General features: G+C 46.9%; 3 protein-coding genes across 3 annotated transcripts; 2 read left to right on the forward strand and 1 right to left on the reverse strand.

Annotated features, from left to right (window-relative positions):
* The first annotated feature begins 8,360 nt into the window (after nucleotides 1-8,360).
* LOC125552276 lies at nucleotides 8,361-10,537 on the forward strand. The gene has a single exon (XM_048715775.1). The coding sequence runs from the start codon at nucleotides 8,408-8,410 to the stop codon at nucleotides 10,367-10,369; it is 1,962 nt and encodes a 653-aa protein (XP_048571732.1). The 5' UTR covers nucleotides 8,361-8,407; the 3' UTR covers nucleotides 10,370-10,537.
* A 26,383-nt stretch (nucleotides 10,538-36,920) lies between these two features.
* On the forward strand, nucleotides 36,921-39,737 carry LOC125552277 (ACT domain-containing protein ACR8-like). The gene is made up of 4 exons (XM_048715776.1): nucleotides 36,921-37,428; nucleotides 37,522-38,347; nucleotides 38,824-38,928; nucleotides 39,105-39,737. The coding sequence occupies exons 1-4, from the start codon at nucleotides 37,367-37,369 to the stop codon at nucleotides 39,459-39,461; spliced, it is 1,350 nt and encodes a 449-aa protein (XP_048571733.1). The 5' UTR covers nucleotides 36,921-37,366; the 3' UTR covers nucleotides 39,462-39,737.
* Nucleotides 39,738-42,169: 2,432 nt separating this feature from the next.
* LOC125552278 (autophagy-related protein 9) lies at nucleotides 42,170-48,369 on the reverse strand. Its single transcript, XM_048715777.1, has 10 exons — nucleotides 48,155-48,369; nucleotides 46,882-47,512; nucleotides 46,375-46,695; nucleotides 45,341-45,563; nucleotides 44,948-45,127; nucleotides 44,657-44,863; nucleotides 44,175-44,252; nucleotides 44,021-44,091; nucleotides 43,804-43,914; nucleotides 42,170-43,278 (listed from the first exon to the last, which is right to left on the reverse strand). Exons 2-10 carry the CDS (start codon nucleotides 47,454-47,456, stop codon nucleotides 42,387-42,389), a joined length of 2,658 nt encoding a protein of 885 aa, XP_048571734.1. The 5' UTR covers nucleotides 47,457-47,512; nucleotides 48,155-48,369; the 3' UTR covers nucleotides 42,170-42,386.
* Between the last annotated feature and the right edge of the window lie 23,720 nt (nucleotides 48,370-72,089).

Consider the following 72,089-nt stretch of genomic DNA (forward strand, 5'->3'; position numbering starts at 1 on the left):
GGCGGGAAATGGCCCCTTTAGTACCGGTTCGTGCCACGAACCGGTACTAAAGACCCCCCCCCCCTTTAGTACCGGTTGGAGCCACCAACCGGTACTAAAGGTTGTGCGCTGCCACCGGCGGTGCACAATGTTTAGTCCCACCTCGCCGAGCGAAGGGCAGCCGCACTGGTTTATAAACCCAGCCGCGGCTGCTCCTTCGAGCTCAGGCTTCTGGGCCTAATTAACTAGGGCGCGCTGCCCTGTGAGTCTGCTGGCCCTTCTGGGTCTGCATTTGCACACCCTAGGTCTGGCAGGCCCACTGGGCAGCGCGCCAACAATTTTTTTTATATTTTTTTTCTTTTTTGCATTATTTATTTTCTTTTATTTATTTTTGAGTAGTTTTTTATATAGTTTTTTATTTTCTGCATTATTTATTTTCTTCTATTTATTTTTGAGTAATTTTTTTGTATAGTTTTTTTCTTTTCTGCATTATTTCTTTTCTTCTATTTATTTTCTTCTATTTCCAGTTTGTACACGAAGTGCGTCCAGTTTTTGCCGTGACCCTCTCTACTATTTCGCACATGCTATGCGGGTGAAATGATGATACCATGCCAAGTTTCAACATTTTCAGGATTCATTTTGTAGTGATTTTCAATTTCACGGTCATTTAGCTCTCTAAACAATTAGGTAAATGACCGAAAAACAACAAATGATGTCAGAACATGTTAGAAATTGATGACGTCGCTTTGAATGCTGCATACTGAACACAAAAGGAGTCCGGATAAGTTTAAAAAACATTGAAGTGGCCGTGTAACAGATGAGTTCTCGTTTGAAACCCTGATACTCCGAAAGAGTTTGTCCAGTTTGTACACGAAGTGTGTCCAGTTTTTGCCGTAACCCTCTCTACTCTTTCGCACATGCTATGCAGGTGAAATGATGATACCATGCCAAGTTTCAACATTTTCAGGATTCATTTTGTAGTGATTTTCAATTTCACGGTCATTTAGCTCTCTAAACAATTAGGTAAATGACCGAAAAACAACAAATGATGTCAGAACATGTTAGAAATTGATGACGTCGCTTTGAATGCTGCATACTGAACACAAAAGAAGTCCGGATAAGTTTAAAAAACATTGAAGTGGCCGTGTAACAGATGAGTTCTCGTCCGAAACCCTGATACTCCGAAAGAGTTTGTCCAGTTTGTACACAAAGTGTGTCCAGTTTTTGTCATGACCCTCTCTACTCTTTCGCACATGCTATGCGGGTGAAATGATGATACCATGCCAAGTTTCAACATTTTCAGGATTCATTTTGTAGTGATTTTCAATTTCACGGTCATTTAGCTCTCTAAACAATTAGGTAAATGACCGAAAAACAACAAATGATGTCAGAACATGTTGGAAATTGATGACGTCGCTTTGAATGCTGCATACTGAAAACAAAAGAAGTCCGGAGTTCAAATAAGTTATTAAAAATAAAAAAGAGGTGCAATGCTGGTTAATTTGCTTCAAGCCTTTCGGAATAGTGTAGACTGCACTGCACATAGCTCAGTGCAATCTATGCTATTCCGAAAGGCTTGAAGCTAATTAACATGCAGGTGAGCATTGCGCCTCTTCGTCATTGTCTGTGCACTCACGGCTTATAAACCGCTCATAGTGCCTCTCTCTTGGCGAGGTGGGACTAAAAATCAGCTTACTAAGAAACTCTAGTACCGGTTCATGGCATGAACCGGTACTAAAGGTCTTCGTGGGGGCCCCAGCCTGACCATAGCCTGACACAGCCTCATTAGTACCGGTTCGTGGGCATGTTGCCCACGAACCGGTACTAATGATGCCCGCCTGCCTAGCCGTTGGAACCGGCACTAATGGTCACATTAGTGCCAGCTCAAATTCAAACCGGCACTAATGTGCTTCACATTTGACCCTTTTTCTACTAGTGGGTCTCTCCCACCCCCTCCAAGGTCACCTCCGAGTCCTCCCCCCTCCTCCCCAGAGTGCTCGCCGGAGGACACCAGCACCGGGGAGCTAGGGGGTTGGCGAAGTTTTGGCGGCACGAGCCCTTGCTCGTTGAAGACGGGCATGTCGACGGCCACCTTCGCCCCATCGTCGCAGCGGTACAACAAAAGATAGGCCTCTGGGAGGCCATCTGGGTCCTTCTCGATCAAGGTGCGCACGACCTTGTAGAGCTCCTCGTCGGACAAGTCATCCGGGCGCAGACGAAGGTCGTCTTCCATGCCCTTAAGGCTCCACAGAGGGCGCGAGTGCGCCTGGAGCGGAGCCAGGCGCTGCGTCAGGAACTCCCTGACGAGCATGGCCTCTGTCAGCTTCTCCGCCTTCAGGTCAGCCGTCATCTTCTCCAGCAGTAGCTCCGCCCGTGGGTCGGTGAGCTTCTCGTGAGCCCACCGGTCCAGCTTCGCCGGCAACGCGATCGGCAGCTCTAGCCGAGCGTGAGAGCGCTTGGCGTCCATGAAGATCCACTTGTGCCGGAAGTCCTCCACCTTCTTCCCATGCCTCAAGATTGCGTTGATCCCGTGAGACACGACGAAGCAGACACACCCAGAGCACTGGGTGCTGCCCGTCCGGAGGTAGAAAAAGTGGCGGAGCAGCGCAACAGAGGGCGCCACCCCCACAAACTCCTCGCAGTAGAAGGCAAAGATTGACATCAGGAGGATGGAGTTGGGATGAAGATGAAGGGCGTGGATCTGGTAATGGTCGAGGACGGTGAAGAAGAAATTGGAGAAGGGGGGACGTTCCCAGCAAAGACGTTGTGTAGAAAGAAGGGGTAGAAGGTTTCCCCCAAGGTTTTTGGATTGGCGGAGCCAACCCGGAGCGCCGTCTCCCGCCCCTCATTGGTGTTGCTCGTCGTCAGCGAGAGCACGGCGGCAAGATGCTTCTCCTCAATGATGGTGGATGCATTGAGGGCCGGCTCAAGCGAGGAGGCCTATCGGTGTCAAAACCGGCGGATCTCGGGTATGGGGTCCCGAACTGTGCGTCTAAGGTCGATGGTAATAGGAGACGGTGGCACAATGTTTACCCAGGTTCGGGCCCTCTCTATGGAGGTAATACCCTACTTCCTGCTTGATTGATCTTGATGAATATGAGTATTACAAGAGTTGATCTACCACGAGATCGTAATGGCTAAACCCTAAAAGTCTAGCCTGACTATGATTATGAGGATGTCTCTCTACGGGCCTAGCCCTCCAGTTTATATAGACACCGGAGGGATCTAGGGTTACATAAGGTCGATTACAAAGAAAGGAATCTTCATATTTGGTCGTCAAGCTTGCCTTCCACGCCAAAGAGAGTCCCATCTGGACACGGGTAGAGTCTTCGGCTTTTGTATCTTCACAGCCCATTAGTCTGGCCCATGTCCAATAGGTCAGACACCCGAGGACCCCTTAGTACAGGACTCCCTCAAGGCCGAGCGCGGGGCAGGAGTTGCGAACTTCGCTTTCTCGGTCGCCATCGGTGGCAAGTTCGGGAGAGGTTGGCAGATCTGGAGGCGCTCTGAGCAAGGAGAGAAGGGGATCTGGAGCAAGATGGAGGGAAGGCAATGAAGGCTCAGTGGTAGGCGCCAGCCTTTTTGTCAGCCTAGGACGGTTGCTGAGGCAACATGGGGAAGCGGAGACACCCACGTCCCATCAAGCGTCATGCGTCGACCGAGGCTACAGGCGGTTGGGGCCCGCGGTGCTCCGCCCTTGCCCCTTTGGCTTCACCTTGAAGCCAAGTCTGAGTGCGCTTGGGCCCGGGGGCTACTGTCGGCGTTCTAGGAACCAGGGTACCCAGACTTGTCTGCCTGCGGCCCACGACGTGGCTCCATCAACAGCCTGGTACGGCCCATCTTCAGCACCAACTACACAATACCCTCGCGAGGGGCCAAGCCTCGCGAGGCAGACGACACCAAGACCCCCAGAAGGAGTGGCCTCCTTAGGCTGGCTCCTGAGGGGCGGAGGTTTCTATGCAAGCCGTCACCTCGTGAGGTTCGGATGACGCAAGCCATGACGACCAAGGCCAGGCGGGCGCCAGCGGGCGCAGAACAACGGTTTTCCTCTTTGGTGATAAAGAGGCAAGCGCAGGCGTGGAGTCCCGAGGAATCAATCAAAGGTTTCCACTTCCATGCTACAAGACCAAGACCGCCAGGACGGCAGGACGGAGGTCATCGCCGAGCCCACCATGGCGTCATGACCAGAAACTTTGCAGGCGCAGACCACCTTTCGTCAGGATAAGATGTACTAGTTGTCTCCCTTCGAATTTGGCCGTTGTGGGATCCCTTCTCGCCTTCATTTTGGGGGAAGAGGACCGAGGCCACTATAAGTATAGACTAGCCACCACCCTAGGGAGGGGGCAGATCATTCAGACCACCCTCACCAGCTCACACAAACACAAGAACACTCCTCCTGAGGTTGTTCTTCCACTGTACTAGTTCATCCTCAGCCCACCTTGAGGCTAATCCACCACAAAGCAGGAGTAGGGTTTTACACCGCAAGGTGGCCCGAACTTGGGTAAACTGCCTTGTCCCGCTCCTTTTCAGTTCATCGAGTTAGGGCGTGGGATCAACAGATAGGCAGTCCGGGGAGGTTGAGTTCTTCACACGCACCCCAGAGTTTGAATCTATCTTGGGTCTGCGGAGCCCCGAACCCGACACCAACGAATCCACGGATCCAATGCCTACGAGCTTTCCACATATTGTTCTTACTAAGTTACTATTGCTATTGCCATTGTTACAACTGCTACAAAACTGTTACTGTTGCTACCGTTACTATTGCTATTATCACCATTGCCATCAAAACTATCATATTACCATGCTATTAATCACTTTGCTGCAGATATTTAATCTCTAGGTGTGGTTGAATTGACAACTCAACTACTAATACTTACAAATATTATTTGGCTCCCCTTGTGTAGAATTTATAAATTTGGGTTGAATACTCTACCCTCAAAAACTGTTGCGATCCCCTATACTTGTGGGTTATCAATACATGTTAGCGATCCTCGAGATCAGAGATGAGAATATTTGTTGAACCAGTTTTGAAGACCAACGACCAAAGACAAAGAACAGTTCGGAAGAATCGAGGAGCGTCCCCAACTTGAAGACCGATTCATGGGGTTACTGACGATGTCCTGGACTAGGGCGTACTCACCACATCGTCTCCCGACCAGGTGGGTTGAGCTGAGGACTCACATGGCGGTACAATTGAGGGAGTCCTGGACTAAGGGGTCCTCGGGCGTCCGGCCTGTTATCCGTGGGCCGGACTAACGGGCTGTGAAGACATGAAGGCTCAAGACTGTACCTGTGTCCGGATTGGACTCTCCTTGGCATGGAAGGCAAGCTTGGTGACCGACTATGAAGATTCCTTCTTATGTAACCGACTCTATGTAAACCCTAGATCCCCCCGGTGTCTATATAAACCGGAGGGGTTAGTCCGGAAAGGATATATTCATTACCATAGTCATACATGCTAGGCTTCTAGGGTTTATCCATTACGATCTCGCGGTAGGTCAACTCTTGTAACACTCATATTCATCAAGATCAATCAAGCAGGACGTAGGGTATTACCTCCATAGAGAGGGCCCTAACCTAGATAAACATCGTGTCCCCTGTCTCCTGTTACCATCGATCCTAGACGCACAGTTCGGGACCCCCTACCCGAGATTCACCGGTTTTGACACCGACAACACTCATGGGCCACTTCGGGCAGCCCATGACGCATATAAGGAAAACTCTGGAAGACTTGGTGCACAAGACGAGGACTCGTCTAAACCCTAGGCCTCCGGTGTGTTATATAAGTCGAGGCCAGTCTAGTCAATAGACGATCTGATATTCATTAGAACAATCTCGTAGTAGATACATGTACTATGTACTACACCCCCATACGAATACAATGAAAAGCATGACGTAGGGTATTATCTCTTCGAGAGAGCCCGAAACTGGGTAAAATCTTGTGTTCATGTTACCGTTGCTCCAAGACGTCTAGCTTAGGACCCTTACTACGAGATATACCGGGTTTAGAACCGACACCCGGTGCCTATATAAGCCAAGGGGTTTAGTCCGTAGAGGCAAGGTTTTTAGAGGTTAGAGCTCACACATACGATCTCGAGGTAGATCATCATGTACTATGTACCCCATCCGTAATTAATATATCAAGAGCCAGGCATATGGTTTTACCTCTTCGAGAGGGCCTAAACCTAGGTAAAGATCGTGTCTCCTTACTTCATGTTATCATCGTGCCAAGATCACCAGCTCGGGACCCCCAACCCGAGATCCGTCAGTTTTAGCACCGACACATGGAGCTCGTCGAGAGATGCCTTCTTTTTTCCTATTTTCAGAGAGAGAGAGAGAGAGAGAGAGAGAGAGAGAGAGAGAGGAGTGTGGGGAGAGAGAGAGGGGGGAGTGTGGGGGCTATGGTTAGAGTACCAAGCAAAATATGGGTCCCTCATATTAGGAAGGTTCCGAAAAAGGAGTTTGTGGGGTGGAAGAATCTGGGACTATGGTTGGACTTGCTTTAAGAGTCTAGGATTTTGTGGGAAGGAAAAGGGCATGTGGAGGAGATGGTTGATAATAGTGAGAGGGACAACGATAGTGCATGTGGTAGATATGTAGGCGATCGCCACTGGACTATTCTTGTTGTAATTTGTCGAAACTAACACTATAGTGATTAAGGAACAAATTAAAACACATTTCATGTTTCTTGGCATCATATAGTAAATTAATAAATATAGGCGAACGAAAATTTAGGAAACAAGTTTTGCCAAGTGGTTAATGGAATCTTTTGACAAGACACTCCATATGGAGATATGGGTAAAATTCACAAGTGCCATGGGGTTGCTAAGGCATTTTTGACAATTAAATTGTATTGTCGCATCTTTATACAATCTCGCATTATGAAAGTAACTTTTTTTAACAATTCAAGTGTCCAATCTAAAGAAATAGTTTTGAAAGTCTGGATTTTCCAATGTTGAGAAAATTCCAATTTTACATAGCCGCGAGAGCGTATAATAGTAAAAAAAATGCAAATATGTGATTAAACTACTCATGTGAAGGTGACGGGTAAATTATTTTTTAATGTTTTGTTCTTTTGGCCGTTAAAGATGATAATTTCTAGTTCTTGATTTCTTTTAAGGGAGCCTTATTTTTGGAATCGAAAGTTAAATTCTTAAGGGTATTGGACAAATTTATTTTTTAGCACAAGGATTATAAATTCTCAAATAGGACTCTACGTGTAACACTCATTTCTACACTTAGGCTGTTCACTATGTATTCGGTGTCATATTACTGAAAAGTATGCCACCTACGCGTCGATGCCAGACGAAAAACTTTGGGCATCGCTATGCACACAGGCCCACGTGCATAAACAAACCAATCATCCCAACTACCAGAGTCTTCCTCTCCCTCATTAAAAAGGCCCTACCAGCGTCTCCATCTCCTTCCTCGCATCCTCTTCCTGATTCAACATCCGCCCATCAAATCCATGTCAGATGGAGGTTCTGGGGCGGAGGAATCAGGCGGGCCATCACCGGGCGGAGGGTGAGCGGGTCGACCTCGCAATGGAGGTTGCCGGTGTCGGGCTGCAGACGTGGGCATAGGCGGGTCTAGCTCACCTCTGAGGACAGAGGTCGCGGGCCGATCTCACGACCGAAGGCAGGGCCAAGCGAAGCGGAAGGCTGTAGAGCATAGGAGACCGGCGGGCCACACACCGGTGTCGTGCAAAGTCCAGCGGCAACGACAGGCGGCAAAGAGCTCACCAGAGACGATGGACTGAAGCGGAGGTACAATTCATGGCTATTGCTTCGCGTGACAACTAAGAGAGATGGGTCGTGAAATGGATTTCTTGTTTATTGCTTATTATATTATAGGTGAATTTGGCATCGGAGCAAGTAGGTGTTTTGATGCACTGAAATTTTGTTGTGGCACCGCCTCGGCAACGGGGCATCTATGCCAAAAGTGGATTCGTCACCGGTTTTGGGCTAGGGCCTTAGAGACTGGCACATGGGTTATGAGATGGGACCCAGCGACCAGAGACCGTACAAAATCCAAAATCCAGCGAACTACCGGCCCCATCAGGTAGGCTTCCATACCGGTAGACCACTAGCGAGAGTAGAGAGACGCAGAGGTATGGCCCGCCTGCAGTGTTCCCATGGTATCGTTAGACGAGTCGTCCCTCTCCGAACAGCCGAGCAGAGGCAGTGCCAAGAAAAAGTAACTCAAACAAACCCACCAGAGCCACTGACAAAGAGGCTCAGTTCACGCGTCCCACGACTGGGCCCAGCTGCGGTGGCACAAGCTCGAACAGCCCCGAGCGACGCGCAGCCGATACATCATAACAACCGGAGACTAGAGGCAGATATATATATAACGAACAGCAGGCGCAGTGAAACCGGAAGGAAGAGGAAAGCGAATTCCCCCAGAAAATAAAAAAAAATCCGCGGATATGCCGAAGACCTCCTCGTCGCCTTCCCCCACCGTCGCCCCAATGAATCCCCTCCTCCCCTCCTCCTCCTCCTCCTCCTCCTACCTCAAATCCCACCACCCGCCGGACCCGGACCCCGGCTCCCCGAGCCCCAGCCCCTGCAGCTACCTCCTCCACGTCGACGCCGACGACGAGGCGCTGATCCAAATCCCCGGCGGCCCGAACCCTAGCCCGGGGGGCCCCGCCGCCGCCTCGCCCGCGCTGCCGCCCGTCGACCCGACGCCGCACATCTCCTCGCAGTTCTACACCTTCACCGCCGCCTCGCACGCGCTCATGCTGCGCTGCATCCTCGCCGGCCGCCCCGCCGTCGCCGAGGAGGTCCGCGCCGCCACCTCCCCCTCCGTGCTCGCCTCCTGGCGGGCGGTCTGGAAGGACCGCAACGAGGACACCGCCTACCTCACCGCGTGGAAGCGCATCCAGGACAAGCTCGCCGCCTCGGCCGACGGCCGCCACCTCCACTTCAAGTCCAACCCCGCGCAGCGCGTCTCCCATGTCGGCCAGTGGCTGGACATAGTCTCGGAGGCGCACGCGGACCCGGACCTGCTCCGCCACCTCGGCCTCAAGGACACCGTCGAGCGTATCCGGCAGGCCTGGACTGTGGGAGCCAAATTCTATGGTATTCCCGAATCATTTGTCAGGGTATGTGTTGCTGCGTGCCCTGTTTGTAAGGCTGCACCTGCTGGACAGCCTGATTCTGCCATCTCATCGCCAGGACGTGGTAAGCGGCGCCGCAGGTTTGAATATACGGAGACGCTGGATGTGCCGGCACGAGACGTGCCACGCCGGCTACAGCAGCTGGCTGCCAAGCACAAGGTGGTCCTCTGTATTAGGCAGAAGTATATAAGGTATAAGCCATTCATGGCCGAGGTGAAGGATTATGCATGCCATCGTGCTGGAGTGCCAACTTCAAGTAGTGGGAATACTGTGTCCTCTTCAGCCAGCGCCTCTGAGGCGAAGAAGCCACGGGGGCTGAAGCGGGAGCCATACCAATCCAAGAGGTGTGGCTGTGGGTTCCGTATCAGGGCTATTGTGCCCATAGCCAATTATAATGAGAAAGACAAGAGTTTTGTATATCAAGAAGAGGGCACTGCAGTGTTCAAGCTTTACGCCGTGCACTCAGGGCATGAGCCCGGGCCACTTGATGGCAGTGCTCGGATTGTTCACAGGTTAGTTGGGCATCAGGGGACATTTGAGTTTGATCCAGACATATATGATGTCAATGAGGAAGGTGAGCCTAGCTTTTCGATTAAGGGGGATGTAGATGTTGACATTGATGACTCGCATCAGGCAGTCTTGCAGCAAGTCCGGGAGCTCAGAGCAGAGGTGGTCTCCCTAGAAGGGAAGGTGGCTAAGATGCACCCAGAGCTATTGGGTTCTCTTTCCAATGAGCTATCTGAGGTGTTGCACAGGATTAGGAAGTTTAATTTGGATGGCAACACTTACCAGCCAGAGGAGACATTGATGATGGGCAATGAGGTCGGGGGATGGGCGACTGGTGATGTGTCGCACCACTTAGATCATCACGATGGTGCATTCTGCAAGGAGGATGACATGCTTGATGACGATGATACTGATTTTGGTTCGAGCCTTGGGCCCATCGTCTCATGGGATAGAATGGCAGCAGAGTGCGAGGACAGGAAGATGCTAATGGGTGATAGCCCAAAGTGTGATAAGTGGATGCTGAAGGAGAATGTTGGTGACTTTGATGAAAAGAGTATACTTAACTGTGGGGATGAAGATGGTGGCGAGGATTCCAAGATTATTAAGCCATTGATGCATGATGACACCATGGTAACTGACTCAAGTTTGTTAGGCATACAAATAGACGGATTCTACTCTGGGCCCAAGTGGTATGATTCACCTGTAGGTTTAGATTCCAGTGGCGATGCAGGAGATGTCAGTTTTAGACATGGACTTGTGTGAGATTTGTGATTCACCCCTGATTCCAGGAAGGTCTTGTAAATTCTGTATGCTAGAATGTCATAAGCTTGCACCAATTTAATGTAGTGTTTGTAGGTGGAGCTTCAAAGTAACCTATCTTCCCTGATATATACAGGCTGATTAATCAATTCAACCTTCTTAACTTGTCTATAGTGCCGCTGTTGATTACTGTCTTCTTCCAAGACAGTTGAACATTGTTTCTGTTCAAAGTTTTTAATCATAGTATTTTACTATCTTATTATTGTACTTTCGAGCATTAACTTAATCTATGTTTTTTGTGCATGCGCATGTGTGGAATTTGGCGCACTACATCAGTAGCACGACAATCTGTGTTATTACTATGCAAGTTGCATCATTCTCATTGTTGCTTCTTAGTTGCATCCAGTGTATTAATATTTAATTGATAACTTCAACTACAGTGATCCTACTATACTTAGTCGTTCATTTTTGCCTTGCTTGCAATATTGCCTATCGTTAATGCAATAGCTAAAGAAACTGAACCTGATATGATATGATATGCTGTTGCTTATGCATTATGTAAGATACGTATACTGAAAATTCCAGAGTTCCTCTTGTGTGGTTTAATTTATCGTAACCTCAGCTTTTATGTGTGAGATGGATGTTGCTTCCTTGTGCGTTGATCTATGGTTGACTGGTTGGTATTTACTGTGATAAGGGATATTCCTCAGCTTATGGTTACATAAGCATCATTGCTTGCAGAAACAAAATCGGTATCTTATTCAAACATTGTAAAGACAGGAAGGGTTTTAATGCCTGTCTGGCTACCAGTATATTACTACAGTATTCACAAAATTCTTGGAACATTATGGGCATCTAAAATCTTCGATCATGCTCAGGAAAATGATTATTAGTGCTAGATGTCATAATTCTGGGCAGCTAAAATCGTTGTTCATGCTCAGAAAAATGATTAACAGTGCTAGAAATTGTAGGGAAACTTTTGATTTACATTCAATATATTGCTTTACAATAAAATGATTCAGGGGAGATTCTCTGCATACATTTACTCTTTTGAATGTGAAACCATAGTACATATGCAAATGGTGTACCCGAGTATAACTACTGCATATCATCCCAATCCTCTCCAATGAACTAGTTTTCTGTTTCTCAAATGGCTGAAGCAGTGAAGCATATAAATGTAGGGATCAACAAATTATGAAGAGAATGTTGTTACTTTGCTGGATTGTGATTTTGGGATCAGTTGAACACCATCATTTTCTTGGCTACACATGTGTGTTTTTGGCTTTTTGCTGGTGATTTACCAGTAGCATTTTTCAACTGACCATTTATTCGTGACATAAGCATACATATAGGTCTGTTATCAAATTTTTAGATGCGCCTATCTCTTTTCTGCTTATTTAAGCTTATTGGCATCAGATGACACACCGTCAGCTTGAGGTTAGAAGAACTCATATTATTTTGTGTCCTCCATTTTGTGGCACTCTATATATAGGAAAAAGTGTGCAGGTTGGATGAAATGAATGTCAGAAACAGGTCACATTTGAAGTTACCTTAGACTCTTAGTACAAGCGACGTAGCCATATCCAATGGGATAACGGGAATTACTCTGACATAGAATAGAAAGAACATTGACCTGGAATTACTCTCTTTTGTAGAATTGGAAGGCATTTTGTTCCCAGGTAACTGATGCTGAACGAACATCTGAAGATTGTTTCAAAGTGATATGTTCCATGCTAGAAATTGAGCAACCTTCCTACATCTCGGATTCATGCATTGCTGAAATTTATTCCAGGTAATAAGTAGTGGCAATATCTGAAACATGGCTTCTAGAGATATTATTTCTGTAGTAATGTGAAGTCATCCTACCTGAAATTTGGCAATTTTCATTTACTGGTTACCACTTAAGGAATCACTGTTTACAACCTGGCCAAAAAAATTAAGTGGAGTTAATATTTTGCATACTTATTTAACTAAATAGGTTATCCTTTTGTTTTTCTCTGTTATCGATAATATTCAAGTTTGTTGTGGACCTATCAAAGTTATGTTTTTTGAAAACTCATGTTGTGTTTGCTGTAGGGAGGTTAGTTTATGCCATTTTGTGTTTGTTCAATGAGACTGCTGACATGCATTGTTAGCCTGATTTGATCCATTTGGTCGCGTTGTGGAATGGGCTGCTTATAGGATCAACTAGTTCCTCATTTTTTTGTTAAGCTTGAGGGATGAAACGTCTAGTCTGTTATTATGATACTGATTAGGGTAAACAGTACTCGTTAGGTTATTATGCTACTGATTGAGATATGCCTTATCTGTACATGGGATCTGGAACATCTAGGCCTCCTTTGGTTTAGGCCCTGTTCTGAGTGGAGGGATAGAAAATATAGGAAAATAAACCTGTGAAGGAATTGGGTTGAAGGGAGCTTGGAAACCTTTGTGATCTTGATGAAATGGAGGATCAGCTAAAACTGAGGTGTTCGCGGGTCATGTGATAAAATCCAAAGGAAAAGCTAATTTTGGGACCCCACCAAGTTGTAGCCAAACACCAGCAGCAGGGCACAACTGGTACCTATCTCTCTCACATACGATTGAAAATTTTATTTGGGGCACCTCTGTTTTGCCTCGGGCATCCGCCAACAAATGACCTTGGAGTAGATTTTTCTTTTCCTCCGGAATGGGCACAGGAAGCCAGCATTTCCTTTGGAATACTGTACTGCCATCCTACAATCCGAACACTTCAAAGGAGAAGTATCCGGTAGGAATTCTTGGCAGTGAAAATCCTGTAAAATTCATGTGAAACGAACGGAGCCTTAGAGGAATCTTGTAGGAATTTCATAGGATAAAAATTCTATAGGAAAAATTCCTTTAGAGCGCTTTGGTTTGTAGGAATGGAATGCTATTCGTATGGAGGAATTCTTCTTATCCTCCACATTTCATAGGAAATTAAACATTAGCCTAGACTCAATGAAAAAAATCCTATAATGTGAATCAAAGGGCATTTCCTTTCCTATTCCTACTCATAGGATTTGAGATACATGTCATCTCATTTCCTATGACTTTTCTTTTCCTACGATTTTCCTATCCTATGAACCAAAGGAGGCCCTAGTCTTTGCACTTCTCCTCTTTGTTCTTGCTTGTGAGCAGCGTCTGCTGTTCCTGGAAGGGCCTTCCAAAAGTTGAAAGTGATGCCGGTAACCTGACAGGCTGCTGTTCCTTTTGCCTCTCAAGTTCATCATTGATCGGCTGAGGGCGACGTTAGATCACCGCAATGCACTGGCCACTGATTTGAATGCTTCGATGCCTGTCCATCGGGTAAAAAGTCACATTTGGTTCAGGATTTGACATACCATTTGTTGGCACTTGGCACTTGGCACTTGGTAGCCCTATCTGATGGTGTAGCTCATTTAACTGGGACCAATTGTGTCCCATTCATCCAGCAATCTGTAGCTCTCAGAACCGCTGATTGGGGCATGTACTCAGGAATCACAAGGTGATCTGCATACCAGTCGACGCCGACGCCACGAGGTTGTGCCGCCGGCCCGATGGACCCTTCCTTTCTCCGTTGTCAGTGTGCATAGTCGCCACCTGCCTGGGCGAATTTTAACCACCCACTCAACAGCTTTTAGCCTTCAGAATAGAACAGATGGTTGGTGCATGCACATGTACTCCTGGGGTAGTCCCATGTTAACAGTTGAGGCCGAGCAGTCCAACCAGCGCCTTGATCCGTCCAGGGCAACAACTGTGCGCTAGGATATTTCCGGCGATCAGATCATCACAGGGAAATTGAAAGTTCGACTGGTGTGTGCCCCAGTTTATCTGTATATATCGCTCTCGAGCCAACCTGGACAGTTGTAGCTCTGCAGTGAGAGTCGGTTGAGGTGAGTGAAGCCGAGAGCCAGAGCTTTCTCAGGAAGAGCACGACAAGTGACTACCATGGTGGATGGTCACCTGCACATCCGCGTCAAGGGTCACCGCCGTCGCGTTCCTGGCCATGTGCATTGCCTCTGCGGGCTGCCGCCGCCGCCGGTGACAAGGACGACCTGACGGCATCATCTGAAGTCCTGCAGGGGCCCTAGCTAGAACACTGGGACCGTCGGCTTCGATCGCTTCACCCGGTGCTCCAGTGGCTGCTTTCGCGGCCGGTTCACCGCACCAGTGCGACACGGTTTGCGAGCACGAATGCGCCGACGATACCCGGATGTACCCACGGCGGTTCTTGCAGCGAGCATCGGACGAGTTCGGTTCATCGTGTTCGCTTAGCGACGTTGGCGTTGAGATCTCTCTGCTTAGCTTTGTGTGATTGTGTTCCTCCCTCTGCGCCGTCGTTGTGTTTTGGTCTTTGGTGCTACCATGCTTGTGCGCTGTTCCAGGTGTTGAAGGTAGCCCTGTCTTTGCGCGTAGTCATCGTTCCTTTTTGCGTCACATTGCCTATGCACTGTTCAATTTGTGACTTGAATCTTGCATTAGCGAATAAAACTTCAGAGATCAACCCACAAGACGTCTTAATTCGTGTACTAGTAGCAGTATTCTATACTAGGTTGCTGATGAACTTAGAAAGTCTAAACTTGTACTCCCTCCGTCCCAAAATTCATGTACTAGTAGCAGTATTCTATACTGAGATGCTTATTTTGGGACGAAGGGAGTACAAATGATCCAAGGCACAGGCCAAGTTTTTGTTTTGCTTTCTGACGGTAGGCAAGTTTGTTGAGAGGGCTTCTTTATATGGAAAGAAAGCTGGAAACGTAACTTAAATTTCAATGTGCACTGACCGTACTCTCAAAAGACTAAAATTATTGCCAAAAGACAGGAGAGGTGCGCACACCTCGAGTATCAGTTGACTGACTCCAACTGTATCCATGCAAGCGGCGTCTCCATTCCAACCTCTAGGTAACCATACACGATCTCAAGATCAAGAATTGACGATTGAATGTAACGATCCGTAGCCTCATATATGCATCGCCGTGTCATGATCGCATCATCCCATGGTACCTCCATCTACTGCTCAGGTCCATCATCTACCTACGGCTGCCATGACAAGTCGACAACCACTGACTGCGGTGGTGGTCCTGTCGATATTTTTCTTTGCGGTGGCGCCGATTGAACCGCCGCCGACGGCGATTGGTTCATCTCTACTAGACCACTACATATACGTGGCCATCCCTCGGGCCGAGCCAACAAAGCCCGGTGCAAAAAACCCAGGCCTGAGCCCGGCACGGCTATCGGGCCTAAAAATCAGGCCTAAGCCCGGCCCATCATGCTAAAAGCCTGTCGGGCCATGGGCCGGGCCTCTTCCTTAAACAGCAAAAATGACAGGCCTGGTCATCAGGCTCAAAACCTAGGCCCGTGGACAAGGGCGGGTCAGGCCGACCGGGCCGGGCTGCCCATGGCCAGGACTAGGCACTACTGTACTATACAAGTATTCAGATGAGGCTGTGGTCCATCCTAGCTAGTTGATGTTGATCCAGGTAATGTAGTGTCTTTGCACCTGCCTGTGTTTATGTTTCGGGTCTTCCGTCAGTTCAATGTGTTCCGATTGTGCACTCCGCAACTTGCTCCGATGGACCAGCATGATGCAACAACAGGCTAAGAATGTGGGCTTCTTCCATCGATTATTTACATGTCTACATGGTGTGCTTTTTGCATGCCGCACCATTTCATCTGTGCCGTGAAATGACCACTTGATTTAGCCTCCCTGAAATCAAGTCGATATCTAACGGTTTGTATGCTTCCTTCTCCTTTTCCTGATTACAGTACGTGAGTTGCGTCTGCCTCCTGTGAAATGGCGCACTTCCTACGCTCTCTGTTCAATCAAATGATGCGCAATTCGGCGTCCAGCAAGTGGAGTATCAACCGCGAGTGACAGCGGGCCCGGAGTGCGGAACTAATCGGCGGGCATCAAACCGTAAATGATGCGAGTTTGCAAGAAAAGGCACTACACGTTTCCCATGATCTTGGGGATCCATTCGACCCGATCTCACTTTGCTAAAACGGTTTACAAAGTTGACCTCATGCCAGCATCATTAGCCTAGTTGCTGGCCGAATGATGAATAAAGTGCACAATGCAATGCTAATGCTAATGCTCCCAGGCCAGATAGAAGAAATTCTGCGGACTTTTGCGGCTAGTTGGTTCAGAATGAAGGAATGAAGGAATGAAAGGATGAATCCGTCGTGAGCTGGAGCAGACACATTCCCAGGCGCACTGAATCGACGTGAATCGCGTTGGCCCAACTAACCCGACGGAATCAACGTGAATCGAGTTGGCCGGCCTGCGCGTGTCTTTCACTTCACTACTCCTCGGCCCCCGCTGGCTCCCGCGCTTTTCTGCCTGGATTCGATGCGAATCCATCCATCCGGCGGCATCAGAATCGGTTCGACAAAATGTTCTCTCTCGCCTGGATGCGCCACGTGCCATGTGATTCATGCCTAACTTGCATACAACCAGACCCCTCAAACCCGTCTCAAATGTCCGGACAGGCCGCCCGGCCGCAGCCTGGTCATAAATTTTGGATCCAAACGAGCCCTTCAAACAGTTCTCAAACGCCCGAGTAGACCGGCACCCCCCATATTCGGTCAAATACAGGGCGAATATAGGGCGCCCGGACACACCCGTCACATCGGACCCGGCCCATGCTGGCCCACCAGATCCCACTTATATTCATCTCCATCCTCTCGCCGGACCAAATCCTAACCACTTTAGTCCAACCCTGTTGAGGATATCACTACTGGGCGTAAACCGGCCTATCTGGGCCGGGTTAACTTCTTCAGTAGTTAACTATGTTGAAACCTAAGAAGGCAGATGAGGGCTCAAGGCCCATAGTTGATTCAAGGCCTGTAGCCGTAAACCGGCGTTGGTATGTAACTTGTATTGTAAGTTAGGAATAAGTAGAGATCAAACCGGACACATCTATGAGCCGGTATTGGAAATCCGTGAACCGACGGGCGTCACCCGTGTATATAAGGGGACGACCCGGCGGCGGTTCAAGGAGGACAGACAACAACTCGAGACATAGGTGAAGCTTGTTTTCTCCCTAGTCATCGAAACCCCATCAATCCCATCACAACTAGACGTGGGCTTTTACCTTCATCGAAGGGGCCGAACTAGTATAAACTCTCTTGCGTCCCTGTGTCCGCTTTAACCCCTTCAAGCTACCCGTCGCGATGGCTCCACGACTAAGTCCTTTCTTTAGGACATATGCCGTGACAAAACCACGACAGTTGGCGCCCACCGTGGGGCTATCGCACGATGGTTTCAAGTTCTTGGAGGGCCGCTTTGAAGGACTCGAGGGCTACGCTGTGGGCCGGATGACTAAGAGTCGTCGCGGCAAGCTCTACATCGATGATGCAGGCTGGGGCCCCGAGGACGGCTCGGTTGAGTACGGGTACCGGGTCCCCTTTGGTGGCATACACGTTTTCATCGGCAAGATCGGTGAACCGGGCCCTGAGCCAGACATCTGCACCGACCTCGTCGAAACGGCTCAGCGTGTGCGGTCCGCCCGGGTTAAACCGGCCGTGAAGCGTGCCTTCGTGGGAGTCATCCATGGAGGAAGTTACGAGGATGGATCGGAATCTCGCGGCGAGACCAACGTTTATTCCGGCGACGAGTCATCAACCGAAGAAACCGAATCTCTATATCAGCTACAAGATGGCCGGATTGGGGGCTGTTCCGATGGCGACAGTATTCCGGACCCCTCTGATCTACCCAAACGAGTTGGAATATTCATGGCCGGCACACAAGCAGCGCTTTATTCTTCGACCGCTGCGCCAATAACCTCCGGTTCAGCAGCGGCGACAGCTGCCGGGGCAGGAAGCTCTGCATGCCCGCCGGCTCAAGTTCTATCAGATCTATTTGATGCATTAGCTGCGCTTATGGCAGAAGCTAATCCGGCCGACCAGGAAGTCCACAACGCGGAGATTGCGAAGGTGAAGTAACAGATCACCCAGGCCAAGGCGGACCTGGCAGCTGAGAATGCCAGGATGACCACAGAGCGGGCCGCTTTAGACGCACAAGCCTACAGGCTCATGTTGGACTAGAACGCGTCGCATGAAGTCATGAGGAGGAAGCACCGATCCCGTTTGCCTTCGGTTTTCGAGGCCAGAGACCTTTTCAACACCCCAGGAGCAGGAACCAGTAATCCGCTGGAGGGGAACCGGGTGGAAGCTCCTGGGACCGGTGCGCCGGTTCAGCCCCGTCGGATGGATCTGCCTCGTCAAAACACTGTTATACCTCAGGCTGTTTCAACACCTCCGGGTCACTACTCCAACCCAATGGACAATCTTGTTGCCGCTGCTGCACGGCTGGAGGCCATTCCAATCGAAGGCGGCTCACCGCAGGCGATAGAGACGTGACGGGTCAAGGAGCTTCTTAGGACAGCTTTGGACCAACAGGAAGCATACTCATACAGCCGCGACCGGATCCACTCGACCCCTCGCCCAAGCGGAGCTATAGCAGGCGTATGGATGAACCGGCAGTGTCAAGCAATGAACGACGTGGAGCACCCCGCGACAACAACCCGGCGGGTGGTGCTGATAACGCTCAGGAGGTGGTGGACCGGGCCCGAGCACGCAGGGAGGCCGAGTTAGCCGCACAGTATCAGACTCGGCAGCTTACGCCGGTTCGTCCAACTATCTCGGTCGAACCCGGTGTTACTTCTAGTTCTTTGGGGGTGCCTTGCCTTGTCCCCGCTTTACACAATGTGCGCCTGCCCAAGGATTTCAAAGGCCTGCGCAAGGTACCAAATTACACGGCGGATCAATCCCCAGAGACATGGGTGGAGAGCTATGAGATGGCCATGGAGATGCTTGAGGTGGATGATGCGGCATATGCGAAGTACTTCACCATGATGCTTGAAGGAACGGCCCGCACTTCGTTAAAAAGCTTACCGGCCAACTCTATCAGTTCATGGGCCCAATTACGAGCCCGATTTATCAGTAATTTCAAGGATACATGTAAGCAGCCTATGTCGATAGTGGACTTAGCTGCCTGTGTCGAGGAGAAAGGAGAATCGACGACTCATTGGGTGCGCCGGGTCTCACAAGTGTTGCATTCATCAGACCGCATCAACGCTGACACTACTGTCTTAACCCTAGAAGGCAACTGCCGGTTTGGGCCCCTAAAGCTGAAGTTGGGACGGATGAAGCGCCATTGCACTGACATGGGGACCCTCATGGCCGCTTTGATAAAGTATGCTGATTCTTGATAGTACCAAGGATCCCGATTCTGATGATGACAAGGCAGGGAAGGGAAAGAGGAACAGCAATTCCAAAGGTCAGCAGCATCACTTGGCAGGCAATGGTGGTGGAGGCAAGCGTAAAGCGGATGGTAACATGGACTTTGTGGCTAACACCAATGCGCAGGACAAGGGCCTGTAGGGGAACGTTGCAGAAAACAAAAAAAATTCCTACAGTTTCACCAAGATCCATCTATTAGTTCATCTAGCAACGAGTGATTGGATTTCATCTACATACCTTTGTAGATCACGCGCGGAAGCGTTCAAAGCACGGGGATGAGGAAGGCGTACTCGACGTGATCCAAATCACCGGAGATCCTAGCGCCGAACGGACGGCACCTCCGCGCTCAACACACGTACGGTCAGCGTAACGTCTCCTCCTTCTTAATCCAGCAAGGGGGAAGGAGAGGTTGAGGAAGATGGCTCCAACAGCAGCACGACGGCGTGGTGGTGATGGAGCTGCAGTACTCCGGCAGGGCTTCGCCAAGCACTATGGAGGAGGAGGGTGTGTTGGAGAGGGAGAGGGAGGCACCAAAGGCATGGGGTAAGAAGTCCTCCATCTCCCCACTATATATAGGGGGGCCTAGGGGGGGCGCCGGCCCTAGGAGATCCAATCTCCTAGGGGGGCGGCGGCCAAGGGAGGAATCCCTCCTCCCCAAGGCACCTAGGAGGTGCCTTCCCCCTTTGGGACTCTTCCCTTCTTGAACCCTAGGCACATGGGCCTCTTGGGGCTGGTGCCCTTGGCCCATGTAGGCCAAGGCGCACCCCCTACAGTCCATGTAGCCCCCCGGGGCAGGTGGCCCCACCCGGTGGACCCCCGGAACCCTTCCGGTGGTCCCGGTACAATACCGGTGACCTCGAAACTTGTCCCGATGCCCGAAATAGCACTTCCTATATATAATTCTTTACCTCCGGACCATTCCGGAACTCCTCGTGACGTCCGGGATCTCATCCGGGACTCCGAAAAACATTCGGTTTACTGCATATACATATCCCTACAACCCTAGCGTCACCGAACCTTAAGTGTGTAGACCCTACGGGTTCGGGAGACATGTAGACATGACCGAGATCGCTCTCCGGTCAATAACCAACAGCGAGATCTGGATACCCATGTTGGCTCCCACATGCTCCTCGATGATCTCATCGGATGAACCACGATGTCGAGGATTCAAGCAACCCCGTATACAATTCCCTTCGTGAATCGGTATGTTACCTGCCCGAGATTCGATCGTCGGTATCCCAATACCTCATTCAATCTCGTTACCGGCAAGTCACTTTACTCATACCGTAATGCATGATCCCGTGACCAGACACTTGGTCACTTTGAGCTCATTATGATGATGCATTACCGAGTGGGCCCAGTGATACCTCTCCGTCATACGGAGTGACAAATCCCAGTCTTGATCCATGTCAACCTAACAGACACTTTCGGAGATACCCGTAGTATACCTTTATAGTAACCCAGTTACGTTGTGACGTTTGGTATACCCAAAGCACTCCTACGGTATCCGGGAGTTACACGATCTCATGGTCTAAGGAAGGGATACTTGACATTGGAAAACTCTAGCAAACGAACTATACGATCTTGTGCTATGTTTAGGATTGGGTCTTGTCCATCACATCATTCTCCTAATGATGTGATCTCGTTATCAATGACATCCAATGTCCATAGTCAGGAAACCATGACTATCTGTTGATCAACGAGCTAGTCAACTAGAGGCTTACTAGGGACATGTTGGTGTCTATTATTCACACATGTATTACGATTTCCGGATAACACAATTATAGCATGAATAAAAGACAATTATCATGAAAAAGGAAATATAATAACAATCCTTTTATTATTGCCTCTAGGGCATATTTCCAACAGGGCCAGCGACGCAGGGGTAAACCGCCAAATCGCAATGGAGTACCCAACCCTAACCCGGACCACCTAAATTATCTACTGAGCCAGCCCTGTCCAAGACATGGAACGAAGGAGGTGCCCGCAAACCACCTTTGGAAGGATTGCTTCATTATGCAGGAGTTCAAGAATTCTAATGCTTTCCGGTATGATCACGGCTCCGGCGGTGGCTCAGGATCCGGGCCGGGTTACGGTGGAGGAATTCCGGTTCAGGATTTAATGGTAATCCGGGCGGACATAATAATCAAAATAATCAGAATAACCAGGGTGGTTACAACCAACAACAGCAACAGTCAGGTTACCAGAGCAACCCGAAGCAGTTGAATAGTGGGCAGTACCATGTCTTCACCATTAGCTTGGACAAGCGAGACCGGAAGGTTCAGAGGCGGGCAGTCAACTCTGTTGAACCGGCCGTGCCCCGTTATCTATGCTGGTCTGAACAGCCAATCATATGGAGTAGAGAGGATCACCCTCCCCAGGTTGATAATCCGGGTCAGTTGGCTCTGGTGGTGGCGCCTCAGGTGGGAGGTTACAAGTTCACCAAGGTGCTCATGGATGGAGGGAGCAGCATTAATATCTTGTACTATGAGACCTTCCGTGGTATGGGACTAATAGATAAAAATCTCAAACCATCTAATACGGTGTTCCACGGTGTGGTACCTGGCAAGTCAGCATATCATGTTTTGTAAGATATCTCTGGAAGTGGCCTTTGGAGATGATCATGATTCCAGGTCGGAGACATTGACGTTTGAAGTGGTGAAAATCCAAAGTCCATATCACGCCCTGTTTGGGCGACCGGCCTACGCCAAGTTTATGGCACGGCCATGTTATGTGTATTTGCAGCTCAAGATGCCGGGTCACAAGGGGACAATAATGGTTCACGGAAGCCGTAAAATCGCTTTGGAGTGCGAGGAAGGAGATGCGTCCTACGCAGAGTCGGTTTGTGCCACCGAGGAGCTGAAGTATTATAAGGACAATGTTGATCCGACGGACATGACTCCATTAAAGAAGCCAACTACGGAGCATGATCCGACCCTGAAGTTCAAATCGGCAGCAGAAACTAAGCTTGTTGACTTCGTGCCTGGCGATTCGTCCAAGCAGTTCAGCATCAGTGCCAACTTGGATCCGAAATAGGAAAGCGCGCTCATCGAGTTCATCCGTGAGAATCGGGACATTTTTGCATGGAAGCCCTCTGACATGCCAGGTGTACCGAGGCAACTCGCTGAGCACACCCTTAATGTGGATCCTAAATACAAACCGGTGAAACAGTTCCTCCGCCGGTTTAACGAAGAAAGACGCAAGGCGATTGGAGAAGAGGTAGCCAGGCTCTTAGCAGATGGTTTTGTTGTTGAAGTTTTTCACCCTGAGTGGCTTGCCAATCCGGTGCTAGTCCTTAAGAAAAACGGCACCTGGCGCATGTGTGTGGATTACACAGATCTTAATAAGGCTTGTCCAGCAGATCCTTTTGCCCTCCCCCGTATTGATCAAATTATTGATACTACAACGGGTTGTGAGTGTTTAAGTTTTTTGGATGCATATTCTGGCTATCATCAGATCAAAATGGCAGTTAAGGACCAGGAGAAGACGGCATTCATAACTCCCTTTGGAGCCTTCTGCTATGTGTCTATGCCCTCTGGGCTCAAGAGTGCCCAGGCAACTTATCAACGGTGTGTACAAAATTGTCTTCACAAGCAGATTGGCCGTAATGTATATGCTTACGTGGATGATATCGTGGTTAAGTCCAGGGAGAAGGAGACTCTGGTTGACGATTTGAAGGAAACCTTTGATAACCTGAGGACGTACAAGATGATGCTTAATCTGGACAAGTGTGTCTTTGGTGTACCGGCGGGCACGTTATTGGGTTTTCTGGTGTCCAACAGGGGAATTGAGGCTAATCCGGAGAAGATCACAGCCATCACCTCCCTGGCTAAACCGAAGTGTATCAATGATGTTTAACGCCTGGCAGGCCGGATTGTCGCATTAAGCCGGTTTATCAGCCGCCTTGGTGAGAAGGCAATCCCTTTGTATCAGATGTTGAAGAAGATGGATCAGTTCGTCTAGAGTTCCGCTGCTGATGAAGCATTTGAGGACTTAAAGCGGCAATTGGCCAATCCGCGTGTGCTCGCCGCTCCCATTGACAAGGAGCCATTACTGCTATATGTTGCTGCTAATGCTCGTGCGGTCAGCGTGGCTATTATGGTGGAGCGAAAGGAGGCAGGTAAGGAGCATCCGGTTCAACACCCGGTCTATTATATCAGCGAGGTACTCATTGAGTCCAAGCAAAGGTATCCGCATTGGCAGAAGTTGGTGTACGGAGTTTTTATGGCAAGCCGGAAGCTTAAGCAATACTTCCAAGGGCACCCAATTACGGTGGTTAGTTCTGCTCCTTTGGGGGCTATCATCCAGAACCGGGAAGCGACTGGCCGGATTGCCAAGTGGGCTATAGAGCTTGGGCCGCACGGATTGAAGTATGTGCCTCGGACGGCGGTTAAGTCTCAAGCACTTGTTGATTTCATCAATGATTGGACGGAAATGCAAGCACCTGAAGAAAAGCCGGATCACACATATTGGACCATCCATTTTGACGGATCCAGACAATTGGAAGGCTCGGGGGCTGGAGTCATATTAACTTCCCCACGAGGTGATAAGTTTTGTTACATTCTCCGCTTAATGTTCCCTTGTACTAACAATGCAGCTGAGTATGAAGCCTTGCTCCATGGTCTCCGGATGGCTAAGGAGATGAACCTAAGTCGAGTTAAGTGCTTCGGTGACTCGGACCTCGTGGCTCAACAAGTATCTGGCACTTGGGACTCCAAGGACCCACTCATGGCAGCATATCGTCATGAGGTGGATATTGTTGCAGGTCACTTTAAAGGCTATCAGGTGGACCACGTGGACCGACGGAAGAATGAAGCGGCGGACGCTTTAAGCCGGCTGGGCTCTCAGCGCAAACCAGTCCCGCCCAATGTTTTTCCGGATGTACTGCACAACCCGTCGGTCAAGCTCCCTGGTGAAGCGGATTTGGCTATTCCTGATCCGGAGGCTCAATTGGTGGCAGCTCTTCATGTCATTCCGGATTGGACGCTTCCTTACCTGGCGTACATGAACCGGGGCGAGTTACCAGAGGACGAGATTCTGGCCCGACAGATAATCCGGCGGTCCAAGTCCATGACTATTGTCAATGGTGAGTTGCATCATTGCAGTGTATCAGGGGCGTTTCAACGCTGTGTGTCTCCTGAAGAAGGCTGTGAAATTTTGCGTGAGATCCACGAATGAGATTGTGGTCACCACGCCGGTTCAAAATCTTTGGTAGCTAAAGCGTTTCGCCATGGCTTCTATTGGTTAACTGTTCATGCTGATGCGGAGGATCTGGTCAGACGATGTGACGGTTGCCAAAAAGTTTTCAAGACGTGCTCATGTGCCGGCTCAAGAATTGAGAATGATTCCAATTACTTGGCCGTTTGTGACTTGGGGGCTGGATATGGTTGGGCCTTTCAAAAGGTCCAAAGATAAGAAGACCCACCTCCTGGTGGCGGTTGACAAGTTTACAAAGTGGGTGGAGGCAGAACCTGTTAGCAAGTGTGATGCGGCCACGGCGGTTCAGTTTATCAAAAAAGTGATTTTCCGATTTGGCTTTCCACACAGTATCATCACAGATAATGGTACCAATTTGTCCAAGGGTGCCATGAAGGAGTCCTGCGAACGGGAGCACATCCGGCTTGACGTTTCATCAGTGGCACACCCACAGTCCAATGGTCAAGCAGAAAGGGCTAATCAAGAGATCTTGAAAGGCATCAAGCTTCGGCTTATGGTTCCTTTGCAGAGAACACCGGGTTGTTGGGTAGAAGAGTTACCATCTGTGTTATGGAGCATCAATACTACACCCAACAGATCAACAGGATACACACCGTTCTTCATGGTTTACGGAGCGGAGGCGGTTCTCCCCAGTGATATCCGTCATGACTCACCTCGTGTGGCGGCTTATGTTGAAGTGGACAATGAGACAGCACGGCAAGACACTTTGGACCTGTTGGATGAAGAACGTGACATAGCAGCCGCCTGCTCGGCGATTTACCAACAGGATCTTCATCGTTATCACAGTTGCTGAGTCAGAACCAGAACCTTTCAGGAAGGAGATTTGGTGCTTTGGCTCATCCAAGATCACACTGATATGCATAAGCTATCCCCACCTTGGGAGGGGCCTTTCGTGGTCAGCAAGAATCTGCACAACGGGTCATACTATCTGATCGATATTCGAGAGCATAAAGATTCACGTACATCAGAGGAGGAGACCAACAGGCCGTGGAACATAGCTCATCTTCGGCCTTACTATACCTGAGCCATTGGCTCTACTTATGTACATACTACGATGATGTATATATTATGATTAAATATAATAAACCGGAACCTCAGCTAAAGCGGGGTATCAGTTCTTTTACATCATGTGTGGTTACATGGAGTTGTTCTAAAGCGGCCTCCGGTTTACCCCTTGAGTTAGCTTTTCAAAGCATCATGTTATATCACTTGGGGGCTTGGTCGTGTCTGAACCAATGCAACACCTCTTGATAGGCGAAAGCCACCAGATCACTTGGGGACTTGGTCACGTCTGAACCAGTCACGCCTCTTGATCGGCCTAAGGCCACAGAATCACTTGGGGGCTTGGTCGAACCCGAACCATTGCCACGCCTCTTGATCGGCATAAATGCCACGGTTTCATTTGGGGACCTGGCTGACTCGAACCATAGCTACACCTATCGGGAGCTTGGTCGTGTCCGACCATGGTAACGCCATCTGATCAGCTCAAATAAGCCTCTTTTTGCAAACGGTTTTATCATTGCCTTTGCTTCACAATTTTCTTTGATAGATATTTCTTTATTTTTTGTTGCGTTTTTAAACCAACAAAATTTTAAACCGGTTCATACTGTCAATTGACGGAACACGGTCCATTTTTAATCCGGAGACTATTTGTCCGGTTTGATTTTTTTGTTAACATCATATTACGGAGTAACACGGTGTTTTATAACCCGGCACGGTTTACATGGTAAACCGGCATTATATATATACAGGAGCTGCTATCTCCTCCAACAGTGTGGGTTTATGAAACCCCTGCTTCAAGATTGGCTAATCCAACTTCATGCCCAACGATGGCAGGTATTATGTATCTCAAAGATTTGATCATATGCTTAAATTTCAGATATTTTGATTTTATATATGCAGACATCATACTCCGCCTGACGGTATAACCGCGGTGGCACTTTAAGATTTTTATGTTGCAGAAAATACTTTGGAAAGTTCATCACCCAAAGAAAGCACAAGTTGCAGTGGTTATGCACGAAGGCATATTAAGATCAAGAGTATCAGCTAGCCTATTACAAGGCAACACGGTGGCCAAAACAAGATCATTTTTTTTCAAAGGAGAAGCAGTTTAAACCGGCTGCCGGTTCAAGCTTGGTCACCAGCCTGGCCTGATGGTTGTGGGTCACCCCGCTCCGCTTCAACTTCAGTTTCTCTACCCAACGGCTGGAAATCAACAGTAGTCCAGTCGATTCCCATTAATACTTGAAAGACAGCTTCATCATGGATCAGCAACGACGGTTCAATATCGGGAGCGTAAGTATGCTTACGAATTGGAGGGATAAGATTTTCCGCTTCATGAATTGGTGCAGCTACTCGCTTGTTTTGATTGTCATATTGAGCTTAATAATGAGACAAGTCTGCTTCTTCAGCCAATTGACAAGCTAGCGGACGCACCTCCCGGTTTATTGCTCGCAGATCCGCTTCACTAAACTCTGACCCGTCTTCCTTCAAGCTGGGATAGCCCTGAGCCGTTTCAATAGGATCAAAATCCGGCACCCAAGCTTTTGCCCGGATTAAGGCATTGATCGCACCGGTTCGAGCAGCAAATTTCTTCAGCTCTTCAACCCGGGCAGGAAGCACCGACAGTTTCGTCAGAGTGTCCTGAATCAAAGTGGGCGCCAGTTTGTTGTGGGATGCAGTACAGATGATCCGCTGTGCACCAGTGTACGGTTGTTCGATCAACGTATAGGCGGCTTTCAATTTCTTCCGTACATCTGATCCCAAATGACCAATGCGTGTCCCTGAAATATCACAAAGGGTTAACAAACCGGCAACTCTGTAAGATGGCAGAATCAATTCAGAAATCAAATCGGCTTACCAAAGATAGCAGCGGTCATGGCATGCACGTGCCGCTTTATGCTGGTCAGTTCATCCACCACCGGTTTTAGTGCAGCCTCGGCGTCTTCTGTTCGTTTGGTTAAAGCGGATTTTTCAGTAGTCCAATCCGCCCACTCCTTCTTGAAATCCTTCTTAAGCTGTTCCATGACGCTTAAGGCGCTGGTCAACTCCTCTTTTGCTTTTGAGGTTTCAGTCTGTTGGGACTTCAGATTTTCTTGGAGATCGGCGATTTGGGTCTCTTTTGTCTTTAGCTCAGCCTGCATACAGACAATTATATGATTCAGCAACCAGTGCAAGAAGTGAAGCACCAACCATATAACAAGTTATGCACTTGGCGCTTGGGGGCTAATGCCTATTTGATCTTCATATTTCACTTGATTATAAAGTCCCAAGCTCAATACAAGTATTCAACTTGGCACTTGGGGGCTAATGGCTATTTGTTCAAATAAGTTCTGATGCAGCGATATTAATTACTTAAGTCCCAGTTTAACTACACTAAGTTGAACCGGCCCTTGGGGGCTACATCAGCGAATTTCGAGGCTTTAAGATTTATATTACTAAGTCCCGGTTTGAAAGAAGGTTACAAACCGGTCCTTGGGGGCTAGGCGAGTCAGCAAGAATTGAAGCATACAAGCAGGAAAGAGCATATGGAAGTTACCTCATATTTATCTTTCATCATGTTAACCAGACCGGCTTCATAGTCACGACTGGTATACAGCCGGTTCAGATAGCCGGAATGGATGTCTTAGGCGTTCAGAGCAGCATAAGTCGCCAGATCAACATTCCACTTGCCCTTGCCAAAATCAGCAAATTCTTCCTTGGCAGTATGTTTAGACAAAGCGACAGGATTGCTTGGCTCTGTATGGCCAATGCCAGTAATAACAACTTCATCATCCTTGGCGTCGCCGGTTTGCATTGGGGTCGTCAGTTTATCAGTAGACTTGGATGGACTGGTGGATTTCTCAATCCTGATGGGGCTTCTGGGCTGGTCAACAGGACCGGAGGTATCAACATGTCTCTCTTCAGTAATAAAATCATCATCTTGTGGTGGTGGGTCGTTTGGCACATCCTCACGGATGGCCGCTTCAGGGTTGAGTACTCTGTTCGGTTCAGGAATATCTTCTTCAGCCGCTTTATCTAGGCAAGCCTTCTTGCTTGGCTTAGGCTTGGCCCTGAAAGGAGTAACAAAGGTCAGTACAATATATGCTACAAAGTAATACACCAGAAGCTTTATGATACGTATGGCTTACCCAAGCACCGTTTTGAGCGGCGGCAGCTGGGTAGCTGATGACTCGCCAGATGATGAATGGGAAGTGACCTGATAATCGGAGTCAGACGGATTAAGAGGTTGACGAAAACAGCCCATTTTAGGACAAGTACTGACAGGCAAATTAGAGACCTCTGAATGGCGTTTCCGAACCGGATTATTCGGTAAACCGGCGGAGGTAACTACCTGGCCACTATGCCGGGTCGTGCGGCGAGCTTCGTGTTGTTGGGTCTTCATAAGAAATTTGGGATCCAAGTAAGCAAGAGGATGAGAAAATTTAACCTTCCGGTTTGCCTGACGGATTTTTAGTGAAGGCAAAGGATCCGAATCGGAGGAAAGAATAATTACCTCTGCAACATCAGCATGACTGGCTTCGGCATCATCCTGACAAATATCATCATCAATAAGGCGCGTGAAAAATAAGCCAAGTGAATCAAGTTCTACCTCAAGGTCCGGGTTACCCACATCGTCATCAGCGACCGGATCAGAGGATGCAGTGGTTCTTTTCCTGTGGGTAGTCTTCTTCACAGCTTTAGTTTTTTGCCGGATTGATCTTTCCGGTTTGTCTGGTTTTTTCTGGTTTCTCCTGCGGCAGTTTCTTGCTCCAAAACGGATCATTGCCCTGTTTAAACAGGCATTGATATTAAGCAATGACCAGATATATCAATAACAGGTTCAGAAAAAAGAACAATCAAACTCTTACAGCTGGCGGTTTGTTGGTGGCACAGAAGGGAAGGAGGCCGGTTCGAGCACAGACGTGTTCCGGTTCATTCAGCATTTTATTCACAGCCTCTGTGATTTCTTCGTCAATAAGCTGGATGTTAGCATGTCGCAGTGGGTCATCAACACTGCCAGTATACTCGCACATCAAACCGGAGCGCTAACTCAGGGGCAGTATGCTCCACGATATCCAACAGCGAACGAGATCAACTCCTGTTAAACCATTGGCCATGAAGGCTCTGAGCTTGGACAGTTGAGGAGCGTATTTGCTTCTCTCCTTGGCAGTCAACCTTTGCAGAAAAGGGTGTGTATTGCTAAGCCGCTCCGGACGAAAGCCAGGCAAAGGATTTTCACGAGTAGGGGAGGTGTCTTTGCAATAGAACCATGTTTGATTCCACTCTTTGGGGTGGTTGTGCAGCTTGGCGTGAGGGTATGTGACTTCTTTCCTTTTCTGAATCGCCACACCTCCCAATTCCGTATTGGAACCGTCAGAAAACTCAGTACGGCGGTTTAGATGGAAACAGTCTCTGAACAACTCCACTGTGGGTTCCTCTTGAAAGAACACCTCACAGAGTACTTAGAAGTGACACATATTTGTAACAGAGTTGGGGCCAGTGTCTTGTGAATGGATTTGAAAATCGGCTAAAACGTCCCGGTAAAATTTAGAACCGGGCGGCTTAAAACCCCGGGCTAAGTGATCTACGAAAACGACGACCTCTCCCTCTTGCGGTGTGGGAGGACATTCTTTGCCAGGGGCTCTCCAATGGATGGTGTTTTTGCTGCCTAAAGCGCCGATCAGGACTAAATTGTTCAGTTGAGTCTCTGTGACGCGAGAAGGAACCCAGTTGCACTCATATACTTGCTTGGCCATGACGAAATCTACAATATAGGTAATTCCGGTTCAAGAATGCATTGATTAAAGTGCGCTGGTATGTACAATGTTAAACCGGAGACAGCTCTATCTAAACCGGAGTTTTATGAAGCAACAGCATCTGGCGATTCAACAAGGGGACTAATGGTATATACCGGTTTGGCAATTTTTCTACAAAGTTAAACCGCCGGATATAAGCATTGAAACAGTTGAGATTGCGGATAGATAAGTGTACAGAAACAGATTTCACAAGATTTCTCTACAGCGACGGATCTGAAGCAAGTTCAGAAAAGAAGGAAAATATTCAAGGTTCACAAAAGAACAGTACCGAACCAATGGGCAGAGATACAGGTAGATCTATGGTTTTGAGGCATATAAGTAAAGGCGGATGCTAAGAACTACTGCTACACAGAGCAAAGGTTCACAGGTTCATCTAGGATCTATCATATGAGTACGAAGCGGATGATGAACACTGAAGAACTTGGAAACCCTAGAACGGATCTACGGAGGAAAAGGTGAAGAACTCACTGGAGCCAAGGAAGAAACAGAAGGTCGCCGCGATGCTCTGGTACAATCAGGGTGATGCCGCGGCCAAGGTTGGAGCAGAAGTCGTCGACGGCGGCGGAGCTCCGAAGCTGGACGACGCGGGGAAGACGAAGCAGAAGGGCACGAAGGGGAAAAAGAAATGACCCTTCGGTCTTATTTATAAGGCAAGGGGCATGTGTCAGGCACGAAAATCAAGGAACCGTGGGTCTGGAAACTGAGCTGTCGCCTCGATTGTCGCAGACCTATTAAACAAAAAAGGTATCATGGATAAGTTTCTTTATGACAGGTGACGTCACGCCGGTTTACAATGACCAGAGAAGATGACATCACGGCGATTCAACAAACTACAAGAAGGTGTTGAAGATGAAGATTTTTGCTAAGGATTGACATGAACCTGTTCAAATCAATCTGGAGCCTAATGTTGAGGATATCACTACTGGGCGTAAACCGGCCTATCTGGGCCGGGTTAACTTCTTCAGTAGTTAACTATGTTGAAACCCAAGAAGGCAGATGAGGGCTCAAGGCCCATAGTTGATTCAAGGCCTGTAGCCGTAAACCGGCGTTGGTATGTAACTTGTACTGTAAGTTGGGAATAAGTAGAGACCAAACCGGACACATCTATGAGCCGGTATTGGGAATCCGTGAACCGACGGGCGTCACCCGTGTATATAAGGGGACGACCCGGCGGCGGTTCAAGGAGGACAGACAACAACTCGAGACATAGGCGAAGCTTGTTTGCTCCCTAGTCATCGAAACCCCATCAATCCCATCACAACTAGACGTAGGCTTTTACCTTCATCGAAGGGGCCGAACTAGTATAAACTCTCTTGCGTCCCTGTGTCCGCTTTAACCCCTTCAAGCTAACCCGTCGCGATGGCTCCACGACTAAGTTCTTTCTCTAGGACATCTGCCGTGACAAAACCACGACAAACCCCTTCCACTCCCACCGCCACCCGAGCTCACCTCCGGCGGTTTGCGACTTTCTCCGCCATGACAGCCAGCGGATTGGACTCCGACCGATCCGGATCCGTCGACTGGGGTGTCGTCTCGTGTGGGTTGGAAGAGGCAATGATAGTCTGCATTGCACTCCGCCGCTCCCGGGAGGACATTGCCCGGCCGATGGACGGATCCGTCCGCCGCGACGCCATAGCGTCGGCTCACCGGGCGCTCGGGGTCCTCTGGCACTGGATCCTCGCGGTCCCGGCCGGAACACCTCTCCTTCCCCATCACCGATCGGGCAGAGTATGAATCCCTCCGGGAACGGGCGGCCGCCATGGGAAGAAGAGGATAAGTGCCGCCGAGGCCTGTCTCGTGGCGGAGGCGGCCGAAGCGACGACGCGTGCGGCCGCAGAGGAGGAAACCATCCGCGCCCGTGAAGAAGAGGAACACGCGCGCCCTCGCCCGTGAGCAGAATTGGGGCGATCCGTGCCATGGTCGGACTGCCACCGAAGGAGGAGAAGGAGGACAACGACGGCGAGGACAGCTCTGGCAACGAGCAGATCCAACTCGATCCATATTGCGTCTTCAACAGGTACTTCCGCGAGAAGGACGACAAGGGCGTCGGAAAGGGCAAGGTCAGCCGTGGATGAACTGCACTATAGTCAAACATGTCAATTTTGATAGTCCGATGGCATGTTTAGTGTAGTATGATGGAGTAACCGGACGATACGTGTTCGTCGACGTGGTTGCATGAGTTTGTATGGATTTGAGATATGATAATAAAGATGTTCGGACGTGGATTGCATTTTTTGAGAAGTGCTCGCTCAGTGTCAGCGGACACGCCCCGACATGTCACGGTCGTTTGAGAAACCGGATTTGTCAAGTCCGGTCATAGATGCTCGTAACTAGCTTTTAATCACGGCTGCTCATCATCAATCAGTCAAGCAGATACGTGCATCGTGCATCTGTACAACGAGCAAAGCACAAAAGCAGGCCACAGGTGGGTGAGCAAACAATTTACCAACTCCGTGCGCGTGCGGTAACTCTGACGCGCCACTCCACCTGGTTCTCCATTACCGAGAAGCGAGAAGCAGCTGTGCTTTTACCTTTGGGCAAAACCCAAGTCTGCGAAAGCGGGTCAAGCAGCGCCGTTGGTCCAGCTGGCCGACCATTACCGCCTAACCGAAAGCGAGCACGAATCGTATCTCGTGCTAAACACTGCAAGCCTGCAGCTAATCTTTCTTTCTGTAAGACTGCCTGCAATGAGAGTAACATAAGTAGTAACATCATACATATCTAGGTTAAATAGATGATGTGACATGCAATAAATGAAAAAAGAGATGAATGTGATAACATATCTAGTTACTACTAGTACTAGTAACATCACACATATCAATGCAAGATGTATCTATAGCCTAAGGGCCTGTTTGGTTTCAATAAGTCACCCACACTTATTTGGTTGTCACCTGACTTATAAGTCACCTGACACACCTTTCCGCACCAATCAACATCATGCAGGTGGTGGGACCCATGCAAAAGGGGGTGACTTATAAGTTTTATGTTGGGGTGAAGCAACTTATGACTTATAAGTTGGGGTGACTTATAAGTCGGGCATGTTTGGCAAAATAAGTCACTTTTTTCATTTTTCGACTTATAAGTTGGTGACTTATTTAAAACCAAACAGACCCTAATAAATAAAATATTGCATGTTACCACACATATGTTACTCCCCACTATAGAGGTAGTAATATAGACTAGTAACATGAGCATGTTACTCCTCTATGTTACTCATTGTGGCAAGTCTAATCAAAGCATCGATCCGCGGAATGTGCCACCTTCACTTGGCGCGCCAATCTTAATAACTTCATAAAATAATGCTATAAGCTAATCTGAATGTATTGGCAGCTGAGGCCCGTGACTTGCAGAGCTGGACCGAGGTCGGCTTTACGTCGCGGTCCTCCTAGATCGCGGAGGATCCCCGCGCCGCGCATGCTTATCCCAGAATCATTTAGCCGTGGAGCACGTATCCGATTCCTTAATCAACATACTACGCTACTAACTATCGTGTTTTGCTTAGTAAGATAAACTAATCCGGACGACGAATTTGTGTGATCGTGACGTGCTTACGTTCTCCGACAATCAGCTTACGCGATCCACTATCCAAAACGCCCCGCACATGCGCGGCCTCCCGGCCGGAGACGCCGGGCCGGAACTGCCGGAGATGCACGACGGCCGCCTACCTGCCGTCCAGTACAGCGGTCGCTGTTGGTTTCCTCCGCCGCCCACCCCCCTCGTTTTCACCGCCTCCGCCGCACGCGGCCTCCTCCCGGACGAAACCGCCCGCCGAGGCAGCGGCCGCCCGCCATTCCGGCAGCTGATTCCTGCGCCGTGGATCCCACCGACCTCCTCTGCTTCGATCGATCGTGCGTGCGCCTCGGTTTTGCACCGGCCGACCCAAACTCCCAGCCGGAGCCGGTGGCGTCACATGCCGCGCGGCGCGCACGCACATGCCGCGCCTCCTCTGGCAGCCGGCTCACGTGACCGCCTCGGCGGGTCGACACGCGCCCGCCCTCGTTCCCAGAGCGCGGCACATGCAGCGGGGCGAGCTGCCCCATGTGTCCGTACGGGAGCCCCGAGGCAGGCCAACCCGCCAGCGGCGCAGCGTGCGCGCACCGCACCGCACGTCGCTGTACGTACGCACACTTCCACACTGTTCAATCCAGTAGCGTGGTGGCGGTGGCACAGTGTGGAGTGGGACGGGAGGTGTTCGAACGAAAAGTCGTCGCCCGTGCCAGCCAGTGGCCGAGCGCGATCTGTTTGTCCCAGCGTATGTAGGGTAGTACTCCTACGTGGGTGAGAGCGATTGGCTTGCTTGCTGAATTATTATTTTTTTGAAAGATCCGGGGTTTCCGGCTTCATTGATTTAGAAGAAAGCAGCGGGAGAATAGGGGGTGATCAAGCGATCATGGATGCAGTTTGAGAAATAGAAATGAAAACTACAGGGTGACCGGCTTAGCCCTCGGCCTAATCTCTCGCTACATATTCGACCTGCGCTGAAAATGGCGAGGACGAGGTGGTCGGCGATCGGGCCCGGAGTGGTATAATGGCGCAGGAGCGGTGATTCATTCGGTCGCCCGTCCGTCCGCCGCGAGTTGATCACGCAGACAGACGGCACAAGTACGTAGGCCATTGCAGCCAGGTTGGCTCACGATGGGCTACAGAATTCCGGGGCGGGGCTCACGCGCGCTATACTTAATGTTGGCTCACGATGAACTACTCAAGATGGAGTTACTTTCCGTTCCGCCCTCGATGATGAACTACCGCTGCTGCCTCCAGTTTGGGCAATTAACCTGCCAATGGCGGTACGTGCACGCGCGAGAGCTTATCTTGGCAACTTCTCACGCCAGCAACCAAAGCCCGGAGGCAGCATGCGTGTTCACACGACCACACACACGCCTGTTTACGTCGCTAGAAAGGAAGCGCATTCCAGGTCTATTATGGCATTACTACCAAACAACAATGAAAAAATGAGCCTTCAAATAATAATAAGAAAGCACCGCACGAGCAGGCCACATGTTTATGTTTCTCAGTTTTCGCACCCACTTGGCTGGGAGATTCATAACCCTGCAGCAGTACTGCTGCCAACAACTCTGCCTTGAAAAGGAGCCGCGCAGGGCCGGCGAAAGCTTTGCAGGAAATCAGCATGTGTGGAAAGGACAATGCATAATTTCTAGTAGTACAGAAAAAAAGTCTTCCAGATCTCCCCTAACCACTCTTGTACAATAAATGTGGCAACGCCCGTCACGGCTAAGAAAATCACGATCAGGGTAAAAAGTCGCTCGATTAATCGACCTGGCATTCTGGCCTCGACGTTCCGTCTCTGTCCCTTTGAATTACAGTGGCCTATGCCACGTTTAATTACAAAAGAACTGGGTGATACAGTAATTTTAAAAAAATTCTGACGGTGGCCGAACGTGCGAGCAGATTTTTTACTGATCGGGTGAATCTTCTTGGCCGTGACAGCTTATATAGAGAAGCGAGAAAAAAAAGGGTCGAGCAGGTTCCAGGTGATGGTTAGCTTGGATGGCAAGCTAAGACGGAGGCGGTGGCACGGACCCGTCGGCGACACGTCTGAAGAGATGGGCGCGTGACGGGGCCACGGTTGGGTGGAGGTGGACCAGGCGCGGCACGTATGGGCGCCAGCCGTGGCACGGGATTGGTGTGAATGAGCTCCGCGTGCGGGTCGTCCTTTCTGGACGCGCTTGTTGACCCGGGTCGGTGCCAACGCCGCGCGGCTTTCCTTTTCATTCACTGTTCCGCGAAACCCTTTCCCTCCCGTAGAGAGAGCAACGCCGATGATACGAAAGCCGCTTTCTGCCCTGCGTGCGTTGATGCTTCTAGTCCCAAAAAAATACTAGGATCTGAAATGTAAATGCAGAAATAACGTGGATGTGTGTGTAGCTTGCCATGCTTGTGAAGCAACTCCACGTAGCTGATGAATGGAATGGGAATGGGGACGAGTCAGCATTTCGGCGAAGGTTCGGTCGGGCGTTCAATGTTTTCGGTCTATTTCTTGGACGGCGACGTCTCGGGAAAAAGCAGTCAAGCACGTAAGAGTAACTCATAATCCTCTGTCACGATTAGACTAATGCTAATACCAACACCGGAGGCGAGCAGAGTAGAGTGGTCTGGTCTCTGGAGCAGCAAAGCAAAGTTGCACCCAGACGCAAGAAAGAATCTGAAAAGGTGCGCGCGCGCGTACGTACGTGGTGACCGGTGGCAGCCACGCACGGGCCACTCGCCCGTGCCTGCCTCTCCCCACGCCCGTGTCAGTCACTCGGTCGGTCGGTTGGGATTTCCTACAAAAGCTCCCCACACGCCGCGGCCTCCCTCTGTTTCTCATCCGCGGTTGCCAGTCCCAGACTCCCAGTCCAAGTCCCACCCCGAGCGCCCGCGAATTCCATCCCGTTTGCCCGGTCCGACCGTCCTCGGCAGCGACCGCGGTTTGACCCCGGGGGCCGGAGCCCAGAATCCACGCCTGGAATCGCGAGGATTTGGTTTGGTTTGGGGGCTCGATTTTCTCCGCCCGTTTTAGCCGACGCTGACCGAGACAACACCGGCCCTCCCCACACAAAACCGGCTGCCCGCGCCGCGATCGCCACACCGGCGCCCAAAACCCACCGCCCCCGTCCCCGCACCCGATTTTGAACCGCCCACCCAACCCAAACCTTCCTCCCCTCCCCTTTGCAAGGGTGGGGAAAAAGAGCCCAGCAAACCGCCGCGGGGAAGGAAGGAAACCGCAGCGGCGGGCGCGGCGATCCGTCGGGCTCCGGCGGCGATGGAGCGGTGCCATCCGTCCGAGGTGTACGAGCTCTTCGTCCGCCACATGAACACCCCGAGGTGAGTGGCGACACGGTTCTTGATTCTTGGTTCTTGCGTTCCGTTCCCCGGTCGATTTGGGGCGGTTTGGTGAGCGTTTGCGCGGCGGTGCAGGGTGGTGGTGGACAACGGGGTGTGCGAGACGGCGACGCTGGTGCAGGTGCACAGCGCGCGGAAGCACGGCGTGCTGCTGGAGGCCGTCGCCGCGCTGTCGGACCACGGCGTCTGCGTCCGGAAGGGGTACATCTCCTCCGACGACGGCCGCTGGTTCATGGACGTCTTCCACGTCACCGACGCCGCGGGCTGCAAGGTCGCCGACGCCGACAAGCTGCTCGTCCGCCTCGAGTCCTCGCTCGCCGCCGCGGCGGCCGCGGCCGACGCATTGCCGCGCCCGGCGGGGTGCGACTCGCCCGCCAAGGAGGCGCTCTGCCTGCTCGAGCTCATCGGCGTCGACCGCCCGGGGCTCCTCTCGGAGGTGTTCGCCGTGCTGCACGACCTGCGCTGCAGCACCGTGGACGCCAAGGCCTGGACGCACGGCGGCCGCGTCGCCGCCCTGGTGTTCGTCCGCGACGAGGACACCGGCGCGCCCATCCACGACACGGCCCGGATCAGGCGCATCGAGTCCCGGCTCAGGCACGTGCTCCGCGGCGGCGCGCGCGGCGCGAGGACGGTCCTGCTCGACGCGGCGGCGGTCGGCAACCTGGACCGGAGGCTCCACCAGCTGCTGAGCGAGGACAGGGAGGCCGACCGCCGCGCCCCGGCGGAGGGGCCGGCGACGGCGGTGGCGGTGCAGGAGTGGGGGGAGAGGGGGTACTCGGTGGTGACCGTGAGCTGCCGCGACCGGCCGAAGCTGCTGTTCGACGTCGTCTGCACCTTGACGGACCTGGACTACGTGGTCTACCACGGCACCTTCGACACCGACGGCGATCACGCGCAGCAGGTGAGGCCTCTACCAGTTTCTTGTTCAATCGATCTACAGTACAGGATTTTTGTTCTAGAACAGGTTGTGTGCCCTGTATTTCAGGGAGCTTTAAATTCCCCTCTTGATGGTTGTTCTTGGCCCGGGCTTCCTAGACGTTTCTTTGCCCTTCCATCAGTCTGTACCCATTGGTTACCTGCTTAATTCAATTTCACCACAGTTCTTAGGTTATGCTGGCTCCAAACTAGTCCGAGCGGGCAAAAAGTTCAAATGGAATAGTTTCTCCCTGTTATATGTGAAATGGGATTTAATTTCACCTCAATCACATCACACTAGTAGGAATATCTCGTGAAATTTGGAATTATTATCATATGATTAACTTAAGACCTTGTCGAAATGGGAAGAAATGTTCATCTCCTGCAAGAAAGAATTCAGACTACAACATGTAGTAACTGCTATGATCTGATTTCCGTTTGCTTTGGCTGGCTTGGGCGCAGGAGTTCTACATCCGGCGGCTGGACGGGCGGGCGATCAGCTCGGAGGGCGAGAGGCAGCGGGTGATCCAGCGCCTGCAAGCGGCGATCGAGCGGCGCGCGTCCGAGGTACGTCCGTCCGACCCAATTGAATATCTCCTTTCCTTGCCCTCCATGCCACGCCACCCTGGACAAAAAAGCACCCGATCCCCCACCATGGAGTCCCTTTCCGCCCAACTTTCCACTTGCGCGCCATGTGTTCGGCCGAATACCTCGCCGACTAACGCGACCCTCTTCTTCCACAGGGCGTGAGGCTGGAGCTGCGCATCTCCGACCGCCGCGGGCTGCTGGCCTACGTGACGCGCGTGTTCCGGGAGAACAGCCTCTCGGTCACGCACGCCGAGATCACCACCCGGGGCGACATGGCCGTGAACGTCTTCCACGTCACCGACGTGGCCGGCCGCCCCGCCGACCCCAAGACCATCGACGAGGTCATCCACGGCGTCGGCACCGAGAGCCTCCGGGTGGACGAGGAGCGGTGGCCCCGCCTCTGCTCCACGGAGGGCGACGCCGGCGGCGGCGCGGGCGCCGGCCTGTTCTCGCTCGGCAGCCTGGTGAAGAAGAACCTCTACAACCTCGGCCTCATCAGATCCTGCTCCTGAAGGGCCGGAGGAGGAGGACGCGTGTCGGACGGGATGGGACGGGATGCTTGTGTGAATACGGGACGGTACAGGGGCTAGTTTGTAAATTAAGTAGGCCTTCTTTTTCTTTTCTAGGCCTGGAGGTTACGTGTACATAGCAGACACGAGGAAGTTGCTGGTGGGTCGTGTGTGTACGTATGTTCCGTTTACGTGCAAGTAGACGAATCGACCGATGTAAATAGGGTTGTACATATATACTAGTATGATGATATACTAGTGCTTTAGTAGATTCTTGTACCGGCTGTTTTAGACGTGCACAAATCAAGCAAATTAGGCTGCCGATATCGTAAAAAATGACATTTGGATTAAATACCTGAAAATCATATGTAGAAAGTTGTCCCAGAGAGGTGCCCGCGCATATAAACTTTGTCGAGTTGTATAATGATTAGAGTTGTGTGTTGGACATTACTTCAAAATAAACGTTTAGGCCTCTTTGATTCACATCATTCTGAAAAGTACAGGTAGATAAAAATGCAGTAATTGTGTATAACAACAGAGGATTAGAGGATATAGAAATTTTGCAGGTTTGGGTGTTAGGTTCACATGAAAAAATGCAGTAACTGTGTATAACAAAGGATTATAGAATATAGAAGTGTTGTAGACTTGGTGTTTGGTTCACATGAATGAAGAAAAACAGAAAGAATCCTAATAAGCAAGTCAAATCGAAAATTAGACCACATAAAAAGATGTAAACAGATTGAAATCAAAAACGAACCAAATGAAAATGTATTATTAGCATGTTATCATGGCACTAAGGATCTCGGTCCCAGTTCTTCACCCGTAGGGATTTAAAAAAGAGGTTCAAGTGGATTCTAAGTTTTTTCAAATTTCCTTTGCTGCATCCTTTAAGGCCTTAAAGGAACTGGAGCTTTCATTTTTTACAGTGTGCCAGGGCGCAGCTATGTTTGCAGGTGCTTAGCCTAGAACAGAGCTAGCCATGCATAAGCAAAACCCTGAATCTGAAAAGCATCCCAGTGGAATCCTTCATACAATACGTAACCGGACATTTCAAACCGCAATGACGCGACCAGATTTCCAAGGCGCTGCCATGTGTCAAAACAAGAAAACCTATGAATAAAATCGTAAACGTCACAAACCATGAAAAGTCGAAATGTAGGCCAAAAGGAAGATTAATCAACGGAGTATGACGATCGATTCGGCGCGATTTTGTTTTGTTTGAACTTTGCAGCCACCGATCGATCATCCACCGCGACAAGAAACCCTGCGGAAAAGTTCGTTTCTCTATCCAGCAGCGATTCGTTCATTGTGTTTTCGTATCAACCCATAGAATAGAAAAGCACTCGACTTTTACAAAATGGACTTGCGGCAGGCCAGCGATCCACGCGGCGTCCGTGCGTGACATCTGAGATCAGGCTCACGGCCCTGTCTGTCCCCGGAAAAAGAAACATACCAGCCAGCCGACCACGTATGCAACCGTTTCGTGTCTCGCTTTCACGAGAATTTTCGCCATTTGCCTCGGTCTCAAGGGCACCAACAATTATATACTTGCATAACACACACGCAAAGGCCGTGGAATTCTTTGCGGCGAGCGAGGACGCCGACGCTCGCGCGAAACCAGCCAGGCAGATGATGCACAAGAAGCAGAAGGATGTGATGGAGAGTGGATGCCGAAGGGCCCAACCACCACCGACCTACCGCCCCAACCGCCGTTGATCGAACCAGAAGCACGCTTGGCACGGTAGCAGTACCGACGAGACGCCCGCGATTGCTTTCGGGGCAGCTGCGAACTGGGCGACGAAAAGGACCGGTTAACAGAGAAGTTCATTTCGTCGCTCGAGATCTGAGATGGCGTTTGGTTTGGTTTGGTTTGGTTGGTTTGGTGGGGGCGGGCCGTTGGTTTCCTCGTCACTCGATCGGATCCGGGCGAGGACGACCGGTGGTTGCGGCGTCCGTCGGTCCACGCGGAGCGAAACGTGCGGGAAATTTACAGCTAGCATGAGCGAGGAAATGGGTTTGGCACGTCGGCAGCCATCGTTACAGTTTAATTTAATCAATGAATCAATCAACCACAAGTTGACAACTGGGCGAAAGGCCTCTCTCTCTCTCCGCAAATTGCAGTGGATCGTACTACTGCTGTCATGGTTGGTTACCAACTCATCAGAAAATGTAAAATCATGGTTGGTTACCATCAGCGAATTACAGACTGGATATGTATATCCGGGTCGTGCGTTGGGGGAAACCGCTCGTGCTGGGGATGGGTGGCATTGAGTGGCGGTGTCGAGGGGCTCCTGGCGTCGTGTCGGCACAGATCTGAAGCGGCCCGGCATGTCTATCAGCTTGTCCGGCTGCGGGGGTTTTGGTCTCGACCGGATACTCGGTGCACATGTCGCGTATGCGACCTGCTTTTGGCTACCTACTATCTAGGCGGCGAGGACGACGCCATTGCTGGCTAAGGTTTCGACAAGGATGCTGAGGCCGCTCGCTTCTTGTCTGGCCCTCCAGAGGAGTGTGCTCCAGAACTTGCTACCAATTAATTCCCGGGGGCCTTCAAAATGACACCTCCACATCTCATGGGATCAACAGTTACTAGTACTCATTATGTGACAACTAACGCTAAACCCTCTCAGGAAAGTATGTTGCGTAGCAGATTGATTTTGCCTGGCACAGCCAACTTGTGAGGAAGTATCAAACAGAAGCACTGCGTGCTATGAAAGAATGGTTCTTCCCCAACCCACTAAAGCGGGGCTGGACAAGGGCATTATATATACAGGGCCGTAACCGATCTGTAGTAGGTATGTACAAAAGAATTTGTGGCCATTTGCCAGCTTATCATGAAGGTACGAAGGCGTGGTTCACACAACCGGTTACGACAGCGCACGAGCAAGCATCAACTATTTTTTGTCAGTTTTTTTTCCTTTTTCGAGCCTACACTGGGTCACTGCTTCGAGGTATTATCCTTACGGGAAGGCCAGCCGGCATGCTGTCATAGGCATCAGCTGCTACTCCAGGTCGTTCATCGGTGAAATGAAGACCCAGCCCATCCTCGATGTAGGAGTCGTCCATATACCTCGTCTTGGACAAGGCTTGGGGATTTCTCCAGCTCCTGGTGCTGCTGCTTCTGTTGTCGCCCTGCTCCAGATCTCCCTCGCTTCCCTCTGATATATCATCACTGTGATGGCTGGAATGACTTTTGTCTGCCATATTATGATATCCAAATGCTGGAGGCTCGAGAAAACTGCCTTGCGGATCATGGGAAGATGCAGGGGCCTGGTTCCACCAGTTGCCTGTGGAACTGTCTTCGTTACCGTTGTGCTTTGTAGGAGCATGCCGGAACAAAGTGCTTGATGTAGATGCTTCCATATGACTCTGAACCCTTCCGTACAGATCAGAGTAATAATCTTCATCTTCTTCAATCTCAGATGTTTCCCTTGCTAGCTGACTTGCGTTCTGACCAGCCTCAAGGGATGCTTCGTCAAAATGGGGAGCTTCAACTCTATCCAAGTGTGGTGAATGACGCATGTAATACCAATCCAGAATATATGGATGAATTCTTTGATCTGAGTCCAGCAATCCCAAGGGATCTAAGTTATAACCAGCAGGTGGGAAGGCCTCTGCATGGTTACGGATAATACTTGGGAGTAGTTGATGGAAGATATCATCCCTTTGACCTGTGCTATCCACAAAGCCTGATGCTTCCATTGCCTGATACTGCGCAACAGCTTGTTGACGTATTTGTCTTTCCTTGAACTTCTGTAGGTTATGTAAGAATTGTTTGCCCTCTGCATTTGATGCCAATGATGGATAAACACTCTGAAAACTGCAAACAATCATGATATACTGTTAGACTTCAATCTTGTTGTTTCTGTTGGTGTTAATGTGTGTCAGTGTGAATGGTGGCCTAGTTAGGAAAATGGATGATGCTGGCTTCGAAAATCACAGGATCAGTGCTATCTATACCTCTGCATTGTCCCACTACAACCACAAGGTAACACTAACAAAATAACACCGTTTTTTGGGGGGTAATACTAACAGAATGATAACATAGTTGCAAGATATACAAGATTAAAAATTAGTATATCATGTCTTAGAAGAAAAGGACTCTCTGCTATATTGAATTGCCGAACTAAGTGTTGAAAATACACACTGTTTTAACAAGTTAGCTAACATTTTCCATATTTTGCACAATTTAGACAGATTGTTATTTTTTAAAAGGATCAACATCTTCTGAGAATGGGACTCCAGAGGAAATACATACTTCCAAGAAAATAACTCCATAAATACACCATTTTTAAGTACACCAAGCTAGTAAGAAGCATGTGAAGTACTTGAAAGTATAATTTACCTTAAGAATGATTTCTCCATTTTCCCTTGGGAGCTCCTCAGGTTTTTAGGTGCATCAAATGGAGAACCATAGTTTCTATTGCCGTGTCTTCTGAAGTCAAACATGCTTAAACTATTGAAACACAGCAAAGCAATGATGTTAAGTGTTGCAGAGGCTCAACAAAGATAGATGGTCACTTGGTCAGAACATAAATTCCGAAGAGACTTCAGCAACTGACCTGCATACATCTCCCACTCCATCTACATAAATTGTGAAGTCCGATATGAAGTGCAGAATGTCATCAACACGCTGTAAATTTATAAGAATTCACAGCTGTTACAAAATACAAAACTATAGAGAAACACATTCATCAAGCTAGTTCAGACCATTACCTTTGGTACCTCAAAAATGAGCAAGTAAGGAGTGATGAAAATGGACGCCATCTCTTCTAATAGCATTACTATGGTATACTGCATTCACAATATAACAAGACAGTTCTCAGAGTTTATAATAGAAAAGACAAAAATACATAGCCAATACAGACATATCCTGGACCTCAACCACTGACAAAAATGTAATGCAGATGGCAGATGATATCTAGGAAGCAAACCACTTCGCTGAGTCCTGTTAATCTAAACACCAAAACTAACCTTTCTTTTATGTATCAACCTTTAGCTGAAAGAGATGAATAAAAACTTGGAAGCTCAACATTGTCATATCTATATCGGGGGAAAATGCCATTTATATATTCACCTATTAATCAATTTAACTGGCCCATGCTAGAAAAAAACTTTTAACTATTTTTATTATCAAAAGCCAAATGCCACATGAGTATTATCTTAATCAAAACAGCACTATAGCTGAATTCAGGTACCTGAAATAGTGTTTCAAATTCTTTCCGAACCAGTTCATTGCTCTCTTTACCACGCCACCGCTTCGGCATGTAATGGGTTTGCTGGACAACGAGGCACATAGCACCTTCTGGGTCAATTACTTGAAGCTCATCAGCCACTACTTTTCGACTTATAGCTGCTATTGTTCCAAAAACAATAGTATACCAGAATAGGTTCCTTCCGAAAATCTTCAAAAGTTATGGATGTGAAACTTTAGAAGGTGCATAAAATGCATGTAAGAGAAAGACAAAAGGTGCCGACAAAGAACTTACATGACCCTCAAGGATGGATTCGCCCAGAAATCCCATAATTATAAGAGCACCAGCCAAACCACCAGAAACAAAAGATACAAATTTTGCTATGATAGAAATTAGTGGCGTAGGAAATTGCTTCAAGTAATTCAACGAATGCACAGCACTGTTGTTCATTCTATGTCTGAAGAAATGGTCTACCTGAAATTATTGTAAGCAGTTGAGTTTTAGAGACAACGTAGGTAAACAGAATAGTATATATAGCCCTCAACAGACAAGTTGCTTGCAGCTAATATGAGGCTTGTTAGCCACATAAATCATGAAAATAAGAGGTAAATGATGTCAAACATTCAATTAAATCAGTCAATAGTAGTAGTAGTGGCTAGAATTAAAGAGTTATGCATGAGAAGCTACCTCATTATACTCCCTGAAAATCCACCTTGATAAATTTGACCATCTTCTGGATGATGCTGTACTGGGATGATTATAAATTTCTTCAGCATGCCTCAGAATGAGGTACACCAATGGGAAAATTACAAGGCAGGGCGACAGGATCAACATTGCAATGCCAACAAATACAAGTCGTTTTTTCAATGCAGCTGGGCTTGCTAGAAAATCTTTTCGAACGCAGAATTTACTGCAAAGCAAAGGATACAGGTATTCAGTGCAAGTAACTAAAGTTCGCCAATAGAGAAAACTCCAAAAACCAAACAAAATCTATGGAGCCGTCCAAAAGCAATGTGTGGGTTCTTGCTAAGCTTCACAGTGGGTGACATGCACACTGGAAGCTGCAGAAATATCATGAGTACATATGCATCTGTAGCCTGTAGGTACTAACATCTAAGGCAATGTATCCTACGCATCGTGACCACTTGCTGCATCCTTGTTTCCCCTCAATCCAAGCCTTATCCTTGCACAAGGGGATGGATAAATACACAATAGGAATATGATGCATAGGATGCTGTCACACGAGCTGCTGGGTGAGATCTGAACCAGTGAATAGAAGTTGGATTCATCATAAACTACTACATGAATTGACAAATAATTGACCTAAATAAATAAGGTGTTGTGTAACTGGTTATCTAGAAAATTATCTGTAAAGCAATAAAGCTTGGACCATATGCTGCATCAGTAACTACATATTTGGTAGCCGGTAACCAATTATTGTACTATTTGCAGTGAATGGCAAATATCAAGGTTTAGACAGTATATATGGCTTAGTTGAGCAGGCAGTGGCTTAACAGCTTACATGGGCTGATGGAGGGTGTGTTTCTTGCTTGAGCTTATATAAAAAGCAGGAGCACAGTGTAGAAAAGCAAATACAAGCATGATCAACCAGATAGTGAAAATAATTTTAGCCGAACAGATAGTATTGTGATAGTTATTACTCGTTCAAATAAACACATAAAGAGTAATCAATGCTTAAAAATACTGAAGTACAAGTTTACCTGTCAAACATACTCTGGAAGATGCACCAATTTAAGGTCCATTCTAGGGCTTTTGGAAGTATCACATGATTTCTCCTGTCATGTACATGAGATTTGACAGTTGGGCCAGCACCAGGAAGCCAAGGACGAATTGGAAATGAGATAATGCCTTTATTCACCATCCCTATCAAGTAATTTTCTTTCCTCATTATTCTCATGATAATATCATGCTCCGAGAGATCCCTAACAACACAGAGTTTTTTAGACTTTTGTAGCAGGACAACCTTCTCGATTATTCTGGGCCATGATATCGTCTGGATCTCAAGATCTGTAATCTTAAGGCTACAAAAGAAAAACAAGGGTAAAGTTATAAATTGTTGTGGGCTAACACACACACACACACACACACACACACACACACACACACCCACACCCACCCACACCCACCCACACCCACACCCACACCCACACCCACACGCACACGCACACGCACACACACACATGCATGTGCGGTAACCTGAATATTACCTATTATAGTAGAAGTCACGTGCATTCAGTGTACTTTTCAGTTGTACAAAGAACTTGAGGAAGTTGATAAGTCCATATGTTACCAATATAATCATTGATCCAACAGTGACCATTTTAGGAAATGTAAAGGGTACTAATGGATTATGCTTGATGGCTGCCATCAGATCACATGGTTTTTCTCCAGACTCAAGTGCCTCCACACCACATTTCAAGTGGCCAATGGCATTCCAATCAACATATAAAAAGAAGAAGCCAATACAGCACACCGTAAACAGTACATTAAGGATCTCGATTATCCATTTGGTAACAATACACCTCAGTCCTTTTGCGCAGAAATATTCATAAAGCCTTTCGAAGAAAATATCCAGGTCAGGGATCGGTTCTTCCTTGACGCCTTCACCATGGAGAAGTCCAGACGGGCTCTCACTTCCAGAACTTGGCAATCTTCGGTAGTCTGACAACTCAATTTCAGGTGGAATATCAATGAGCAGTTGTGCTGATAATGGTGATTCTCTTCTCCAAGGCCACTTAAATAATGTTTGTGAATTTGTGTCCTTCGAAGGGAAGGACATCATTCATGAAAAGGAAAGCCAATGCCAATTGGAATCCTTGCCATGCCACAGGAAATGACCTATAAAGAGAACGAAGAGGATGTTAATGACTCACATTTTGAGTAACACCAGTCTCCTGAAGATCTACAGGCTACGGGTATGGTAAATCGAAGAAAATGAAGTAATGTCATACGCAAGCAATATTTTCCCCACCTGGACAAACCCAAGGGCAAGCTCTGAACAGGCTTAATAAGGCAAGTATATTGGAAAATCATTGCAACACAGTGAACATAGAAGCATCAAACAGTTAGGCGCAAATCAAATTAACGAATGTTAAGCTTATAAACACCGATCAGCAACCATATGCTGCCAAACTAAGGAGCCGCCAAGAGGCCTAGCGTAGTCGTGCCATCTCCTCCCACGTATTCCGTGTTATCATCAGCGGAGCAATCCGGTTCTCTGCACCTCAAGGTCGGCAGCTAAACAACACGTTTGAGCTAACTTGTAGCAGAATCCCTACGGCCAGCGCCCGAACCACCACATAAAGCATGATCATCACAACCACTAAGGCTTTCCCCCGGCCAACAGCAAACACCCAAACCTAGATCAACTGGTTTGCTAGAGCTCGGTTTCATCTCATAATAAATCGTAATAAAATAAATAAATAGAAAAAAGAGTCGTGAGCGGATAAGAGGGAGGGAGGGGCGGAGTCCAGCACCGACCTGATGGGCACCGGCGGGCGCCGGCGCGCCGGCGCGACGAAGGGCGGGTTGCGTGAGGAGGAGGCGGGGGCGGCGGTTTCGCGGGAGGAGGAGGTGACTTGCGGTGGACTGCGGCTCGTCTGGTTGGGAAGGGGAATCGGACGCACGGGGGGAAGACGATGAGAGGGGAAGACGGAGGCGGTGCGTTTCGGGAGAAGAGACGTGACGGGATCGAGGGATGGAAGGAATCGTACGGGGAGGGGATAATAATTTGTTCGTTTCCTTTATCCGGGGTTTTCCCTTTGCTCTGCGTCGCGCTGGTCGCCGAGTTGATTTTGGGAATCGTAATGTCTTGCGTATTACAGGATTGATGGTCTGGTTAACTATCGGTACACCAGCAAAACACGTTTTCAAGTAAGTATAAGAGCATTCCTCGGAAAACAAAAAGTAGTATAAGAGCAGTGAACCAACATGTGGTTGGACGGTTAAAGAGATTGTATGCCTTTGATCGCAAAAAAAAAAAGATTGTATGCCAGTCCATCAGGATTCGAGTCCTGGTGCTCGCATTATTTCTGAATTTATTTTCGGCGATGCGTTTTCAGTGGGAGGAGACGTTCCCGTCGACGACAAGGTGCCTACGATGACTTCGTAAATCTCAAAATAGTATGCCGGCTCAGTCTCTCGAAAGTGCTCATAGAGATAGTGTGTGCGTTTACAGGGATAAGTGTATGCGCGTATATATGGACGCTTGTGTCTGTACTGATGTTAAAAAAATAGTATAAGTGCATCTTTCTTTTTTGCGGGAGTAGTAAGGGCATGGCCGACGCTTTGCTTCAACCATGTGTCCTGTAGGCCACGTAGTCTCGGATGTCAGAAACGGTGGCCTCGCAGGATGTTAGTGTCACGTGTAGAAGAGTGTCGTTTCATGGAGAATGCTTGACATAATGGGAAAATGGGAGGTTGGAGATGTCAGAAACGGTAGCCTTGCAGGGTGTCAGTGTCGCTTGAAGAAGAGACCGCCTTATTACAGGGCGTCAAAAGTTGTTTAGAGTATAATATATATACAACACCAAAATGTGGTTCATAGGCATAGAAAAAGAATAATCTTTACCATTCGTGTGTGAGGCAAGAGCATCCACGCATTAGGGTTTTCATGCCTCTCGCCGCATGGCCGTCGGGCTGTCTTGTCTCCTATGGCCTTAGAGCCATGGACATGCGGTGGATTTGGCGCTTACGGCGAAGTGGCACAGTTTTTAGATATTTTTTTTAAGTTTTGTTAAGGTTTGTGTTATGCTCGGAGAGGCGAGGCGGTGGCTACTCTCTAAAGATGAGATGAAGTTTTTCCCGCCTAGCCACCATCCCGATGGTGCTTCCGGCATTGTCGGGAGGGGTGTGGACGTTGGATCCTTCCGATTTACGTTTTTCTTCGACGACAACGATTGTCGTTTTAGTGTGCTGGTTCTGTGGGGCATTAACAGGACAACTTACTGACTGTCTATTACAATAAGGTTTTCCCAGCTTCGGTGAGGAAGAGGCGATGACGACGAAGCGCCTTCGGCTCGCTTCAGTGCTTGTAGTCGTCGTTGTCTATGGACATGGATGTAATTTTTGCTTTTGATGTTCATTGTATTACCTTGACAATTGATGAATAGATCGAAAGTTTTTTCAGCAAAGAAAAGTATATATCCATCTTCAACAGTTGCCCTTGATGTCTACTACGCAACCTTCTTCTTGTAGACTCATGTTGGACCTCCAAGCGCAGAGTTTTGTAGGACAACAACAAATTTCTCTCAAGTGGATGGCCTATGGTTTATCAATCCGTAGGAGGTGTAGGATGAAGATGGTATCTCTCAAACAACTCTGCAACCAAATAACAAAGAGTCTCTTGTGTCCCCAACACACACAATACAATGATAAATTGTATAGGTGCACTAGTTCGGCGAAGAGATGGTGGCACAAGCGTAATATGGATAGTAGATATTTGTAACCTGAAAATATAAAAACAGCAAGTAACTAGTAACAAAAGTGAGCAGAAACGGTATTTGCAATGCTTGAAAACAAGGCCTAGGGTTCATACTTTCACTAGTGCAAATTATCTCAACAATGATAACATAACTGAATCATATAACAATCCCTCAATGTGCAACAAAGAATCACTCCAAAGTTTCTATCGGAGAACGTAGGATGAAAACGTGCATCAACCCCTATGCGTAGATTACCTCAATGTCACCTCGGGAGTCCATGAGTTGAGTGCCAAAACATACATCAAGTGAATCAATAGAACATCCAATTGTCACCACAGATATCCCATCGCAAGACATACATCAAGTGTTCTCAAATCCAATACTCAATTCAACATAACGAAACCTCAAAGAGCAAGACTCAATTCATCATAAGAAGGTAGAGGGGGAGAAACATCATATGATCCAACTATAGTAACAAAGTTTATGGTACATCAAGATCGTGCCAAATCAAGAACACGAGAGAGAGATATCAAACACATGGCTACTGGTACATAACCTCAGCCCCGAGGGTGAACTACTCCCTCCTCATCATGGAGACCGCCGGGATGATGAATATGGCCTCCGGTGATGATTTCCCCCTCCGGCAGGGTGCCGGAACGGGCTCCCGATTGTTTTTTCGTGGCTATAGAGGCTTGCGGCGGCTGAACTTCCGATCTAGATTTCTTTCTGGGGGTTTCGGGATTTATAGGAATTTTTGGCGTCGGTCTCACGTCACGGGGACGCTCGAGGGGCCCACAAGCCAGGGGTGCGCCCCTAGGCTTGTGGTTGCCTCGAGACTCTTCTGGTCCAACTCCGATGCTCCGTAGGTCCCTTCTGGTCCATAAAAAATATTCGTAAATTTTCAGCTCGTTTGGACTTCGTTTGATATTCATTTTCTGTAAAACTCAAAAACAAGGAAAAACAGAAACTAGCACTGGACTCTAGGTTAATAGGTTAGTCCCAAAAATAATATAAAATAGCATATTAATGCATATAGAACATCCAAAACAGATAATATAATAGTATGGAACAACAAAAAATTATAGATACGTTGGAGACGTATTAAGCATCCCCAAGCTTAATTCCTACTCGTCCTCGAGTAGGTAAATGATAAAAACAGATATTTTTTATTGTGGAATGTTACCTAACATATTTATCAATGTAATCTTCTTTATTATGGCATGAATGTTCAGATCCATGATATTCAAAACAAAATTTTAATATTGACATAAAAACAATAATACTTCAAGCATACTAACAAAGCAATCATGTCTTCTCAAAATAACATGGCCAAAAAAGTTATACCTACAAAATCATATAGTCTGGTATGCTTCATCTTCATCACACAAAGTATTAAATCATGCGAAACTCCGATGACAAGCCAAACAATTGTTTCATACTTTTGGTGTTTCTCAAGCTTTTTCAACTTTCACGTAAGATATGAGCGTGAGCCATGGATATAGCACTATAGGTGGAATAGAATATGGTTGTTGTGGAGAAGACAAAAAGAATGAGATAGTCTCACATCAACTAGGCGTATCAACGGGCTATGGAGATGCCCATCAATAGATATCAATGTGACTGAGCAGGGATTGTCATGCAACGAATGCACTAGAGCTATAAGTTTATGAAAGCTCAAAAAAAACTAAGTGGGTGTGCATCCAACTCACTTGTGCACGAAGACCTAGGGCAATTTGAGGAAGCCCATCATTGGAATATACAAGCCAAGTTCTATAATAAAAAAAATTCCACTAGCATATGAAAGTGACAACATAGGAGACTCTCTATCATGAAGATCATGTTGCTACTTTGAAGCACAAGTGTGGTAAAAGGATAGTAACATTGTCCCTTCTCTCTTTTTCTCTCATTTTTTTGTTTATTTTGTTTGGGCTCTTTGGCCTCTTTTTTTATTTTGGGCTCTTTGGCATCTCTTTTTTTTAAGTTCAGAATCTCATCCAAACTTTTGAAGGAATCATAGCTTCCATCATCCTTTCCTCACATGGGACAATGCTCTAATAATGATGATTATCACACTTTTATTTACTTACAACTCGATACTAGAACAAAATATGACTATATAATGCCTTCGGCGGTGTACCGGGATGTGAAATGATCAAGAGTGACATGTATACAAAATATGAACGGTGGCCTTGCCACAAATACTATGCCAACTACGTGATCATGCAAAGCAATATGACAATCATGAAGCGTGTCATAATAAACGGAATGGTGGAAGTTACATGGCAATATATCTTGAAATGGCTATGAAAATGCCATAACAGGTAGGTATGGTGGCTGTTTTGAGGAAGGGTATATGGTGGGTGTAATGCACCGACGAAAATTGTGCGGTACTAGAGAGGCTAGCAATGGTGGAAGGGCGAGAGTGCGTATAATCCACGGACTTAACATTAGTCACAAAGAACTCACATACTTATTGCAAAAATTTATTAGCTATCGAAACAAAGTACTACACGCATGCTTTGTGACGCCCGGATAATTAGGCTACAGTAAAACTCCGCTAATAATGCCATGTCACCTTTGTTACTGTTACAAATCACGTGTTTGGTCAAAACGTTTCAAATTCAAAAATTAAATATTATCACACATCAAAAAAATTCAAACAATAAAATAAAAATGTCCGGGATGTGCAAATTAATGCATAGGAAATTATAGTGCAGAAGGCACTTATTTAGAAAATGCCTAAACATTTTAAGATGAATTAAAATAGAAAAGAATAATGAAAAGAATAAAAATAGAAAAAAACAAAACTAACTAAAAAGAAAAAGGAAAGCACCCCCGGGCTCCAGCCCAGCAGGCCACCCCCTCTCCCATGGGCCTCGGCCCACCAGGGCACCGCCTAGGCCGGCCCATCCGCCTACAACTACCCCCCTCCACTCCATCAAATCCTAACTGGTACCCCCACTTCCCCCGCACGATCCCCACCCCACTCTCATCCCGCGGATGCCGTTGCCGCGCGCCACCCCTCTGCACCTCGCCACCGCCCCGGATCGCTGTCGCCTGCCGTCATTGTTGCCTCCTCGCCCCTCCTCTCCCTCGTGCGACGCTCGCCTGAAGCCGCGGCCACGCCTCATCGCCGACCTAACGCCGTCGCCCGTCGTCACCGCCACCTCGCCGCGCGTCCTCGTCCTCCTCCTTAACACCCACTGCCATAGTCCCTATGCCCACGCGGTGAGGCCCCGGCCTCTCCTCTCTCCCTCGCCCCGCGCTCACCACAACCTCGTCGTGCCCACGTCTGGACCGTGCACGCATCGCCGCGCCCGTGTGGCGGAGCTAGCGCTCCGGGCGGCACTTGCCACCCCATGCCTCTGGCCTCTCCTCCTCTTGCCGCGCTCGTGTCCCTGCGGCCAGCCCGCGCCCATGGCTGCCTTGTGCCCCGTCCTCTTCTTCCTCCCGCGACGCCGTCGTCCGCCGGCCCTGCCCTCTGCGGCCACCTGTAGCTGCTGCCCCGTTGCGGGCGCCGCTCGCCTTGCCTGGCCACCGCGCGCATGCGCACGCACCACCCCTGTGCCCCTGAACGCGCCCATGGTCGCGCCCCTCTGGTTCATCTTCCTCGCTCACCGCGCACGCGCGCCCGACCTTGCCCGCCCCCGCCAACTCCACCCGCCGCAGCCGCTCACGTCGCTGCTCACCGTCGTCGCCCCCTGCTCCCCTGCAAGCGCGCCGCCCTGCCTACGCCCCGGCCTCGCCTCGTCCGCCCGGCGACCCAGCACCGCCCGCATCACCACAGCCTCGCCCCGCCGTGGCCTCGCCGCTCCCACGCCGGCGCCGACCGGCGCCGCGCCGGCGTCCTCCCCTCGCCGTGGCACCGACTGGTCGCGCCCAGTCCGGGCGGCCGCACCCGCGTGCCCGCACGCCCGTGCACCCGTTAGGCCCTGGGGTCTGTGATAAATGGGGCCCCGCCCACAAAACGTTAAAAAGTAATTAAAAGAATTAATTAATTAACTTAATTAACATTGTTTAGTTAACTAATTAACTCTGATTAAACCTGCTAATTAAATGTTAACAAATAATTAGTCTTCAGCCTATGATGAATAGGACCCACACGTCAGTTTGACCAGTCAACACCCCTGTTGACAGCTGACGTCAGCATGCACTGTTCTGGATAATGTTGAATTAAAATAATTAAATAAATGCTAAAAATGATTTAAATCTTTTAAAATCAATATAAATAAACCGTAGCTCGGATGGAAAAACTTTGTACATGAAAGTTGCTCAGAACGACGAGATGAATCCGGATACGCAGCTCATTCGTCCGCCACGCATCCCTAGCATAGCGAACACGCAACTTTCCCCCTCTGATTCATCTATCCGAAAACGCAAAACACCGGGGATATTTTCCCGGATGTTTCCCCCCTTCACCGGTATCACCTCATACCGCGTTAGGGCACCCCTAGCACCGTTACTTGTCATGTCATGCATCGCTATGCATCTGTTTGCATTATATTCATTGTTTCTTCCCCCTCTTCTCTCCGATAGACTACGAGACTGACGCCGCTGCTGGTGCCCCAATCGACTACGCTGTTGACGACCCCTCTTTCTTGCCAGAGCAACCAGGCAAGCCCCCCCCCTTGATCATGAGATATCGCCTACTCTCCTCTCTACTGCTTGCATTAGAGTAGTGTAGCATGTTACTGCTTTCCGTTAATCCTATCCTGATGCATAGCCTGTCATTGTTGCTACAGTTATTGATACCTTACCTGAAATCCTAAATGCTTAGTATAGGATGCTAGTTTATCATCAGTGGCCCTACATTCTTGTCCGTCTGCCATGCTATACTATCGGGCCGTGATCACTCGGGAGGTGATCACGGGTGTATACTTATATTACATATTATATGATACTTGTGATGACTAAAGTTGGGTCGGCTCGTAGAGTACCCGCGAGTGATTCACGGATTGGGTCTGAAAGGACGTTGGTCCGGACGGCCCTCTGAGTGAACCTTTGTGGCGGAGCGATAGGGCAGGTTGAGACCGCCTAGGAGAGAGGTGGGCCTAGCCCTGGTCGGTGTCCGTGGTTATTTCAAAATAACACGCTTAAAGAGATCTGGGTATTTGATCTGAGTCTGGTCACTGGCCTATACGCACTAACCAACTACGCGGGAACAATTATGGGCACTCGACATCGTGGTATCGGCCGAAGCCTTCGTGACGTCAACGACTGAGCGGCTGATACGTCCATTTTGCATCATGCTTTTATATCGATACTTATTGCATTATGGCCTGTTACTACACTTATGTCACAATACTTATGCCTATTCTCTCTTATTTTACAAGGTTTACATAAAGAGGGAGAATGCCGGCAGCTGGGATTCTGGGCTGGAAAAGGAGCAAATATTAGAGACCTATTCTGCATAACTCCAAAAGTCCTGAAACTTCACGGAAGCTATTTTCAGAATATATAAAAAATACTGAGCGCAAGAAATATACCCCCTGGGCGCCCCCTGCCTCGTGGGCCCCCTGGTGGCCCTCCGATGCCCATCTTCTGCTATATGGAGTCTTTCATTGAGGAAAAAATCATAAGCAAGCTTTCGGGATGAGACTCCGCCGCCACGAGGTGGAACCTTGGCGGAACCAATCTAGGGCTCCGACGGAGCTGTTCTGCCGGGGACACTTCCCTCCTGGAGGGAGGAATCATTGCCATCGTCATCACCAACGCTCCTCTCATCGGGAGGGGCCAATCTCCATCAACATCTTCACCAGCACCATCTCCTCTCAAACCCTAGTTCATCTCTTGTATCCAATTCTTGTCTCTAAGTCTAGGATTGGTACCTGTAGGTTGCTAGTACTGTTGATTACTCCTCGTAGTTGATGCTAGTTGGTTTATTTGGTGGAAGATCATATGTTCAGACCCTATATGCATATTAATACCCCTCTGATTATGAACATGAATATGCTTTGTGAGTAGTTACGTTTGTTCCTGAGGACATGGGAGAAGTCTTGCTATGAGTAGCCATGTGAATTTGGTATTCGTTCGATATTTTGATGAGATGTATGTTGTCTCTCCTCTAGTGGTGTTATGTGAACGTCGACTACATGACACTTCACCATTATTTGGGCCTAGAGGAAGGCATTGGGAAGTTATAAGTAGATGATGGGTTGCTAGAGTGACAGAAGCTTAAACCCTAGTTTATGCGTTGCTTTGTAAGGGGCTGATTTGGATCCATATGTTTCATGCTATGGTTAGGTTTACCTTAATACTTCTATTGTAGTTGTGGATGCTTGCAATGGGGGTTAATCATAAGTGGTATGCTTGTCCAAGTAAGGATAGCACCCAAGCACCGGTCCACCCACATATCAGATTATCAAAGTACCGAACGCGAATCATATGAACATGATGAAAACTAGCTTGACGAAAATTCCCATGTGTCCTCGTGAGCGCTTTCTTCTATATAAGAGTTTGTCCAGGCTTGTCCTTTGCTACGAAAGGGATTGGGCCACCTTGCTGCACTTTATTTACTTTTATTACTTGTTGCTCGTTACAAATTATCTTATCACAAAACTATCTGTTACCTATAATTTCAGTGCTTGCAGAGAATACCTTGCTGAAAACCGCTTATCATTTCCTTCTGCTCCTCATTGGGTTTGACACTCTTACTTATCTAAAGGACTGCGATAGATCCCCTATACTTGTGGGTCATCAAGACTCTTTTGTGGCGTCGTTGCCGGGGAGTGAAGCGCCTTTGGTAGGTGGAATTTGGTAAGGAAAATTTTGTATAGTGTGGTGAAATTTACTGTCACTTGTTACTATGGAAAGTAATCCTTTGAGGGGCTTGTTCGGGGTATCTTCACCTCGACCAGTAGAGCAAAGAGTTGCTCCTCAACCTACTGAACCTACTGAAAATGAAAACGTCTATTTTTAAATTCCTTCGGGTATGATAGAAAAACTGCTAGCTAATCCTTTTGCAGGAGATGGAACATTACATCCTGATGAGCACCTAATATATGTGGATGAAGTTTGTGGATTATTTAAGCTTGTAGGTATGCCCGATGATGTTATCAAGAAGAAGGTCTTCCATTTATCTTTGAAGGGAGATTCATTGACATGGTATAGGCTATGTGATGATATGGGATCATGGAACTACAAACGATTGAAATTGGAATTTCATAAGAAGTTTTATCCTATGCATCTTGTTCATCGTGATCGCAATTATATATATAATTTTTGGCCTCGAGAAGGAGAAAGCATCGCTCAAGCTTGGGGGAGGCTTAAATCAATGTTATATTCATGCCCCAATCATGAGCTCTCGAGAGAAATGATTATTCAAAATTTTTATGCTCAGCTTTCTGACAACAATCGCACCATGCTCGATACTTATTGTGCTGGCTCTTTTATGATGAAGACTATTGAATTCAAATGGGATTTATTGGAAAGAATTAAACACAACTCTGAAGATTGGGATCTCGACGAAGGTAAGGAGTCAGATATGACACCTAAGTTTGATTGTGTTAAATCTTTTATGGATACCGATGTTTTCCGTAAATTTAGCATTAAATATGGACTTGACTCTGAGATAGTAGCTTCTTTCTGTGAATCTTTTGCTGCTCATGTTGATCTCCCTAAGGAGAAGTGGTTTAAATATCACCCTCCCATTGAAGTAAAAGTAACTGCACCTATTAAAGTTGAAGAAAAGATTATCACTTATAATGATCCTATTGTTCCTACTGCTTATGTTGAGAAACCACTTTTTTCCTGTTAGGATAAAATATCATGCTAAAGCTTCAACTGTGGTTCGCAAAAGCAATATTAGACCCTATACACCTCCAGAGCAAGTTAAAGTTGAACCTAATATTGCTATTGTTAAGGATCTCTTGGCTGATAATATTGGTGGGCATGTTATTTATTTCTGTGATGAAACTGCTAGAATTGCTAAACCTTGTGCTAAAGATAAACATAGACCTGTGGTAGGCATGCCTGTTATTTCTGTTAAAATAGGAGATCATTGTTATCATGGCTTGTGTGATATGGGTGCTAGTGCTAGTGCAATACCTATTGACTTATACAAAGAAATTATGCATGATATTGCACCTACTGAGTTAGAAGATATTGATGTCATAATTAAACTTGCCAATAGAGATACTATTTCACCAATTGGGATTGTTAGAGATGTTGAAGTCTTGTGTGGGAAAACTAAATATCCTGCTGATTTTCTTGTTCTTGGTTCCCCACAAGATAGCTTTTGTCCCATTATATTTGGTAGACCCTTCTTAAACACTGTTAATGCTAGGATAGACTACGAAAAGGATGTTGTTACTATTGGTTTAGGTGATATGTCTCATGAGTTCAACTTTTCTAAATTTCATAGACAACACCGGGAAGGGGAATTGCCTAGTAAAGATGAAATTATTGGTCTTGCTTCTATTGCCATACCTCCTAGTGATCCTTTAGAACAATATTTGCTAGACCATGAAAATGATATGTTTATGAATGAAAGAAGGGAAATAGATGAGGTGTTCTTTAAATAGGGACCTATTCTGAAACACAACTTGCCTGTTGAAATCTTAGGGGATCCTCCTCCACCCAAGGGTGATCCCGTGTTTGAGCTTAAACCATTGCCTGATACTCTTAAATATGATTATCTTGATGAAAAGAAGATTGATACGTCTCCGTCGTATCTACTTTTCCAAACACTTTTGCCCTTGTTTTGGACTCTAACTTGCATGATTTGAATGGAACTAACCCGGAATGACGTTGTTTTCAGCAGAATTGCCATGGTGTTATTTATGTGCAGAAACAGAAGTTCTCGGAATGACTTGAAACTTCACGGAACATCTTTTCGGAAATAATAAAAAATCCTTGCAAAACATGAAGACCAGGGGGCCCACACCCTAGCCATGAGGGTGGGGGCGCGCCTGCCCCCCAGGGCACACCCTCCTACCTCGTGGGCCCCCTGGAGCTCCTCCGACCTCAACTCCAACTCTATATATTTGCTTTCGGGGAGAAAAAATCAGAGACAAGGATTCATCGTGTTTTATGATATGGAGCCGCCGCCAAGCCCTAAAACCTCTCGGGAGGGCTGATCTAGAGTCCGTTCGGGGCTCCGGAGAGGGGAATCCGTCGCCGTCGTCATCATCAACCATCCTCCATCACCAATTTCATGATGCTCACCGCCGTGCGTGAGTAATTCCATCGTAGGCTTGCTGGACGGTGATGGGTTGGATGAGATTTATCATGTAATCGAGTTAGTTTTGTTAGGGTTTGATCCCTAGTATCCACTATGTTCTGAGATTGATGTTGCTATGAATTTGCTATGCTTAATGCTTGTCACTAGGGCTCGAGTGCCATGATTTCAGATCTAAACCTATTATGTTTTCATCAATATATGAGAGTTCTTGATCCTATCTTGCAAGTCTATAGTCACCTATTATGTGTTATGATCCGTTAACCCCGAAGTGACAATAATCGGGATACTTACCGGTGATGACCCTATGTGTTAATGCTTTGGTCCGGTACTCTATTAAAACAAGGCCTTAATATCCCTTAGTTTCCATTAGGACCCCGCTGCCACGGGAGGGTAGGACAAAAGATGTCATGCAAGTTCTTTTCCATAAGCACGTATGACTATATTCGGAATACATGCCTACATTACATTGATGAATTGGAGCTAGTTCTGTGTCACCCTAGGTTATGACTGTTACATGATGAACCGCATCCGACATAATTCTCTATCACCGATTCATTGCCTACAAGCTTTCCATATATTGTTCTCCGCTTATTTACTTTTTCGTTGCAATTGCTATCATCACTACAAAATACCAAAAACATTACTTTTATTATCATTAGCTTTTGCTACCGTTACCACTACTATCATATTACTTTGCTACTAAACACTTTGCTGCAGATATTAAGTTTCCAGGTGTGGTTGAATTGACAACTCAGCTGCTAATACTTGAGAATATTCTTTGGCTCCCCTTGTGTCGAATCAATAAATTTGGGTTGAATACTCTACCCTCGAAAACTGTTGCGTTCCCCTATACTTGTGGGTTATCAAGACTATTTTCTGGCGCCGTTGCCGGGGAGCATAGCTCTATTCTTTGAGTCACTTGGGATTTATATCTGCTTATCATTATGAAGAACTTGAGAGATCCAAAAACCAAGATTTATCCCTCAACTACGAGGGGGGGGGGGGTAAGGAACTGCCATCTAGATCTGCACTTGATTCACCTTCTGTTTTGAGTAAGCTTGCGACACCTAAACCCGCTTCTGCCATTCGTTCTGATACGTCGCATGTTATTGATAATGCCACTTCGGCTATGCATGATACTTATGATGAAACTACTTCTATGCTTGATACTACTGTGCCACTTGGTGAATTTCTTGATGAACAACTTGCTAGGGTTAGAGAAAATGAAAATATTGAAACTAATAATATTGATGAAAGTGATGATGAAGACTCTTCCCCTAATAAATATGAATCACCTGTTATTCCTGAGGGTTATGTTTTTGAAAAAGAAGCTGCTCTAGCTATTTTAGCTTGCAAAGATAGATATGAGCTCAAGAGGTTATTAGCTAAATGGAAGCAGCAATCTCTTAATACTAGAATGAAACCTGACCCTGCTTTTGCTACTTCACCTATCTGTGTTACTGATAAGGATTATGAATTCTCTGTTGATCCTGATATAATTGTGTTGGTTGAATCTGATCCTTTTCATGGCTATGAATCTGAAACTGTTGTGGCACATCTTACTAAATTAAATGATATAGCTACCCTGTTCACTAATGATGAGAGAACTCGTTACTTTTATATCCTTAAAATATTCCCGTTCTCATTAAAGGGTGATGCTAAGATATGGTTTAATTCTCTTGATCCTGGTTATGTGCGTAGCCCCTAGGATATGATTTATTACTTCTCTGCTAAATATTTCCCTGCTCAAAAGAAACAAGCTGCTTTAAGGGATATATATAATTTTGTGCAAATTGAAGAAGAGAGTCTCCCACAAGCTTGGGGGAGGCTTCTCAAGTTACTTAATGCTTTTCCTGATCATCCTCTCAAGAAAAATGAAATACCTGATATCTTTTATAATGGACTAACCGATGCTTCCAGAGATTACCTGGATAGTTGTGATGGTTCTGTTTTCAGGGAAAGAACACCGGATGAAGCTGAAATTCTATTGAATAATATGTTGACAAATGAAAATAATTGGACACTTCCTGAGCCAGCCCTTGAGCCAATTCTTGAGCCTATTCCTAAGCCAACTCCGAAGAAAAGAGGTGTTCTGTTTCTCAGTCCTGAAGATATGCAAGAGGCAAAGAAATCTATGAAAGAAAAAGGTATTAAAGCTGAAGATGTTAAGAATTTACCTCCTATTGAAGAAATACACAGTCTTAATTTACCGCCTGTTGAAGAAACATATGATCTTAATCCATTACCTATTTAAGAAATACATGGTCTTGATAACCCGACACATGTAGTAAAGGTAAATTCTCTCTATAGATATGATAAAGCTGAAATCCCATTTACTAAGTTTTCTAGCCCATGCTTAGAGATGAGTTTGATAAATTTATGGTTAAGCAAGAAGAATTCAATGCTTATTTTGGTAGACAATTGAAATACAATTCAAATATGCTTCAACACTTGGGTGATTATATGGCTAATGTCAAAGGGGAATTAAAACTTATTAGTAAACATGCTTCTATGGTTACCACTCAAGTAGAACAAGTACTTAAGACTCAAAATGATTTGCTCAATGAACCGAATAGTAAGAATAATGATAATGCTGTTAGAGTTATGACTAGAGGTGGTAGAATGACTCAGGAACCTTTGTATCCTGAAGGCCATCCTAAGAGAATTGAGCAAGATTCTCAGAGAAATAATATAGATGCACCTAGCCCTTCTAAAAGGAAGAAAAAGAAAAATGATAGGACTTTGCATGCTTCTAGTGAACCTATTGCCGAACCACCTGAGAATCCAAATGATATTTCTATTTCTGATGCTGAAACACAATCTGGCAATTAACCTGAAAATAGTGATAATGTTAATGATAATGTTCATGTTGATGCTCAACCTAGCAATGATAACGATATAGAAATTGAACCTGTTGTTGATCTTAATAACCCACAATCAAAGAATCAACGTTATGATAAGAAAGACTTTGTTGCTAGGAAACATGGTAAAGAAAGAGAGCCTTGGGTTCAGAAAACCATACATTTTCCTCCCAAACCATCCAAGAAAAAGGATGATGAGGATTTTGAGCGCTTTGCTGAAATGATTAGACCTATCTTTTTGCTTTTTGCGATTAACTGATATGCTTAAAATGAATCCTTATGCCAAGTATATGAACGATATTGTTACTAATAAAAGAAAGATACCAGAAGCTGAAATTTCCACCATGCTTGCTAATTGTACTTTTAAAGGTGGAATACCTAAGAAACTAGGAGATCCCGGAGTACCAACTATACCATGCTCCATTAAAAGAAATTATGTTAAAACTGTTTTATGTGATCTTGGAGCCGGTGTTAGTGTTATGCCTCTCTCTTTATGTCACAGACTTGATTTGAATAAGTTGACACCTACTGAAATATCTTTGCAAATGGCTGATAAATCAACTGCTATACCTGTCGGTATTTGTGAGGTTGTGCCTGTTGTAGTTGCAAACGTTACTATTTTAACGGATTTTGTTATTCTTGATATTCCCGAGGACGATAGTATGTCTATTATTCTTGGAAGACCCTTTTTGAATACTGCAGGGGCTGTTATTGATTGCACTAAAGGAAATGTCACTTTTCATGTTAATGGTAATGAGCACATGGTACACTTTCCAAGGAAACAACCTCAAGTTCATAGTATCAACTCTATTGGAAAAATTCCATCGATTATTATTGGAGGTTTTGAATTTACTCTACCTACTGTCAAAAAGAAATATGATATTCTTATTATTGGGGATGTGCATATCCCCGTTGAGGTAACATAGTGTTATTCAAAATTTCTCCGGTTCCATGTTATTCGGAACGAGTTCGTTAACAAGACTTGATCAACCTTGTTAGTGGATTTCTTTTGATGAGCATGAGTTGGATGAAACTAGAAGGCACAACCTTTTGTACCTTCCTTTTACTTTCTATTATTTATATTAAATAAAATAAAAATAGTATTTTCTGTCTGTTATCTGAATTATCCGTGCAATATAAAAATACCCCGAAAATAAAAGTTCTCCAAATGCCCTGAAATTTAAATATGATTTTTTCTGGAATATTTGAGAATATTTGGCACTGAGAACACAACAGGAGGGGCATCCACCTGGCCACGAGGGTGGAGGGCGCGCCCTACCCCCTGGGCGCGCCCCCTGCCTCATGGGCCCATGGTGGCCCTCCTCCACTTACTCCCTCACCCACACACTTCTTGTTCCTCCCACAAACATGAATATCCAGCTCAAGCACGAGTTCTAGCTCATTTTGTTGCCATTTTCGATCTCCTTGCTCAAAGCACCTCTCACAAAACTGCTTGGGGAGGTTGTTCCTTGGTATGTGACTCCTCCATTGGTCCAATTAGTTTTTGTTCTAGTGCTTTATTCATTGCAAATTTGTGCTGCTTAGGTGACCATGTTCTTGAGCTTGCATGTCAAATTTATATGGTTCCGAGTAGTTTTGATGCATGATATAGGCTCTAGGCACTTGTAGGAGTAGTTGCTATCAATTTTGTTGAGTTTGTTTACTTTTATTTGAAGTTACTAAAAATTTCAGAAATTTTTGAGAGGAAGAAATATGTTTAGGAAAATGTACCGAGGTGGCTCTTCAAGGAAACAAGAGCTCGGGCTTGCAATGCGTGATGCTGATGATGAGCCACCAAGGGACGCTCCGGTGCGGCCCTGTGAATGGCCTTCAAAGGACTTCATGGATCGAGTGGTGATTAAGGAAGAATTTAACGCATATTTGCGTAACGCTGATCTTGTGAGCTTCGAGGAAGAAAAATGTCGTCAGTACCACTATCTCACTAGTTCCTTTGTGAGGAGGTTTGAATTTTCATCTTCATGTAATTCTCAAACTGTCCTGTTTGATCTTTATGAAAATTCTTATACTATAGACTTAGAGGATTTTACCACTGCTTGCAAACTTCCACAATGGGGTAGTGTCAGGGAACCTCGCAAATCTGAATTTAGAGATTTTCTTGCTAGTATAACTGTGGGGGAATCTAGAGATATAACACAAGCTACCATAGGGAGCATTCATTTTCCTGCTATACATTATTTTGCTCTCTTCATAGGTAGGTGTATAAATGGTAAAGATGAAGCATGTCATATGTGTGTCCCTGACCTCAGTATTCTTAGGAGTGCTGTGTTAGGAGACAAATCTTATAATTTGGGAGCCATTGTTGCATGTAGGTTGCATCTTAATAGATTTGATGGAGATTTCTTTGGTGGAATTTATGCAACCTGCTTAGCTGAATTTCTTGGTGTAACCATACTTAATGATGATATTGAATTGCCTCCTGCTTATCTAGACTTTAATGCTATGGTTCACCACCAGTTTGTTGAGAGGAATGAATCACCTCTCCAGTATCGCTTAATCTTTGACAGACGTCGTGTTGTCCGTATTACTCTCCCTGCTCCTGCCTTCTTTGATTATCAGGCAAAAGGAAGATATGTTATTACCAGAGAGGAGGCAGATGAGTACGAGAGGAGTGCGGAGGCCGCTCGTCGCCACGCTGCAGCTCAGGAGGCGATAGCCGCTGCATCTCAGTACGATCCCAACTATTACTATGGATATCCGCCAGGCCAACCGTGGCCATAGACCAACTTAGGCCAAAAGCCTAAGCTTGGGGGAGTACGTATTTCTCACCGACATTACATTCATGTTCACACACTCATTGCTAGATGTCGGTGCTCATACTTTTTCATTGTAATATCCATGCTAGTTTATTTTACCTTTTTATGCTTTCTTCTTGTGTGTTTAATAAACCTTAAGAAAAACCAAAAAAAAATAGTTGTAGCTTTTAATTAGTTTACTTTCCATGCTTGTAGTAGTAATTAAAAAAAGAAAACCCAAAAAGATTTCCTGTCCTTCTTTTGCTTGTTGGGAGCTTTCCCGTGTAAATAGTTTCTTTTCTTTGGGGGTCGATAGAAGAAGACCATAATTAAATTGTTGAAGTGGCTCTTATATGCATTATTGTTGATCTAACAAAAGAGCCCATATTGCCTTGTCTTCTCCTGTTTATTGAATGCTTGCAGATTCCAGCTTAGTCCAATGCACGTGCACTATTATTATTATTCACATCATTCGGTCGTGCAAGTGAAAGGCAATTATGACGATATATGATGGACTGACTGAGATGAGAAAAGCTGGTATGAACTCGACCTCTCTTGTTTTTGTAAATATGATTAGTTCATCATTCCTGATTCATCCTATTATGAATAAACTGTTGGAAATATGCCCTAGAGGCAATAATAAATTAGTTATTATTATATTTCCTTGTTCATGATAATCGTTTATTATCCATGCTATAATTGTATTGATAGGAAACTCAGATACATGTGTGGATACATAGACAACACCATGTCCCTAGTAAGCCTCTAGTTGACTAGCTCGTTGATCAATAGATGGTTACGGTTTCCTAACCATGGACATTGGATGTCGTTGATAATGGGATCGCATCATTAGGAGAATGATGTGATGGACAAGACCCAATCCTAAGCCTAGCACAAAGATCGTGTAGTTCGTATGCTAAAGCTTTTCTAATGTCAAGTATCATTTCCTTAGACCATGAGATTGTGCAACTCCCGGATACCGTAGGAATGCTTTGGGTGTATCAAACGTCACAACGTAACTGGGTGACTATAAAGGTGCATTACAGGTATCTCCGAAAGTGTCTGTTGGGTTGGCACGAATCGAGACTGGGATTTGTCACTCCGTGTAAGCGGAGAGGTATCTCTGGGCCCACTCGGTAGGACATCATCATATGCGCAATGTGACCAAAGAGTTGATCACGGGATGATGTGTTACGGAACGAGTAAAGAGACTTGCCGGTAACGAGATTGAACAAGGTATCGGTATACCGACGATCGAATCTCGGGCAAGTATAATACCGCTAGACAAAGGGAATTGTATACAGGATTGATTAAGTCCTTGACATCGTGGTTCATCCGATGATATCATCGTGGAACATGTGGGAGCCAACATGGGTATCCAGATCCCACTGTTGGTTATTGACCGGAGAACGTCTCGGTCATGTCTGCATGTCTCCCGAACCCGTAGGGTCTACACACTTAAGGTTCGGTGACGCTAGGGTTATAGAGATATTAGTATGCGGTAACCCGAAAGTTGTTCGGAGTCCCGGATGAGATCCCGGACGTCACGAGGAGTTCCGTAATGGTCCGGAGGTAAAGAATTATATATAGGAAGTCCTGTTTCGGCCATCGGGACAAGTTTCGGGGTCACCGGTATTGTACCGGGACCACCGGAAGGGTCCCGGGGGTCCACCGGGTGGGGCCACCTGCCCCGGGGGGCCACATGGGCTGTAGGGGGTGTGCCTTGGCCTATATGGGCCAAGGGCACCAGCCCCAAGAGGCCCATGCGCCAAGAGAAGAGAAAAAGGGGAGAGTCCTAAAGGGGGAAGGCACCTCCGAGGTGCCTTGGGGAGGATGGACTCCTCCCCCCCTTGGCCGCACCCTTCCTTGGAGGAAGGGGCAAGGGCTGCGCCTCCCCCTCTCCCTTGGCCCTATATATAGTGGGGAAAAGGAGGAGCAAACATACCTAAGGCCTGGCGCCTCCCTCTCCCTCCCGTGACACATCTCCCTCCTCCCGCAGCGCTTAGCGAAGCCCTGTTGGAATCCCGCTACTTCCACCACGCCGTCGTGCTGTTGGATCTCCATCAACCTCTCCCTCCTCCTTGCTGGATCAAGGCGTGGGAGACATCTCCGCTCCGTACGTGTGTTGAACGCGGAGGTGCCGTGCGTTCGGCACTTGATCATCGGTGATTTGAATCACAACGAGTACGACTCCATCAACCCCGTTCTCTTGAACGCTTCCGCGCGCGATCTACAAGGGTATGTAGATCCACTCCTCCCTCGTTGCTAGATGACTCCATAGATAGATCTTGGTGACACGTAGGAAAATTTTGAATTTATGCTACGTTCCCCAACATAAACATGTTTGCAATGACAACTAGAGATCATAGTTTCTTGTGCCATGCTTAATTAGCTAGGAGCTTATAATGGTTTACCTTGCGTGCCAACATGCTATTAAAATGGTTGTGATGTGGTATGATAGGGTGGTATCCTCCTCTGAATGATTTAAGTGACTTGACTTGGCGCATGTTCACGCATGTAGTTGAGACAAAATCAACATAGCCTTCACGATAGTTATGTTCATGGTGGATTATATCCTACTCATGCTTGCATTCAGTGTTGATTAATTTTAATGCATGTTCATGACTGTTGTCGCTCTCTAGCTGGTCGCTTCCCAGTCTTTTTCTAGCCTTCACCTGTACTAAGAGGGAATACTGCTTGTGCATCCAACTCCATAAACCCCAAAGTTATTCCATATGAGTCCACCATACCTACCTATATACGGTATCTACCTGCCGTTCCAAGTAAATTTGTATGTGCCAAACTCTAAACCTTCAAATAAATATCCTGTTTTGTATGCTCGAATAGCTCATGTATCAACTAGGGATGTCCGTATCTTCCATGTTAGGCGGGTTATTCTCAAGAGGAGTGGACTCCGCTCCTCACTCACGAGAAAGTGGCTGGTCATCGGGATACCCAGTCCCATGCTTTATGCAAATCAAATCAAAATAATTGCAAACAAAACTCCCCCTGGGACTCTTGTTAGTTGGAGGCACTCGTTGTTTCGAGCAAGCCATGGATTGATGCTTGTTGGTGGAGGGGGAGTATAAACTTTACCATTCTGTTTGGGAACCGCCTATAATGTGTGTAGCATGGAAGATATCGCCATCTCTTGGTTGTTATGTTGACAATAAAAGTATACCGCTCAAAATATTATTCACCTCTATTTCAAAACCGAGCTCTGGCACCTCTACAAATCCCTGCTTCCCTCTGCGAAGGGCCTACCTATTTACTTTCATGTTGAGTCACCATCCTCTTATTAAAAAGCACCAGTTGGAGAGCACCGCTGTCATTTGCATTCATTACTGTTAGTTTACATTGAGTATGACTTGACTGGATCTCTTTTACCATGAATTACAATGTCTAGTCAGTCCTTGATCTTTAAAGGTGCTCTGCATTTATGTTTTGCGGTCTCAGAAAGGGCTGGTGAGATACCATCTTGTTATATCATATTATGATTGTTTTGAGAAAGTGTTGTCATCCGAGATTTATTATTATTGCTCGCTAGTTGACTATGCCATTGATATGAGTAAACATGAGACCTATGTGTTATTGTGAATATGGTTAGTTCATAATCTTTGCTGAAAACTTGAATGTTGGCTTTACATATTTACATCAACAAGAGCAAACAGAGTTTGTAAAAGTTTTTCTTTTTCACTTTCAGTTTGCCAACTGAATTGCTTGAGGACAAGCAAAGGTTTAAGCTTGGGGGAGTTGATACGTCTCCGTCGTATCTACTTTTCCAAACACTTTTTCCCTTGTTTTGGACTCTAACTTGCATGATTTGAATGGAACTAACCCGGACTGACGCTGTTTTCAAAATAATTGCCATGGTGTTTTTTATGTGCAGAAACAAAAATTCTCGGAATGACCTGAAACTTCACGGAACATCTTTTCAGAAATAATAAAAAAATCCTTACAAAAGATGAAGACCAGGGGGCCCGCACCCTAGCCACGAGGGTGGGGGCGCGCCTGCCCCCCCAGGGCGTGCCCCCTACATCGTGGGCCCCCTGGAGCTCCTCCGACCTCAACTCCAACTCTATATATTTGCTTTCGGGGAGAAAAAATCAGAGAGAAGGATTCATCGCGTTTTACAATACGGAGCCACCGCCAAGCCCTAAAACCTCTCGGGAGTGCTGATCTGGAGTCCGTTCGGGGCTCCGGAGAGGGGAATCCGTTGCCGTCGTCATCATCAACCATCCTCCATCACCAATTTCATGATGCTCACCGCCGTGTGTGAGTAATTCCATCGTAGGCTTGCTGGACGGTGATGGGTTGGATGAGATTTATCATGTAATTGAGTTAGTTTTGTTAGGGTTTGATCCTTAGTATCCACTATGTTCTGAGATTGATGTTGATATGACTTTGCTATGCTTAATGCTTGTCACTAGGTCCCGAGTGCCATGATTTCAGATCTGAACCTATTATGTTTTCATCAATATATGAGAGTTCTTGATCCTATCTTGCAAGTCTATAGTCACCTATTATGTGCTATGATCCGTTAACCCCGAAGTGACAATAATCGGGATACTTACCGATGATGACCGTAGTTTGAGGAGTTCATGTATTCACTATGTGTTAATGCTTTGGTCCGGTACTCTATTAAAAGGAGGCCTTAATATCCCTTAGTTTCCATTAGGACCCCGCTGCCACGGGAGGGTAGGACAGAAGATGTCATGCAAGTTCTTTTCCATAAGCACGTATGACTATATTCGGAATACATGCCTACATTACATCGATGAATTGGAGCTAGTTCTGTGTCACCCTAGGTTATGACTGTTACATGATGAACCGCATCCGGCATAGTTCTCTATCACCGATCCATTGCCTACGAGCTTTCCATATATTGTTCTCTGCTTATTTACTTTTCCATTGCTATTGCTATCATCACTACAAAATACCAAAAACATTACTTTTATTATCATTACCTTTTGCTACCGTTACCACTACTATCTTATTACTTTGCTACTAAACACTTTGCTGCAGATATTAAGTTTCCAGGTGTGGTTGAATTGACAACTCAGCTGCTAATACTTGAGAATATTCTTTGGCTCCCCTTGTGTCAAATCAATAAATTTGGGTTGAATACTCTACCCTCGAAAACTGTTGTGATCCCCTATACTTGTGGGTTATCATATCCTGTTATTATTAGTGCTAACCTTTCAGAGAAGGAGGAATAAAAATTATTGAAAACTCTGAAGAAGCACCGTGCCGCTATTGGATATACTCTTGATGATCTTAACGACATTAGTCCCACTCTATGTCAACACAAAATAAATCCGGAGAAAGATGCCAAACCGGTTATTGATCACCAACGACGGTGAATCCTAAGATGAAAGAAGTGGTAAGAAAAGAAATACTAAATCTCCTTGAGGCAGGTATAATTTATCCCATTGCTGATAGTCAGTGGGTAGGTTGTGTCCATTGTGTTCCTAAGAAGGAAGGTATTACTGTCGTTCCTAATGATAAAGATGAATTGATTCCGCAAAGAATTATTACAGGTTATAGGATGGTAATTGATTTCCGCAAATTAGATAAGGCTACTAAAAAGATCATTACACCTTACCTTTCATTGATTAAATGCTAGAAAGATTATCCAAACAGACACATTTTTGCTTTCTAGATGGTTATTCTGGTTTCTCTCAAATAAGTGTGTCAACTGATGATCAATCAAAGACCACTTTTACTTGCCCTTTTGGTACTTTTGCTTATAGACGTATGCCTTTTGGTTTATGTAATGCACCAGCTACCTTTCAAAGATGCATGATGGCTATATTTTCTGACTTTTGTGAAAAGATTTGTGAGGTTTTCATGGATGATTTCTCCGTTTATGGATCCTCTTTTGATGACTGCTTAAGCAACCTTGATCGAGTTTTGCAGAGATGTGAAGAAACTAACCTTGTCTTGAATTGGGAGAAGTTCCATTTTTTGGTTAATGAAGGTATTGTCTTGGGGCATAAAATTTCTGAAAGGGGCATTGAAGTTGATAAAGCTAAAGTTGATGTTATTGAAAAGATGTCGTGTCCCAAGGACATCAAAGGTATAAGAAGTTTCCTTGGTCATGCCGGCTTTTATAGGAGGTTCATTAAGGACTTCTCAAAAATTTCTCGGCCTCTGACTAATTTATTACAAAAAGATATATCGTTCATCTTTGATGATGATTGTTTAGAAGCATTTGAAATACTTAAGAAAGCATTAATCTCTACACCTATTGTTCAACCACCTGATTGGAATTTACCTTTTGAAATTATGTGTGATGCTAGTGATTATGCTGTAGGTGCTGTTCTAGGGTAAAGAGTTGATAAGAAATTAAATGTTATTCAATATGCTAGTAAAACTCTAGACAATGCCCAGAGAAATTATGCTACTACTGAAAAAGAATTCTTAGCAGTTGTATTTTCTTGTGATAAGTTCAGACCTTATATTGTTGACTCTAAAGTAACTATTCACATGGATCATGCTGCTATTAAATATCTTATGGAAAAGAAAGATGCTAAACCTAGACTTATTAGATGGGTTCTCTTGCTACAAGAATTTGATTTGCATATTATTGATAGGAAGGGAGCTGAGAACCCCGTTGCAGATAACTTGTCTAGGTTAGAAAATGATCTTGATGACCCACTACCTATTGATGATAGCTTTCCTGATGACCAATTTAATGTCATAAACGCTTCTCATACTGCTCCATGGTATGCTGATTATGCTAATTACATTGTTGCTAAATTTATACCACCTAGTTTCACATACCAGCAAAAGAAAGAGTTTTTCTGTGATTTAAGACATTACTTTTGGGATGACCCACATCTCTATAAAGAAGGAGTAGATGGTGTTATTAGACGTTGTGTACCTGAGCATGAACACGAACATATCCTACGCAAGTGTCACTCCGAAGCTTATGGAGAACACCACGTTGGAGATAGAACTGCACATAAGGTATTACAATCCGGTTTTTATTGGCCTACTCTCTTCAAGGATGCCCGTAAGTTTGTCTTATCTTGTGATGAATGTCAAAGAATTGGTAATATTAGTAGACGCCAAGAAATGCCTATGAATTATTCACTTGTTATTGAACCATTTGATGTTTGGGGCTTTGATTATATGGGACCTTTTCCTGCCTCTAATGGATATACACGTATTTTAGTTGCTGCTGATTACATT

Source organism: Triticum urartu, chromosome 4 (assembly GCF_003073215.2).
Source record: "Triticum urartu cultivar G1812 chromosome 4, Tu2.1, whole genome shotgun sequence".
In the NCBI taxonomy this organism is placed as follows: domain Eukaryota; kingdom Viridiplantae; phylum Streptophyta; class Magnoliopsida; order Poales; family Poaceae; genus Triticum; species Triticum urartu.

Coding starts and splice junctions, on each gene's coding strand:
- LOC125552276 (XM_048715775.1), top strand. CDS start 8,408: ATGCCGAAGACCTCCTCGTCGCCTTCCCCCACCGTCGCCCCAATGAAT.
- LOC125552277 (XM_048715776.1), top strand. CDS start 37,367: ATGGAGCGGTGCCATCCGTCCGAGGTGTACGAGCTCTTCGTCCGCCAC. Junction 37,429..37,521: donor CGCCACATGAACACCCCGAG/GTGAGTGGCGAC, acceptor GCGGCGGTGCAG/GGTGGTGGTGGACAACGGGG. Junction 38,348..38,823: donor ACGGCGATCACGCGCAGCAG/GTGAGGCCTCTA, acceptor GCTTGGGCGCAG/GAGTTCTACATCCGGCGGCT.
- LOC125552278 (XM_048715777.1), bottom strand. CDS start 47,456: ATGATGTCCTTCCCTTCGAAGGACACAAATTCACAAACATTATTTAAG. Junction 45,564..46,374: donor TTCCAGAGTATGTTTGACAG/GTAAACTTGTAC, acceptor TTTGCTTTGCAG/TAAATTCTGCGTTCGAAAAG. Junction 44,092..44,174: donor TCATTTTTGAGGTACCAAAG/GTAATGGTCTGA, acceptor ATAAATTTACAG/CGTGTTGATGACATTCTGCA.